Consider the following 72,089-nt stretch of genomic DNA (forward strand, 5'->3'; position numbering starts at 1 on the left):
TATGCATAAAAGGCCCTTGATAAAATTCAACATCCCTTCATGCTAAAAACTCTCAATAAACTAGGTATTGATGAAACATGTCTCAAAATAATAAGAGCTATCTATGACAAATCCATTGCCAATGGTGTACCAAATGGGCAAAAGCTGGAAGCATTCCCTCTGAAAACTGGCACAAGGCAAGGATGCCCTCTCTCACCACTCCTATTCAACATAGTATTGGAAGTTCTGGCCAGGGCGATCAGGCAAGAGAAAGAAATAAAGGATATTTAAAAAGGAAGAGAGGAAGTCAATTGTCTCTGTTTGCAGATGGCATAATTATCTATTTAGAAAACCCCATCATCTCAGCCCCAGAACTCCTTAAGCTGGTAAGCAACTTCAGCATAATCTCATGATACAAAATCAATGTGCAAAAATCACAAGCATTTCTATATGCCAATACACAATACACAAACAGAGAGCCAAATCGTGAGCGAACTTCCATTCATAATTGCTGCAAAGACAATTAAATACCTAGGAATACAACTTACAAGGGACGTGAAGGACCTCTTCAAGGAAAACTACAAACGACCATTCAAAAAAATAGGAGAGGATGCAAACAAATGGAAAAACATTTCATGCTCATATCGATTATTCATAGGAAGAATTGATTCTTCAGAAATATGGAGACATAGATGACTGGGTTTCTTCATAGGAAGAATCAATATCATGAAAATGGCCATACTGTCCAATGTAATTTATAGATTTAATGCTATCCCCATCAAACTACTATTGACTTTCTTAGCAGAATTAGAAAAAAAAAAACACTTTAAATTTCATACAGAGCTAAAAAAGAGCCTGTATAGGCAAGACAATCCTAAGCAAAAACAACAAAGCTGGAGGCATCGTGCTATCTGACTTCAAACTATGCTACAAGGCTACAGTAACCAAAACAGCATGGTACTGGTACCAAAACAGACATATAGACAAATGGAACAGAACAGAGGCCTCAGAAATAACACCACACATCTACAACCATCTGATCTTTGAAAAACTTGACAGAAACAAACAATGGGGAAAGGATTCCCTATTTAATAAATAGTGCTGGGAAAACTGGTGAGTCATATGCAGAAAACTGAAACTGGACTCCTTCCCTACACCTTATACTAATATCAACTCAAGATGGATTGACGACTTACATGTAAAACCTAAAACCATAAAAATCCTAAAAGAAAACCTAGGTAATACCATTCAGGACATAGGCATGGGCAAAGACTTCACGACTAAGACACCAAAAGCAATGACAACGAAAGCTAAAATTGACAAATGGGATCTAATTAAACTAAAGAGTTTCTACACAGCAAAAGAAACTATCATCAGAGTGAACAGGCAACCTACAGAATGGGAGAAACTTTTTGCAATCTATCCATCTGACAAAGGTCTGTGTAGGTCCATTATCCACAAGGAACTTCAACAAATTTACAAGAAAGAAAAAACAACCCCATCAAAAAGTGAGTGAAGGATATGAAGAGACACTTCTCAAAAGAACACATTTATGTGGCCAAGAAACATGAAAAAAAGCTCATTACCACTGGGTATTAGAGAAACGCAAATGAAAATGACAATGAGGTACCATCTCACTCCAGTTAGAATGGCGATCATTAAAAAGTCAGGAAACAACACATGCTGGAGAGGATGTGGAGAGATAGGAAGGCTTTTTCACTGTTGGTGGAAGTGCAAATTAGTTCAATTATTGTGGAAGACAGTATGGAGATTCCTCAAGGATCTAGGACCAGAAATAACATTTGACCCAGCAATCCCATTACTGGGTATGTGTGCAAAGGATTACAAATCATTCTACTTTAAAGACACATGTACATGTATGTTTATTGCAGCACTATTTACAATAGAAAAGACTTGGAACCAACCCAAATGCCCATCAATGATAGACTGAATAAAGAAAATGTGGCACATATACACAATGGAATACTATGCAGTCATAAAAAAGAGTGAGTTCATGCCCTTTGCAGGGACGTGGATGAAGCTGGAAACCACCATTCTTGGCAAACTAACACAGGAACAGAAAACTAAACACCACGTGTTCTCACTCGTAAGTGGGAGTTAAACAATGAGAATACATGGACACAGGAAGGGGAACATCACACAGTGGGGTCTGTGGGGGATTGGGGGGCAAGGAGAGGGAGAGCGTTAGGACAAATACCTAATCCATGTGGGGCTTAAAACCTAGATGACAGGTTTATAAGTGCAGCAAACTACCACGGCGCATATATACCTATGTAACAAACCTGCACATTCTGCACATGTATCCTGAAATTTAAAGGAAAAAAAAAGATGTTATTTATTTGAATACATTGGATACATTCTTTCCCCTATTTAGAGGTGTGGACATATAATGCTGAAATCTCCATCAAAAGAAGGAGAATGAGTTTTACACAATAAATTCAGAGAGACCATACTAATTAGGTTTTGGTAGAAAAAGCTGGATCAGAATATGGCATCATGGATGACTGGGTTTCTGTCACGAAACTGGCTGCACACCTGGGGTATCGTGGGTTTATCGAAGCGGTTTGAGATCCAGGTTTATGCCTTTGCTGATATATTTAGGTTTAAATGTTACTTCAGGTGCTACATTTGTATATATATATTTGCATAGCACTTCTCAATTTTAGAGGTAATTTTCCATATCTGTTTTCTCTGCTTGGAACTCTCTTCCTTTAGCTACTCACCTGTAGATATTAACCTCTTCACCTCCTTCGAGGCTGTGTTAATGTCACCTTAGTGACTCCTCTTTTGGACCTTCTTTGAAAATTGCAACTCCACCTTTTTAATCACTTATCACTTCTTTTCCCCTTCTTCATTTCTCTATAACACTTATTACCTTATAATGTACTTTGTATTTTACTTGTTTGTTATGTTCATCATCTGTCTCCTCAGTTTGGAGTGTTAGCTTCAAGTTGGCAGACATTTTTGCGCTTTGATTTAGATCTATGATAAAACAAGATAAATAGCATGGATTTAATATTTGTCAAGTGAGTGAATGAATGTATTCTCTCCTCAGGTTCTCAGACAATTTTGTGTTGTAGTTTGAATACTTATTCATAGTTTAGAAATGAGATATAGTAGGAAAATCAAAAGATAACTTATGTTCTATGGCTGATTCAGCTCTCAATGCCAAGCACTTGCTCAACTTTCTAAGCATAAGAAAGCCCCAAAAGATTTCACTGAAAACCTCTTATCTAGAGCTGAAAGCTCAAACTGCAAATTCTCCACTCTCTATGACCTTCTAAGGAAATTTATGACATGTTTGTCCTTGTGCTTTTTGATTTGCTAATTTCCCTGAGTTTCAACTGAAAATATTCTAACTTGCTAATTAAGTACTATTTTAAATTTCTTTTAAAGATAATTGAAAATATTGTTTAATTCATTTAAAGATCATATATATGTGTATGTATTTGTATATATGTGCATACACAATCAATTTGGAAAATGTAGATGAGAACAATACAAGTAAATTATGACAAAATTGCACTGCCAAGTGGTAATCAAAGTGAACATTTTGATCATTCTCTCTTGTTCTCCATTTATATATGCACCCATCAGCCATTTATTCAACAACAAGTGATCTTTATGTGCCAGATTTTGTTCTAGCTAACACAGTGATTTATAATATAGGAATATATTATCTGTATTATTTTTAAACTGCTTTTAAAAAATATAGCGAACACCTCATGTCATTAACTGAAAATTTTTAATTTCAATTTAAATAATGCATCATTTAACTTACAGTGTGATAATCCACTTTAGAGATTTACCAGAAATTAGTCAGTTCCTTCTTTTTAGGGAATTTGAGTCATTTCCAAATATTTAAGATTCCTTAATCCTTAAAGGTGTGTTTTGACTCTGTGACATCCTCAAGGGCAATGGTCTTGTCCTGTTATTCATTTTATTCAGTGTAGTAGCTATTATATCTTTATTTGGCAGATAAGAAAACTGAGGCTTGGAGAGGTTAAGTAATTTACCAATAGCCATACAGTCAGGAAATGGCTAAAATGACCACTAAAGCCAAATATGACTGCAAATTTCATGTTACTTCAGCTACACCTTCATCACATGGGTGAACAGAAAATGACTTTCTCTCTCATTCCCTCTAATAATTGTCAGTATTATTCCAATACCAAGGCTACCTGGCCTGGACCCAGCTTTGTTGCCTGTAACAATTTTTCTGAAATCCCAATGTCTGTACTTTTCATGACACCTGAACTTCTATAGTCTAGTATATTCTATTTCTCAGGAAAAATATTCAGACTCATTCATGATATGGTATATAAAACCAGTAAAAATGGAAAGATTGCTGCTCCTAGAACGATTTACATTTTTAGAATGGCCAGGAAGTCTTAAGCCACAAATAGAGGACTCTAATGATGAAATTTTGGATATTGCTAGTATACAAGATGGATCTTTAGCTAAGTAGAGGTTTTCATGCAGAGAAGTTGGCTAGTGGGAGGGAAGTATGTTTTAGGTACATAAAGTGCTCTCAGCAAAATCAGGAGTGTAAAGGAGTGTGCTGGATTCAGGGGACAGTGAGATTCACATTGCGTGTGGTGTACAGCTGAGAGCAGAGAAATCAACCAGTAGCCATTGCTTGGGATGTAAAGTCTCTGGAAGATTATGCTTACATGTGTGTAAGCTGACCTCTTAGGTGAGGGGCAGGTGCGGTCCATTAACTTACGTGTGGAATTCTAATTGGAAGCCCAATTAGACAGGGTGCCTAATTGCTGTGCTTTGAGATACTCAAACCATCAGAGTATTGAACATGTTATTTCACTTTCACAATCATGTACATAAACTCTGAGGCCTTGAACATAAATGCCTTTGTTATATACTGATTAAATAAATAGCCTTTCTTACATTTCAAGGCCGCCATTTGTGTATGCTGCATTTGATTGTCTTTTAATTAACTTTTGCTTTACTGACCATAAATTAGAAAGATCAATTTGATTATTCTTACAAGTAGTGTCTTAATGGAAGGCTCTCAGCATTTTAGACAAGTAGACCTAGTCAAGTTGCTTTGTGCAACCTGAGTGCAACTTTGAGTTCCAGACTGCTTCTGTGGAAAGTGGAGATAATATACTTAACACCTGTTGTGATGTGCAAGTGAAGAAATGAGTGTACATAAATGCCTAAGAAAAGGCATCATTGTTGGTATTATTTCAGTAGTAATGTGTCGTATGCCACGATATCAGAACTGGAAGGAGATGACTTACTGGTTTATCAGTGTCTTCATTCATTCATCAATTTAACATATATTTATTGAATATTATCTATTTATCAAGGACTGTGATAAATTTTACTGGTAAAGCCTATAATATAACACTAATATGAGCTCATTCCTTGTGAAGGCATGTACATTAGTTTTTGTGGCTGCTGGAACAAATGACTACAATCTTAGTGGCTTAAAATAATGCAAGTTTATTATCTTAACAGTTCTATAAGTTAAAAGTCCAACATGGATCTCACTGGGCTAAAATCAGCAGAGCTGCCTTTTGTTCTAGAAGCTCTAGGGGAGAGTCTGTTTCCTTGCCTTTCCCACTTTTTAGAGGCTGCTCCTATTCCTTGGCTCATGGTCCTGTCTTCTATTGTCAAAGCCAGTAACTTGGCATCTCTCTGACCATTCTTCTGTTGCCACATGTCTTTCTGACTCTGATCTCAGTCAGAAAAGATTCTTTGAAGGACATATATTAAGTTGGACCCACCGTAACATTACAGGATAATTTCCCCATCTCAATGTCCTTAAGCATAATCACAAATGCCAAGTCTCTTTTTTCATGTGAGGTTACATATTGCCATGTTGCAGAGGTTAGGATGTGGATCTCTTTGGGGAAACAGTATTCTGCCTACCACAGGAAATATACTATGAACAACAAAATACGGGCAAATAAATGTGAATAAGTAGTGTGACTTATTGATAAGAGTTAGGGACTAAGCAAAGCAAATTAAAAGGAATAGGGAGTTCCAGGGAGGACAAGGGATTGTGATTTGTCTGGGCAGTTCAGAAAGTCCTCACTGATAAGGTGACATTTGAGTGAACACTTGAATTGGGTTTAAGCAGCAATTATTTAACAAACCTACATTGCTAAGACTAAATGCTTTTGTCACCTCCACAAATTCATCCTAACCCCAAGTTAACGACATTAGGAGGTGAAGCCTTTGTTAAGTGATTAGGCCATGAGGGCAGATTCCTCGTGAATGGGTTTAGTGCTCTTACAAAAGCGAACCCAGAGAGATCCCTTGCCAGGTGAGGACACAATGAGAAGATAGCCATCTATGAACAAGAGTTCTTATCAGATACCGAATCTGATGGCTCCTTGATCTTGGACTGTGAGAAATAATTTGTGTTTTTTATAAACTACCCTACCTATGGTATTCTGTTATAGCAGTTCGAGCCGGCTGAGACATATTTTCTTGAACATAAAACGCACAAAGTATAGTTATTCACTAAACATTGATAAAAGGCCAAGCCATTTCTTAACACATGTGCCTTGAGGTAGGATACAAATCATGCATTGAGATTTTTTTTCTTTTCTTTTCTTTAACGTGGACCAAGAAACTAAAGATATTGATGAAAGCAATTTGAATTCTTAATCTTCTGGATTTTGACAATTTTCTCCCAATTTTTTATAGTTGTTTCTATAGCAGATTTTTTGTTAACTTTCTTCTTTTCATACTCATTTCGTTGGTTTATAGAAAATCAGTTTGACTAAATTAAGTAATTTGCAATAACAATTACAACTATAAGGGGAACAAGTTGAATAGACCTCTGATAACCATGCCATTCAAATAATGGGAGAAGTATACGGGTATTTTAGACAGTAGACTATTGGCTCTGGGTAAGGGTGCCACAGGAAATAGCTCTGTAGTTAATGGAGAAAATGAGAGGTATCATTGCCTTATCTGATGTGTTAATTAAATGATGGTCTCTTATGAAAGCTCTTACAGCATCACTAACCTGAATTCAATCAGCCTTCATATCTATATTTTCATTATTTTAAAAATTTGATGAAAGGTTTAATGGGTATGAGATAGAAATATGAGTTGTTGTAGTGTAAAGATAGTTGAAGTTACAGAATTAAGTGTATACAATATTTATTCCAAGAGGCTTTCTATTTAAATGGTTCAGATGATGCCCTTAGACAACTTAATAAAAGAAAGAATTTTCAGCTTTTATTTTAGATATAGGGGTACCTGTGTAGGTTTGTTACATGGTTATATTGTACTCAGGAGTTAGTTTTTCAACCCATGCTCTTCTGCCTCTCTTGCCCCTCTAGTAGTGCACAGTGTCTATTATTTCCATGTTTATGTCCATGTGTGTTCAATGGTTAGTTCCCACTTGTGAAAGAGAACATGAAATATTTGGTTTTCTGCTCCTACATTATTTCATTAAGGGTTACAGCCTCCAGCTCCATTCATGTTGCTGCAAAGGACATGAATTCATTCTTTTTTATGGCTAAGTAGTATTCCATGATGTATATTTACTATATTTTTTTATTCGGTCCACCACTGATAGGCAACTAGGTTGATTCCATGTCTTTGCCATTGTGAGTAGCATGACAGTGAACATACAAGTACATGTGTCTTTTTGGTATAATTATCTATTTTCTTTTAGGCATATGCCCAGTAATGAGATTGCTAGGTTGAATGCTAGCTCTGTTTCAAGTTCTTTGAGAAATCTCCAAACTGCTTTACACAGTGTTTGAACTAATTTACATTTCCATCAACAGTGTATAAGCATTCCTTTTTCTATGCAGACTTGCTAGCATCTGTTATTTTTTTGACTTTTTGATAATAGCCATTCTGACTGGTGTGAGATGGTATTTCATTGTGGTTTTGATTTGTATTTCTCTAACGATTAGTGACATCGAGCATTTTCTTCACATTTTTTTTTGGCTGGTTACATCGTATTTCTTCTCTCCCACTGAATCACTCAGCCTTGTGCAAGTTACTCTCTCTGTTCCCTAGTTTTTTAAATCTGGAAATTGGGAATGATAATAGAACCCTCATAGGGTTGTTATGAATCTCAAGTAAGTTAAATCTAGTAAACGGCTTAGAAGAGTGCATGGTATGTGGTGATCCAGCAGGAAGTGTGAGCTACACGTGTCTGGAGTTGTGGAAAATATTGTGTATATAGAGACCAAAAAAGGTCATCTTCTTAGTTTACTTATAATCCAGTGGTGTGCTGGTAATACAGATCTCATGGATATCGTAAGCATAAGAATTATTTCAGAAGTTCATGAAAAATATGTATGTTATCCTTTTGAAAACACTTGCTCAATAAGATGGGAAGGGGCCATAGGAAACACTATTATTAATAAGCACTTCAGGTGGTCAGAGGGCCACTGTAGAGAAGCAGTGATCTAGTCGTCCTTAGATTAAAGTTCAGTTCTTTAACATTGGGTGCTCACTTTTTGTGTGTGTATATTTCCGTTTCTGTGTACCACGTGGTTAGTAGTGGCAGCTTAAGGCCCCAATATATCAACTGGGAAAAGTCCAAAATAATTTTAATTAAAAAAAAAACTTTAAAAATATCAAAGAACAGAGAAAGAATCAAGAAATAAATGAGCCACAAGTCCAGAGAGAGATAATTATTTCAATGTGAGATGACACGTGTTTCCCTTGGAGACTTTTCCAATTCTGGATGTGTGAGGAGGGCCAGGCTTGGCCAGAGAGGCTTTGTTAGGGACAAGAGAAGCTAGTTGAGCTTTAGTGTCAGGCAAGGACCTGGGACATCTACCGAATTATAGGGCTGTGCGGACAGCTAGGGAAATGGAGGATGAAGGCAAGGCCAAAAACATGTAAAGGCAGGATAAATTTTTCCACAATATTGCAGTACTTAGGAGGAATCCCACTCCAATTACAAATTATATAATTGGTCTCCTTAGGAAGTTTGGTGAGAGAGGTTAAAGTCTCTAAAGGGCAGAATTGTTTCTTCCACACAGATTTTTAGGGCTAGGAAGAAAGGTGGAACTAGAGTGAGAAAGAGAAAATTATCAGAAATATTAAAAATATTTAGACACAGAAATATTGAAAGTAAAATGATTTTTTAAAAAATGGAGCATGCAAACACTAACTGAAGAAGTATAGCTATAAAAATTTTAAAATAAACTATAGGCAAGAATCACTATTAGAGAAAAAAATATTTCAAACTGAAAGAGAAGTCAATCCCATGGTATACTGGCATCAAAAATCTGTGTTCACCAATAATATAGCTTTAAAATATCTTAAGCAAAAATTAATAGAACTAAAAGAAAAACTAGAGGAGTACATAGTCATATCTGAGATTTTAACACATTTTTCTCAACAGTTGATTTTTTTTAAATAATAAAAAATCCACATCCTACTTTGCATTCAATTTTTTAGCATAGAATTATGTGTTACAAAGTCATTCGGCTCCTTGTTAAATACCTCACTACTTTTTTGAGGTAACCAAATGCTCTCAAATCTAACTAGTGACTTAGATTTTATTAGGTAGTGGTTCCTGGAAACGAAAGTACAACAATAATACACGTCCTGTCTAAGAACATTCAGCAAGTTAGTGTTTGATCTGGGTCATGAGTTCTGGTCTCAAGACTCATCATTCAATTAAATATTCTCTGAATGAATTATAAATCTTATCTGACTAGATTAAATACTCCCTGAGGGTAGGAACTTTCTTTTGCCCTTTTTGCAATATATACCTTTAGAAACCTCATATATTACTGAATACTTCAGTGGGAATGGAGAGTGGTTCTGGTGGGGAAAGATTAAACAGATAAGAAAAAGCACTACCTTTTTATCCAATTGGGTTTCAAAGTACTCTGGCTGCGTACCCCCAGGAAACTCACTCAAACTCTCAGAGCCTCACTTTTCTCAATTTTAGTGTAAGTTGAAAAGCTGCGCTATTTGAAGAGCCCATATGGTAAAGGGGCATAACATGTATTAAATACATAGTTCCTGATCAATATTTACTGTTTAATTGAAAGACATAAGAAGAGTTAACAATAATTATGAAATAAAAGACTTTAAAATCATTTACTGAGGAAGATTGTACAAACACGTATCAGTCAAAAGTAGACAAATGGTAAATTCAACATGTTATTTGTTAGAAAACAGCACCCAGTTTTATGCAGCAGTCCATTATAAAAAACGACACACTTTTTATGTAAATGGGTTTTAGGCAGACTTACATTTTTTAATACCGTAAAATTGTTCTCTTATTCAAAGTTTAAAATGGCTCCTTATGAGACCATTAATAAATATTTCTCTCTTGTTAAGAGTGATATTTTTAAGCTCTTCTTGTCCAGAAAGCAGAGACCAACATGATAATAAGTGAGAGCACAAGCATATTTTCTCTTTAAGATATCTCTGGTCATAGGACAGGCTCATTAATGTTGTCATAGCAACCATTCCCTCACAGGTTACATGCTTGTGAGCTTTTACTAAGATGCAAATTCTCGATTAGACAAAGCAAGCTTACTCTGAAATGGCATGTCAACTTCCAAGGGGGAGTAGGGTGCTCTGACGATTTTATTTTTTCCATATGCAATGTACTATTTAAAGAGCTTACTTCTTTGTTTTCCCTTATATGTTAACTCCTTTTGTCCAAAAGGCATTTTGTCCAAAAAGAGAAAGAAGACAGATTAAAATGGGATCTCAATAGAAGCTCTCCTTTCACATTTATTTGCCTCCTGATATCACCTGTCATATCATCCCTTGATAAGCCAGTGCAGATAAAAATGTTCATAAGTCAGTCTAAAACATATTTAACATAAATTTACTCTTGAAGTTTTCTTTTCATCTTCGAGCTACCCTCCTTTGATTGTTCAACTTGTGTCTACACCCTTTTCTATGCCATTATGAGAATTATAGTCCAGAAATCAAGGAAGTTGGAGTGAGAAAGCCAGGCTTGACTCAGTACCTTGGAGTTGGATGTGGAGGTTGATCCTCTCCCCTCCAATCTACAAGCCTTGACTTTGGCCCATAGAGGATGTTGTTTCCTCTCCCCATAGAGCTAATGAGGACAAAAAATGGAAACTAGGGCATTTGATGAATAATTCATGTGATTGTTGAAGTTTCCAAAGATGCAGATGGAAGTGGGGACAGGCATTAGGATGGTAAAGCAGATGCTAAAGTAAACAATAAATTAAGGAGAGTGGTTGGGGTATCAAAAGAACACAAAGAGGAGGTAATAGGTGTAAAAATGAGAATAAATGCTTCAAAGGAACTAGGCTTTTGGAGAAGGAAGGTAGGAGAGAAAGTTATAATGGGGCAATGAGAAGCAAGGCAAATATTTTCCCCATCCATAGCCCACCTTTAAAGTGGCTGCTAACAGAGCATTATGATGGTAAATGATGATGGATAATCAAGGGTGCTTTGTCCTCTGACGGATAGTGAGGTGACAGGTATGTATGATGGGTTGCTTGGAGATCTCAAGTGAAACTTACGTGAGGCTAAATGTGTTTCAGTAGCCAGGAACATGGAGTCGTTGAACTTCTGAGAGTGCATGTTCCTGCCTGATGGTGGGGTACACATGCCATTATGAGAAACCCTATATTGTGGAGGTTTATAAAGTTTTTTCTCCTTGTATGTAATTATTTATTACCAGAATCCTGAAGGGAATGAGTGGAAAATGGTAAGACTTGGCATCCTGTATTCAAATTATTCTTAGTAATATGACCTTAGGTCATTTAATTGTTAGGATCTTCAGAAAATGTACTATTATAATCTAGAGAGAGATAAAACTACAGTTGACTGCCATGCACTTATTTGCATTCACCAAATATTGTCTCATTTGATGAAAAACTAAAGCTCAGAGAATTAAAAGCTCCAGGACTCTCACTCCTGTATGAGTATCCTTCCTCTTTTAATAGAGTTTCAGCTAACAAAGGACTAGACTGGAAATTGGGAGATCTAGACTTTAGACTTACGGGAACTCCTAACTAACTAAATGAGTGACCTTTGGGGGAAAAAACCTCTCTGTGTCTTAGTTTCTCCATGTTTCTCCATCTATACTGTAGAGATAATGGAATCAATATCATGAAATTGGCCATATTGCCCAAAGTAATTTACAGATTCAACACTATCCCCATCAAGCTACCTATGAACTTCTTCACAGAACTGGAAAAAACCATCTTAAATTTCATATGGAACCAAAAGAGAGCCTGCATAGCCAAGTCAATTCTAAGCAAAAAGAACAAAGCGGGAGGCATCACGCTACCAGACATCAAACTATACTACACGGCTACAGTAATCAAAACAGCATGGTACTGGTACCAAAACAGAGATATAGACCAATGGAACAGAACAGAGGACTCAGAGGCAGCACAACATATCTACAACCATCTGATCTTTGACAAACCTGACAAAAACAAGCAATGGGGAAAGGATTCCCTGTTCAATAAATGGTATTGGGAAAACTAGTTAGCCATATGCAGAAAGCAGAAACTGGACCCCTTCCTCACACCTTACACTAAAATTAACTCCAGATGGATTAAAGACTTAAATATAAGACCTAACACCATAAAAACCCTAGAAGAAAATCTATCTAGGCAAAACCATTCTGGACATAGGCATAGGCAAGGACCTCATGACCAAAACACCAAAAGCATTGACAACAAAAGCCAAAATAGACAAATGGGACCTAATCAAACTCCACAGCTTCTGCACAGCAAAAGAAACAGTCATTAGAGTGAATCGGCAACCAACAGAATGGGAAAAAATTTTTGCAGCTTACCCATCTGACAAAGGGCTGATATCCAGAATTTACAAAGAACTAAAACAGATTTACAAGAAAAAACATAAACAAACCCATTCAAAAGTGGGCGAAGGATATGAACAGATACTTTACAAAAGAAGACATACATGAGGCCAACAAACATATGAAAAAATGCTCGTCATCACTGGTCATTAGCGAAATGCAAATCAAAACTACATTGAGATACCATCTCGCGCCAGTTAGAATGGCGATCATTAAAAAAATCTGGAGACAACAGATGCTGGAGAGGATGTAGAGAAATAGGAACACTTTTACACTGTTGGTGGGAGTGTAAATTAGTTCAACCATTGTGGAAGACAGTGTGGCGATTCCTCAAGGACCTAGAAATAGAAATTCCATTTGACCCAGCAATTCCCATTACTGGATATATATCCAAAGGATTATAAATCGTTCTACTATAAGGACACATGCACACGAATGTTCACTGCAGCACAGTTTACAATAGCAAAGACCTGGAACCAACCCAAATGCCCATCGATGATAGACTGGACAGGGAAAATGTGGCACATATACACCATGGAATATTATGCAGCCATCAAAAACGATGAGCTCGCATCCTTTGTAGGGACATGGATGAACCTGGAAACCATCATTCTCAGCAAACTGACACAAGAACACAAAATCAAACACCGCATGTTCTCACTCATAGGCGGGTGTTGAACAATGAGAACACATGGACACAGGGAGGGGAGCACTACACACTGGGGTCTGTTGGGGGGAAATAGGTGATGGACAGTGGGGGTGGGGAGTTGGGGAGAGATAGCATGGGGAGAAATGCCAGATATAGGTGAAGGGGAGGAAGGCAGCAAATCACACTGCCACGTATGCACCTATGCAACAATCTTGCATGTTCTTCACATGTACCCCAAAACGTAAAATGCAATTAAAAAAAAGTGGGGAAAAAAATATATGTATATGCTGATCCTTCTTCCTATAAATGTGCAGAGTCAGGTGCTGATGCATATGAGAATGCTTTGGAAATTAATTACTTCTTATAAATGTTCTATCCATTTTCTCTCTTGGAGGTAGGATGAGCACTGAAAGTAAGAATAACTTTGATCTACATGCTTTGTAAACTTTGGTTTACATAACTTTGGTCTATACATCAGCATCACATTTAGAATAGTGTACTGACATAATGATGGGTTGCAAGCTACTGTTTTGGAGGCATTTGTCTGGTGGCTAACACTTCTAAGAGATGGCTACATTTTAAGTCACAAGATGAGCCTGTAGAACAACTCTGCCATTTCCAAGTTTGGATTAATTATTTAATTCCTCTGAACCTCTAGACTGTTACCTGTATGTAAAGTAGAAATTTTGATGTATACTCTCCCTCTTTTGTAGGAATATTGTGAAAATCAAATATAATGTATATTAAAGTCTCTTGTTAACCATGGAAAGAAACCATTTCTAGTGGATTTGATGAGGTCTATAGGTGGAATGCATGATTTATTGTTTTTATAACCTTAGTGACTAGTAGGCAGTATGTTCCACAGCAAGAATTCAAGAAAAGCTTGTAGAAATAAATTGTGACTCTGATTTTGTGATGTGACCATAGGTCATTTAATTGTTAGGATCTTCAGGGAACATACTATTATAATCTAGAGGGAGAGATAAAACTACAATTGACTTCTGTGCACATATTTGCAATCACCAAATATTGTCTCATTTGATGAAAAAACTAAACTTAGAGAATTAAATGCTCCAGGAATCTCACTCCTGTATGAGTATCCTTCCTCTTTTTAATAGAGTTTCAGGTTTTCTTTCTCTGTTTCCATATGAGCTTAGCTCCAAGACCAGTCATGAAATGTACAGTGTGAGTTCCATTCTGTTCCTGGGCCCTCTGATCCCCAGAGCTATGCTTCACTTCTCTTTTCTCTCCTTCCTCACCCCACCCTGCTACCCACCTAATTCAGAATGAAGTCTGAAGTCTTTATCCCAGTGTTATTTTTTAAATACCCCAGATGATTACTGCATCACTGAAAAGATCTGCTGGGACCCATGTATCTATCACATTACAAATATGTATATACTGAAAAGGCTGACAAGAGATGGGACTAATGTACAGACTTAGATTCCATTCCTTTAAATCAGTTTTAAAATATACTTTTTGTTAATTTTATTCCAAAAGTGGTTTGCTTTAGATCAAATTCTTACATGGAGATATTAAGACTTTGTGAAGTTTTAATATCTTTAATATTTATATGTTTCTGATCAACAGACTTTTTTTCTTACAAAAATAAATAAAAAATACAACAGCAACAAGCAGATTTTGTCTACAAGTGGTTGAAGGACAGTGCTATTTTGAGCTCACTTGGAGAAAGAAGAGGCAGAGAGGCAAACACCAGCAAGTAAACAATGGGCATAAAATGGATTTTTTTCAAATGACAGTACTTAAGTCTTTACATGAGCAAATGTCAGTTACCTGGAGAATGGAGGCCATAGTTACAGATTGGAACATGGGAAAAGCAACATCTGTGAGGCAGGGCAGAGATGAGAGAGGCAGCCAAGGACCTGGAAATAAGGTTTGGTCACAGTTCAGTCAACCATGGGTTTGAATAATGTTCTTAGGCATCTGTGCTTGTCTACAAAGGAACCTCTTAGAAGGTCTTGCTTTTGCTTCATTATGTGTGCCTTGCATAGCTGACTTAGGGACAATGCTCTGCATTTGACTCTTACCCAACATAAGGCCATAGTTCGTTTTGGAGTGGAATCCTCCTCTTTCCTTTGATAAGTGATTGAAATAAGACAGTCATGGGAGTTTACGCTGATGTCATAATGGCACATTATGTTAGCATTCTTCTTCCATGTCTCTTTTCATCCCTTCTTTTTAGCTTCCACTAATTCTTCCTCCTCTACCTTCTCTTCCTTTTCCTTCTTTTTTTCCTCCTTCTCTTGCCTCTTCTCCTCTTCTTCTTCCTCCTCCTTTCCCTGTTTCTCATCCTCCTCTTCCTCTTTTGAGAGTAAAGAGGGAACAGGCAAGTTCAAATGAGTGAGAGGCATAGAAAAACCTCTTATCTTAATTTTCCAAGTAAACATATGACATATGACTCTGATCTGGAAAAACAGTGGCAAATGAACAAAGTAATGTAACAGGCCATGAGAGGAAGTTGCTGAAGCCCTAGGCATGAAAATGAAAGTAGAATTAGGCACCAAAATTTAATGAAAGATTATGTAGAAGGTTAGAGCTCCAATTAAAAACGGATAAGATTTTGTAAAGAAAAAAGTAAAAACAATCTCTATTCCAGTTAAGATATTTTTAGCTTAAAAAGATATTACTCAATTTATTTAAATAAAGGAATGCATTACTTTACACAAAAGGAAGTCCAAAAATAAAATAGTGCCAAATAAAAATTGCACTAACCAGAGTTTGAGGCAAGGAAGATTTTTTTCAAGACTATGGCAACAGGAAAGAGAGAAAAGACTCAACTCCACTGAAACAAAGAGCTGGAAGGCTTTTAAACTCTGGGTTGAACTCATGGAAAAGTACTGAAAGACATTGGAGGGGAAATTGACCAACATGATTAGACTCTCTGAGTTTGGTAATTGTCCCTTATTGTAGTTAGGCTCCTACTCTCCCACAGAAACTGGGAGATAGGGTATTACCTTTTTGATGATTATATTTCAAAGGCATGGTACCTAGGTCCTTGAAAAAAAAATTCCTATATTATAAAACGGTCATGAGGCTGGGAGAAAATTGACATCACAAAGGACAGAAATAATTTCCAATTGCAAGTTTTCTAAAGTAAATCTAAGAAAAGATCTCAGGGACCTATAGTCAAGAAGAAATACGCCTGAAGTTTAGTAAAACTCAGGGGACTTCTCAGGCTGTCTTGGTCAATAGTTTTGGGACTGATTTAATTCAGAGTGGTAACCTTAAAGAAGCTGAGTGGTTTTATCTTTGCTCAAATTCACTTTAGAATATAAAGTGAGGAGTTGTTTAATGCTCATATAATGGAAAGACAACGGTAACTGGCATCAGGCATTGTTGGACATAGATATTTGAGTTTCATCAGAAATCTTTTTCTTTATCTTTTGTTTATCTTTTTATTCCATTTTTTAGGTTTATTCTCAGACAGGCTTTTCTCTCCTTATGGCAAGATTCTCATTATTAATTCTAGAATTACATCCTTTCCATCTGCCATAACTTCAGAAAGAGTATCTCATTCTCGATAATTTTACCAAAAAATCTCATATGATTTACACTTTTCAGCTTGGACTATGTGTCTGGCTCTCCATCTCTTAGGCCAGGGGAATAGAAAATATTCATTTTCTCAGGCTAGGCATTATATGTCCCTTAAATGAGAAGATGAGTTCTTTCCCAACCAGATTGGGTGGTTTTCAAAGGGAAAATCATCATGCTTTACTAGAAAAGGGCAAAATACATGCCAGGTAGGCTAAAACAAGATTATTGAGTCAGGATTTCTTTCATTCCTCTTCCCACTTCTCTTCAGGGAATAAGCAGAATGGAGCTATGCTGAAGGTAGGAACTGAAACTGTAGAACCGAGGACCAAATAACCAGGATCGTTCCATCATTATTGACAGATAATGTTCCTGAAAGATAAATTACTGGGATTGCATAATCAGATGTATATTGCAGTTCTTTCTATACTAGAATGGCATCATCAAACTAACTTGATGACTCTAGCATAATTAGTGTCCTTCCCTTACCGCTGTTAAGATTTCATACTCCTCAAATATTTCTGTGCCGATATACTTGGTTCCATGTTGACTTTTCTGGAAGAGAGAGATTGTGACCTATCTTTTGCTGTCACGTCTCAGAGATTCCTACCTGGTTCTTGCCCACCAGTTTAGCTGTCTGCATTTAATATTGAGAATAACTCTAGTTAGGGCTCTCTACCTTGATTTGAAAATTCTCTCTTCATGAACATTTGACTTTCCATTTTTGGCTTTTTACCTGTACTCCTTCTTTTTTCTTTACCCTGGATTGACAACTTTCTATTGAATGGGCTGACTACTCAGTTCTAATCTTGTATAGTCCAAGCCCAAAACACTGCTTCTCAACTCTTACCTTGGTTCTTGGTACTGCAATTTACAGGCAAATCTACAGTACACTGTAATCAGCCCATTAGACATTACTTCTCAACTGGGTCTCAGTGGCCCTAGATTTTTATTTTCTGGCAATTAAGATAAGACAGAATGCAACAGGGAGATTAAATTAGTTTCCTAATTGTATGATAATATATTTCTAATTTTTAAACTGTAAGTTGGATTTCTATTCATATATCACTTTCTGTTGAGTTTGGTTCATTGACAGAGAGAAGTGTCTTTACAAAGGAAATATAGCTTTTGAGCTGAACAATGCAGTCTCCCCAAACTGCCTGGCCATGGGAAAATTACTCAACATCTCTGAGTTTTGGTTTTGTCATCTAACAGCAAATGATAAAGGCTACTTCTCAATGTTGTGGGAATTACGGAGGCAATTCAATGCATAGCATATTCAATAAATGCTCTTCATATGGTTGTATGCTGTATTTTAAAAATATCCTAAGAAAGGTTTAGGTACAGATTCTGAAGTATGATGACAGCACCAAGATAATTCTATTGTGTAAGACTCTGAGTAGGCTTATTCTCTTTCAAAATTTCCCAGGCATATTGGTATGCCACAAATGGATAACAGATGTCCTTTCAATTCTCGTTTGCCTCCAGGCAGTTGAACAGAATCTTGGGGTCATTGAAGTTCCCTGGGTGGTTTGGCATCATTCAAAAACAGATTCACCCATTTACTCTACTGTACCATACAGATATTTTTATGTATTATATGTGTCATGATGTGAAATAGTTTGGAAAGCAATGCTGTACATTATTTCTCTTCAGATGCAACAATCCTATATATGAAATGTATGACACATAAATATGAGAAAATGAATGCTAAAGTCCAGAAGGCTTAGTAAATTGCTGAAAATTGATCTAATTCCTGAAGAACAAGCAATATTCAACATACCATGAGAAAAGAGCAGAAGCAGAAAATTTTAAAGCCGAGGAACAGGTAAGTTTATTGGCTGTGCTTGTTGCAGTACTTAACACTAGCTGACACAGTGGCTTGTGCTTTTTGTCGTTGTTGATTCCATTCATACTGTGTATAATGTAAGGTAGAGGCCAGGCACAGTGGCTCACACTTGTAATCCCAGCACTTTGGGAGGCCGAGGCAGGTAGATCACTTGAGGTCAGGAGTTCAAGACCAGTCTAGCTAATATGGTGAAAACTTGTCTCTACTAAAAATACAAAAATTAGCCTAGTGTAGTGGCTTATGCCTGTAATTCCAGCTAATATGAGGCTGAGGTGGGAGAATCCCTTGCCCTGAGGAGGTAGAGGTTGCAATGAGCTGAGATGGTGCCACTGCACTCTAGCCTGGGCCACAAAGCAAGACTGTCTCAAAAAAAAAAAAGGAAGGGAGATAACTACCCTCCGTCTTGTAGCTTTGCCATTTGGAAACACATGGCTTCCAAGTTTGCATATGTAGTGCAGAGGTGGTGGGAGGATTTAAGAGAAATTGTAAGGAGTCAGGCCTGACTTATGCCATAGCTCCCATATACCATTGGCCAGAACTCAGTCCTATCACTTCAGTCTAACTGCAGAGGAGATTTGGGAAACGTAGACTTCCTATGTGACTAGGAATAGAAAATGTTGTGTTAAACACATAATATTGTCTATGCCATAATAATTTTCAGAATCATCTATATGGAAATCCTAATTATCAGCAAAAGTTGATTAGGAGCAAGGTGTCATGAGACAGAGAATGATCTGGGAGTCCCAAGGCCAGAGCCATAAATCAATACAGGCTAACATGTCCTTCATCACTAAAGAGTATAAAAGATGAGAATCCACATGTCCGCTTGTCAAGGTGAAGACTGAGTCTCTATTGGTTCCCACGACCTGTTCTGACTCTGTTGGTCAGCTAATACCTTTATTTAGCCACATCATATGTATGCACTTAGTAAAAGTGGTAGGGGGTGGTTTCATAGAAATATTAGATGCTTCCTTGGGAGAGTATCAGGGGTTCTTGGTCAAACTTTATGGACAGTTCTTTTAACAGTCAAAGGAGAAAAGGCTGCAAGTGTTGCTGCTATCTTGATTGTGAAAGGACGAACTATGTGTTAGGCAAAAGAGGACCATCTGCATTCTTAGATTGTGAGGATTCACCAAAAAAAAAAAAAATTGAGCAGTGTTGTCATCTTGTTTGTCAAACTATGCCTTTGGTAGATGAATCTGGCTTTTCCTGACGCCACTGCAAACTGTGCTTGTTGTAGCCCTAGGTTGCCCCTGCAAACTAGGTTAAGATGTCTCTCTTCTGTGTCTGCATTGTACTGAAAACTTTTTGGTGCTAATATCTGTTTTGTGTTTCCCTCATCCACTCTAATGAGCTTATCCTGGACTCAGACTAGTCTGATTTGTTTTTCTATCACCAGTGTTTTACATATTGCCTCATAGCAGCATATTTAGGGAGCACAAGTTCTTAAAACTATTTATTTATAAAGCCACCTCTACCATTCTCCTCATCAAACCAATCTGGTTGTCAGTTCAACTGTTTTGTGAAATGGGTATTCCTGAACCTGAGCCCTAAAAGAAGCTAAGTAACCTCTGAATCATCAAAGAGATTCAATTATACTCAATCTATATTTTAATGGCTTATATGTTGATTATATACGATTATTTAAAAATTGTTCCTCTGTATGAGGATATTCTAAGTAAGACATCCTGTTCTTAAACTATCATTATCTCTTCATGTTGATTTAAGAAATCTGTTTGAATAGGTGAGAAGGCCACAGGGAAACCAAATAATTCTCAACAGTTTCATGCATATTTATAAACAAAAATTAAGTATGGAGACTGACCATACAGTCTTTTTTCTAAGAGTAACCTAAGTCTTAGAAGATTTCAGTGAGATATGGAAAGGAAGTAAAATGTTTTGAGTGCCTGCAATACTCTGGGAATATGCTAGGCAGTTTACATCTATTTTTGTTTTCAAATCTTCTAACAACCTGCAGAGTTGACATCAATATTCCCATTTTACAGATGAAGAAATTAAAGCTCAGAGGAATGAGGTCTATTGTCCAAGGCAAACATCCAGGAAATGATCTGTAGGACTCTGAAGTTTGTAAATCAACATTTCATGTGACAAAAGCATATTTGAGTCTTGAGTATGGTTAAGACAACACCTTTTGTAAATATCTGAAACTAACTTATCCATAATTCAGTAGCCAATTTTCTACCCTCCCTTCTTCCTTTCCTTCTGATCCTTCTGTGCCATTCTAATTAATTGGCATTGCTGGAGTCTGCCCCTTGGGGATTTGCCTCACCTTGAATGGCCTGTATGCAAAGCACCTCTCAGCACGAAAAGATCAACTTATAAATGTTTCTATGGCAACCATTGACTCCCAAAGATGGCTTAGTTCCTCCTTTGACCATACAGTTGCAAACCTGAAAAACAGATTACTTTTTAAAGTTCCATTTTACAGCAAAGTCTACCTACCAATGATGAGCAGCTAATATTTAAAAAAATAATAGTCAGTTATGCAACCTCTGCTGATTGTTGCCAATGGAAATCAAGGAGCTTAGAGCTATACTCTTCCTCAACCCTTAGCTCCTCTGCCAATAGATTTTTTTTCAGACTATTTTCACCTGGAGGGGCCTTAATGGCACAATTTTTGTATGCAACTGAGAAAAACAAAATATAATAGTGTATTTCAAATAAAATCATATTCTCACTATGACTTGCCATATCTTTGCCTGAACAACCAGAATGTTTCTATAGTATCAGTGCTGTATTACACAACTGAGTATATTTTTTCTTTCAAAAAAAATTTTAAGTGGTATTTTTTTTAAAAGAAAGCTGCCTTTTCTCTCTTTTTACTTGACAAATAATTTAATCTATATCTAGTGTGAAAATTCAAGGAGTAGTTGCTTTTAAAGTTGCAATTAAAAAAATCCAAACACTTGAAAATGTGTTCCCTTAATGATTTAAAACACTATAGGGTCATTTTTTTTCTGAACAAAATATTGGAAAAAATTGTCACATAATGTGGTAGTGAGAGAAAATATTTGTGCTGAGGATTATCTAGGAAAATATCGGGAAAAATGTTCTCCTTTTATCAGAAAAGTAAGAAGACATGTTGTAAGCACTGAAACAACTTTTTTACAGAAGAATTATAATGAGACTTAGGCAGGTGATTTGCAGGTAAGTCCCCACATACCCATGAAACTTCTCCTTCATTGGTCATAGCCCTGCCTACAGGCTACAGGGCATTAAAAACAGGACTATAGGAGGAAACACAAAAGGTCTTTGAGAAATTTACAGTTCATTTAAGGCCACAAGGTGAGCATATCTAAAGCATTCAGAGAACAGGGTCTACCAGAGGAAAGAAGGTAATTATGAGTGATGTTATGATGGCCTCATGAAGCTCCTGTGGGAATAGGGATAATTTTCCTTTTCTATTACTGAACTGAATTTCTTTTATTTAATGGCAGCAATCTTGATTTTTCTATCTAGCCTACATTTTCTCAGTCACTTTGGGGACTTCTTGTCAGTTACGTATTTCCCTCCTTCCCCTTCTCCCTTTCTCCCTAGTTGATGTAAGTAATGGGGGCTTTTTGCGAGATCATGGCACTGAAAGAGTATAGAGACAGGAGACGGATCGACAATGCTTCAGTCCACAGCTGGCATCTGCTAGCATGCATTAGCTTGTTTGTCCTTGGCTGTCATGTCCCTTTCATAGTTGCAGTTTTTGGAAGGTCCACAGTTTGTTTGGTTTCTGATAACATGATTCGTGCTGCTGGCATACTTATCTCCATTGCCAAACCATTTCCAGAGTGAATTCTTCTCTCTCTCTCTCTTTCTCTCTCTGCCTCTATCCCTCTGTCTTGTCCGTCTAGTTGTAAGAGAGTAGCAAGTTTTACACTTGTACTAGAAAAATTGGATGAAATATAAAACAGCTGTTTTTGATATTGGACAATGAGCAGCATGGGACCAGAATCCCCCAGAGGGAAGAAAAACATACAAGATGATCTCTTTCATGTTCCAACTTTCTGCCTACAGGCTATTATTAGTTTGTGGTGAGGTAGGGGGAACCCAAGCAGAGTACAGTGCTATTGTTGAATTGAAAAGGCAGATGACTGGAGTTTGAGGAGGCTTAGGTGAATCGAATTTGCAGGACAGAATCCAGGAGAAAAGTGAGCTTAGTGAGGAGAATTCAAAAAATCTACACAGAGGTCTTCTTTAGTTTTTGATTAAACGCCAGTCTGTGCGTGTGTTAGATACAGTTTCACAAATATGCATATAAAACAACTTCTGGGGAAAGAAAAATTACCTAAGAACTGTAAGTTCAGTAATTCCCAGGTTTACACAGGAATAGGATCATTTGACTTTTTACATCCAGAAGGGAGAGAACTTGTAAAATATAAAGGACGATTATTAGGAATCCTGGAAGAGTAAGGTCTTAGTATTGGTACTGAATTCCATCTACGGGTAAATCTGCCATCGACTAGACCTAAAATAACTTGAAAACAATGCTTAACAGGAAAAAACTGTTAAGCAAATAAATTAATTGCTTGCTATAACAAAGTCTAAAAGTCTCTCAAAGACTACATCAAAATAGAACACTCCACTATGTAAAAATCACAATATCTGGCATCCAGTCAAAAAATGCTCAACATAGTGAAGGAGCAAGAAATTGTGACCAATAATCAGGAAGGAGAAGACTGTAAAGAAAGTTTCATAAATAACAGAGATGAAACTATTAAGAACAAACAGCTTAAAAGAATGTTTACAGGGATTTTAAAGGAACATGAACCTAAAGGGGAAAGACACGGAAGAAGAAAGAATTTCAAAACAAATGGAGCTTTAAAAGATGAAAAATAACCTCTGAAGTAATAAAATTTTCACCGATTGTGTTAAAATAGATTGGACATTTCAGAAGAAAAGATCAGTGGACTTGAAAGAAAGCAACAAACACTATCCAAAATGAAGAACATAGAGAAAAAAACAAAAACAAAAATAAAGCATATGATCTGCAAACAAAATTAGTTCTCTAACACGCATCCTCTATAACTAGAGCCCCAGAGTGTAAATTTTTCTGTGACTCTAAAACTGTCCCGAAAAATAAAAAGTCTACTAAAAAATAATAAAATGATGGAATAAAATATTTTGTGATAACACTTATCAGAAAGTTGGAATGGCAACATTAATAGCAGACACAGTAGATTTCTGAATATTGACTATTGCCAGAGATAAATAATGACATTTTATAACAATAAAAAGATGAATTCATTATTATGACATAACCTAAATTTGCATGAAATTTATAACAGATATTCAAAATACAATGAAGCAAATATTTGACATAACTGAAAAGAGAAATAGAAAAATTGGGAAATAGAGTTAAAAATTTTAACTGTCCTTTTTCACTAACTGATACAACAATAGTCAGAAAATCAATAGAAATATAAAAGAAATTGTGAACAAACTTGATCTAACTGATATTTACAGATGTCTCCACCCATCAACTGAAGAATACAAATTATTTTATTTACCAAGATAGACCATATTTTGTGCCATAAAACAAGTCTCATTACATTTGAAAGGATTGAAATTATACCGACTAGGTACTCTGACACACTGGGAATTGACTTAGAAATCAGTAATAGAAAAATATCTGGAAACCACACCCCCAACATATCTGGAAATTTAAACAATACATATTTCTAAATAATATATCTGCCAAAGAAGAAATCACATTTTAATGGAAATAAAATAAAGACACTAAATTGTGGGATGCAATATCTTAGTGAGCTTGGGCTGCCATAACAAAATACCATGGACTGGGTGTCTTAAAGAACAGAGGTTAATTTCCTACAGCTCTAGAGGCTGGGAAGCCCCAGATTAAGATCAAAGTTCTGGCTGGTGTGGATGCAATTGAAGTCTTTCTTCCTGGTTTGTGGAGGCAAGTAATGGAGCAAGAGAGAAGCAGCGATCTCTCTTCCTCTTCTTATAAGGCCACTAATTCCATCATAAGAACTGCACCTTCATGACCTAATCTAACTCTAATATTTCTCAAAACACCATCTCCAAAGGCCATCATGTTGTGAACTGAGAATTCAACATATAAATTTTAGGTGTACACAAACATTTATTTCTTAACATGCAGCTAAAACATTGCTTAGTTCTCCTCTCTCAAAAAAAGTTATTGAGAAATTTTTCATCATCCGATAATAAAACTCTGTTCCCACTAAATAAAAATTCACCATTTCCTTTCTCCTTAGACCCTGGTAACTGCTGCTCTGCTTTCTGTCTCTAAGAATTTGAATATTCTAGGTACCTCATAAAGGTGGAATCATACAATATTTGTCCTGTTGCATCTGGCTTATTTTACTCAGCATAATGTCTTCAAAGTTCATCTATATTGTAGCCAAATTTCATTCCTTTTTAAGGCTGAATAATATCCCATTTGGTATTGACATGCCAAATTTTGTTTGTCCACTTATTCATTGGTGGAAATTTAGGTTGTGTCCATTTTTTGGCTATTGCAAATAATCTTGCTATGAACATTAATGTGTAAATGTCTGAGACACTGATTTCAATTTTTTGGGTATGTACTCAGAAATAAAATTTCTGGATCATAGGGTAATTCTATACTTAATATTTTTAGGAACCACCATACTTTTTTACACAGCAGCTGCACCATTTTACCTTCCCACCAGCAATGCACAAGGATTCTGATTTCTCTATGTCTTGTCAATATGTATTGTTGTCTGTTCTTTTGATAATAGCCATTCTAATAGGTATAAAGGGATATCTCATTGTGGTTGATTTGAATTTTTCTAATGGTTATTGATGTTGAGTGTCTTTTTATGTGCTTCTTGGCCATTTGCATATCTTCTTTGGAGAAGTATATATTCAAGCATTTTGTCCATTTAAAAATGTTAAAATGCTTAGATTAGATACAAAGGAAGGTTTATAATTAGTACTCTTAGGTGACATTAAAAAGCTAGGAAAAAGCAAAGTATACTCAAAATAAGTATAGAGAGATAAATAATCAAAACAAAGGTAAATATAAATGAATTAAAAAAACAGAAAAATAGAGAAAATTAATTAAACCTCCAATCAATTAACGAGTTGTATTGATCCCTATCTCCCAAATAAATACATCTTCAGCCTATCAGCCTTCCAAGTTTGTTCATCTTGGTAATGCCAGTGTCTGAAATAGTACCTTGTTAATAATGTGCGTTCAGTAATTACTTGTCCAATTAATTCACATATTTTTCTTCACAAATTAAAGATGGTAAGATAGGTCAAGACAAAGATATAGAAACAACACAGAAAAATGGAAGGAAGTACAGTGGAAAAGAAACAACATTTAGAATCAGAAAACTCACTGTGTAATTAGGTTGCTCTACACAAGTCCATGTGGCTTTCTGATCCTCATCTGTAAAATGGATATGATTCAAATGACAAATATTAATAAGAAGTTTGGGATCTCCATTCAACAAAAATGAAAAATGGTTTCATTAATCCAGATTTTGGGGTTAAATTTGGTTCAGCTCAGACCAATCCTGCTCTATTCTCTCTCAGAATTGTGCAATGTCTGCATGGGTACCTCTTCATGTGCTGTCTAAAAATTCACCTCCTCTTGTGTTATCTTCTTTGAACTGTTATTCCAGCCTAAGTCACAAGACACAAGATCCTTGAGGTCAAGTACAATAACTTTTTATCTCTGTCTTCCTTGAACCTGGAAAGTTCCTGGCACAATAAATCATTGTTGAATTAGCAGGATTAGAAGAGTATGAAAGCTATCAGAGCCTAGAGAAAATTAAAATTGCTAATACTTTATTTCTTAAAAAAATATATAGAATTAACTGCTCAATAGCTCCATTTCTTCATGTAACACTTGCTACTTAAAATACCAAGGATGAAGTTAAATACTTGCTTCTATGCACCCTTTTCCCAGGATCTCCTTAATACCAGACTCCAAATTGTTTTCAATCTATCTGCCAGATCTCCACTCTTTCTTATAAGCATTAAAGAGGTTTTTCTCTCTGGCACATACTTACCATGTAGTGCTTTCTTCACCAAGCAAGACTTGTGGAATTTGTCCATACTTTCAAAGCAAATTAAAACAGTGAGCAGAAAAAGGAAAACTAGACTTGACTGAATACTAGCACGAGTTACAAAACTATAAACCTGGGTTTCTGAAAGTTGTTTTCCAGTCAAGTCACAAGACTTCGTCTGTTACAATAGATTTCTCCCTCCTCTTTGCTGTTCAAATCACATCCATCCTCTTAGGTCCCACTCTAATCGTACTTTCCTGTGTGATCAGACAATTACCTGCTTGCCCTCTGCTTTGTCTGAATTTCTGCAGCACGTATAAATGATATCAGAAATCTAGTACCTATTTAAAATCTGTTCTGCAACAATAATTATGTCTGAACAGCATTATACTTTTGAAATGCTTTTACTTTTAATTCCTTTGGTTTTTGCAATTATTTGGAGAGTTAGGTATTGGTGTTTATGCAAACATTTTAAAGACCAGAGGCAGAGAGAGACTTGGGGACTTCCATGAGGTTATGCATCATGATGTTAGATTTTGAACATATCCAGTGACCTTATTCAATGGTCCTGCATTGTTTCTGTGTGCTTGCCTTGGCTTCCCCATCACCAGTCTCAGCACCTCATGTCTTTCTAGCAAAGTCTAGTATAGTACTAGACACAAAGCCTCATGCTTAATGATTCTTTGTCCACCATAGGGTGCATGCTTGTCGTAAAACATCATATTTTTGCTCTTTTGTTATGTTAAATGTTCATTGCTTCAGATTTTAACTAGCTTTTCAGATACTTACTTGTAATGGGATCTAGAATAATAGAATATAGAAAAATAAGCTATGAAGAAACTTGAGATCATATAAGCTACCACCTTCTTTTCCAGTCCAACATCGATTCCTCTTGGTGATAACAGGCCTACCAACCTAGCTGGGGAATGAATGCCACATGGTTCTGATAGTCGTAGGCTCTTCTTCATTCCTTTTTACCACACACAGAGCTGGAGACATGACTCAGGACTGGAACAATACCCAAAGCTTCAGTCAAAACTATTGGTCTAGCAGTGAGCACATGATCAAAGAAAAGGCAGAATTCTCTCTGGGATGTACATATATGTAATAGTATTTTGCCAAACCTTTGAAAGAGGATATGTTTCCTTTGGCAGAATATCAGTTCTGTTTACATATTTCTGTCACATTTATTACATGGAGAGAATGTACTTGAGAGAAATGGAACCCCCAACTGCATCATTTGAGTATTTTATCCTAGCCATACCTAACCTTAGCACTAAATTTGATCTTTTCTGTTGAGTAATAGTTCTTTAATGTTGAAACTTGTTCAAGTCATATTTTTGTTACTTGACAATTGGGAGTAGAGACTAATACACTTGTCACTACAGAACAGAAAACTCACATCTGGAAATGACTTATTGAATGTCATAAATCTAGTTAGTGACAGGATCTGAAAAGAAATAACTCAGATCACTTTAATTTTAGCACAATATTTTTTCTAGCTTACCAACTTTCAGTACTTGAAGCTTTCATTTTCTTGGTCTTTAATCTACAACATCATTGCCTTTATATTACAAGAATGCACAAATATACTTACTGTAACATTTTTGAATTTCAATAAATTTTACCACCTAGGATGAAGTCCGTTCTTTTTCAAAGGTTTGTGATTGATGTATGCCCTTCATGAGTTATGACATGGTATATATTTGGTGTATGTGTGTCATATATGTAGAATAAATTTTAGAGCTGTACTAATGATGATGGCAATTCTTATGTGCCAGCTACTCTATTTTGCACTTTTTATGTTTCTAAATCTACTCAATGATGCTGTAAGGTATAAATTTTCAGAGTAGAAAGTTGGGGGTCAGTTAAGTTATACGAATTGTTCAGTGTCATTCATAGTTAGATTCAAACTCGGTTGTATTTGACCCCAACCTGTGCTCTTTTCTGTGTACCAGATGCTTTCAAGTTTCTCTGCTTTTATCTGAGTTTTCATTTTACTGATGAAAAATCTAAATCACAGAAAATTTTGCACTTGTTCAAGGTCATTCAGTCAGTTAGTGGCAGAGCTGAAATCTGTTCACCCAAGACCAAAAACCTAGACAACACTATGAACGTAAACACTCAAAGTACTACATGGCCTTGGAATAGCTCGTCATGGAATTATTCACTTCTCATTATACTTATGTTGGTATTGCTAACCATCCAAATTCCCTGGCTTCTGGACTCTAGAGCTTTGAAAGCAGTGCTCTTTAAGTACGTAAGTGTCTCATCCTCTGATAAGGGAGATAGGGCCTGCAAAGTGAGCATGTTTTCCACAAGGATCTATGTCAGGCAAATGGCGTCAGCTCAGGTGGCCACCAAGGAAACACAGAGGAGAGGCTTCAGAAGGCAAGCACGAAACTGTGCCAAGAGAGTTCTGGTGATCACAAATGAAGAAGCCACATCCGTTGTCATGTCCCTAAAACAAATATGGAACTAAGAACAAAAAACAAAACAAAACAAAACAAAAAAACCAAGGGATGAAGTCTAAGTAGCACAGGAATAGTGGATGCTAAAGAACAAAAGTGAGAATGAAGTGAGATGGTTTAGGACTTTCATGTTACGTGGTGCTGGGATGTTGATGTTATTGGTCTATGTCACATGATGCTTTGGTAGCCACAGCATGAATTATAGGAAAATGTTGGTATGGGAAAATATTAGGAGTATGTAGGAATTATACTTCAAAACATATATGGTGCAGAAGCTGTATAGCTGTGGAAGAAGAGCAGTAGATGTTTTGCTGGTTGGATTCATTGCAAAACTGCTCTTTTCTCCAATTTACATAAACTCCACATTGAAGTACTTACAGATTAAAAGCATTTCCTGAAAGCTCTTGGAACACTTCACAGTTTTCATTCTTTAATTCTTATATATAGGTGCTCTTAAAAATATTATGAAAAACTATTCCACCACACAAAACTGAAGAGAGCCTGAGAATGGCAGATAAATTTTCTGTGTTGATTTTAAGACCATTTGTCTACAATTACTTGGAGCATCAGACTTGAAGCTTTCTCAGTTGAGATAAGGCAAATGGCCATTCAATATTCTGTTCTATAAAACAAAAAGTGCATCTGACTAGAAACCTGGTTGCATTTGGAAGAGACACTGGCTTCCCTTCTGAGAGCTAAGGTTGCACTTCTCACTCTTGGGCTGACGTAATGAAGTTGGCAACTCCTCAAGAGAGTGAACTCCTTGTCATTTTACGAATTTTCTTTTTCTTCTTTTCAACCTCAGACAATTCAGGCTTGTGTTTTAAGATTTTCTTTTATTTTCTTTATTCAAATGAAGTGCAACTACTTTTGAACCTGATAGACATTTACACTTAACTCCAAAATTATATAATGTTTATTTTTATTTTGTTTAAATAGTATGAGTTTATTTTAGAAAATTTGAAATATATAGTAAAGCACACCAAAATTGCCAGCTATAATTTCGCTACCTGGAGGGAACTGTTTCTATTTTAGTGTCTGGGTTTTCTTGTCAGTTTCTTTTGATGCTTAATGATATTTTATGAGAAATATTCATGAGAATATAGTTTCAATGGTAATCTATATTCATAACCTACTAAATGATAATCTATATTTATCATTTTATACCAGAAAATGCACTCTCCTAAAAGAATATATTAATAACATCATTGATTTAACAAATCCTATTAAACGTTTAGATTATTGCTACTTCTCTCTTACTCTCTTACCACACACAATGCTGGAATAAACATCTCTCTAGATATCCATGTGCACATCCATGATGCTTGCCTTACAATCAATACAATTCTAGAAGTGAAATGTATGCCTGAGTTCTAGAGTAACACCTTGGCATTTTACCTCTTTATTATCAGGTTGTAATATAAATATTGGCCCAATTCAAGCTAGTATTTAAGTGGTAAGGGGTAAACCTGGAAGGTTGATAGACAAGTCAATGTTGGTCAGTGTTGAGGCTGGATTTTGAAATCTGTAGCTTGATTAGATGAAAATAGTAATTTGAGAAAACTGAGACAAAGGGAACCTAAAGGCCCAATTGGTTAAGTGGAGATAAAATTATAGTTTAGGAGTGCCCATGTAACTGAACATTTTGCTTTGTGCTAGACATACAATGCCTCTAATCTTCAAAGATATCTAAGGTAGGTATTACCGCTGTTGTTTTAGAAATACAGCAACTGAGGCTCAGAAGGTTTAGCTAAGAATCTTTTTAAAGGGCATCCTTCCAAGTCAGGGTTTCTCAATCCAGGCACTATTAACATTTTGGGCTAGATAATTGTTGTGAGGACTGTCCTGTGCATCGTAGCATGCTTAGTAGCATCCCTGGCTGGATACCACCAGGCACCAGTAGCACTCCAATCCCAGCTCTGACAACCAAACCAAGCGTGTGTCCACATTGCCGCATCTCTTGGGGGTGCGGTGTGAGAAGTGGGTAAAATAGTCCCTGGTTGACAACCACCACTGTTGTAGGAAGAGATAAAGACAAAATTCAAATTCTCAGCTGTGTGATTTCACAGCATGTGTTCTTTTCTCTGTAGTTTATTACCTCTCTCCAGAATAGGAATTCAGATGAACTCTGGAGTCCTGGCTGGTATCCGATCTGATTTCTCATAGAAGCTACTGTTGGCGTTTTCATTCTCTAGAAGTTTTACCATCCATTTGTTAGCAGACAATTTCACCTTATTTCACTGAAAACAGGAAACTCATTTATTATTTCCTCATCTTGCCTTTTTGTTCCCCACTCTTCTCATCCCCTCCAGAGTAAGCTTGGTGTCTTCACTCAATTACTTCTCTCTCCAACTGTCTGAAGGAACAGAATAATTTTCTGGACAGATGTGGTGGATCAAGCTAGGCTTTGACATACAAGATCTCTGGGTTTGAATCTAAACTTTTATACCTACTGGCTCTGTGACCTTCAAAGAATTATCTAACTATTCTAAGTCTACTGTTCTTTAGATGTAAAATGAGGATGAAAAATAACACCTTATTCATTTGCTAGGGTTGCTGTAACAAATACCACAGACTGGATGGCTTAAACAACAGAAATTAATTATCCGACACCACTAGAAGTTCAAAGTAAGGTGTTGGGAGGTGTGGCTCTCCACGGTTTGCAAAGGGCCACCTTCTTGTTGCATCCTCACATGGTCATTTCTCTGTGCATGAGCATCCCTGGTGTCTCTCTGTATGTCTGAATTTCCTCTTATTGTAAGGACATCAGTAGGAATGAATTAGGATCCACCTTAAGGTGGACCTTAAGGGCCTCATTTTAACTTAATTACCTTTTGAAAGGCCCTGTCTTCACATATAGTCATGTTCTGAAGTACTGGAGGTTAGAGCTTCAACGTATACATTTTGGAGGGGACATGATTCAGTTCATACCATGTATTTCCTGTATTATTTTTAGGAATAAATTTATTAGTTAATTTATTTTTAACTTTTAAGTTTAGGGTACATGTGCAGGATGTGCAGGTTCATAACATAGGTAAATGTGTGCCATGGGGGTGTGTTGTACAGATTATTTCATCACCCAGGTGTTAAGCCTAGTATCCATTAGTTATTTTTCCTGATACTCCCTCTCCTCCCATCCTCTAGCCTCCAATAGGCCCCGGTGTGTGCTGTTCCTTTCTATGTGTCCATGTGTTCTCATCATTTAGCTCCCATTTACAAGTGAGAACATGTGAATCAAAACCAAAATGAGATACCATCTCACACTGGTCAGAATGGCTATTATTAAAAAGTCAAAAAATAACAGATGCTGGTGAAGTTGTGGAGGAAAAGGAACGCTTTTATGTTGTTGGTGGGAGTGTAAATTAGCTCAACCATTGTGGAAGGCAGTGTGGCAATTCTTAATTAATTTATTTGAAAGCACATCACAGAATGATGGCATGAAGGAGACCATCTGAGTTAGAACATCTAAACCTCGTTAAAAAAATAATTTCGAATTTTATTTTAGTTTCAGGGACACATGCAGTTTTGTTACGTGGGTATTTTGTGTGATGCTGAGGTTCATGGTACAATTGTTCCCATGACCCAAGTAGTGAGCATAGTATTCAATAACTTAGTTTTTCAACCTTTGCCCCCTCCCTCCATTCCTCTGCAAGTAGTCCCCAGTGTTCATTGTCTCCATCTTCATGTTCGTGAGTATCCAATGTTTAGCTTCCACTTATAAGTGAAAACATACAGTATTTGCTGAACCTTACTTCTTCCCTCAGGGAAAACCTTGACCAATCCTGACCTTGACCAAAATCCTTGACCTTTCCTTCTTTTCCAGAAGCCTTCTTCACTGACATAATTTCTCTTTTAGTGTCTCTTTCAAAACAGTGTAAATCACAGCAGAATTGCGTATAGCATAAAAGGAGAACAAATCAATTAGAATTGTACATCTTTTGAAAGCTGTACGTACTTTATGATATACTAAAATCTTTTAGTTTTCACCATTTTACCATATATATAGGTATGCTAAAAATATTTTTACCATATATATATGTATTTTACCTATATATTTTACCATATATATAGGTATTTTACAATTTTTTAAATTTTTTTTAAAAAATTTTTACTGTATACATAGGTATGTTAAAAAATACCTATGTATATGGTAAAAATTTATATTATACCATATATATATAAATACCTATGTATGGTAAAATTTTTGAATACCTATATATATTCAAATATATGGATTTTAACATACTTATGTAATATATGGTCAAAACTGGAAGACTTCAATTTTGACCATATATATGGGTATTTTTAAACATACCTATATATGTGATCAAATATATAAATACCTACATATACTGTCAAATATAGGTATATACTTTTAGATAATTTATAAACGTACTTTATAATACACTAAAATCTTTTAGTTTCACTATCTACATAGGTATTTTTGCTCTGCTCCAACCATGTGTTACATAATTTTGTATCCTGGCCTCTTCACTTAATATTACACCTATACAACATAGACACAATATTATGCAGCACAGCATTCTTTTTTTGTCAAAAATAACTAAATTAACAGTCTCACTTATTTAACTATTCACATACTTTCCAGTATTTGGATTGCTTTGATGATCTGGGGCTGTTATCATCAATACTGTAATGTACACTTTCAGCATATAAATTTTATTTCTTTTGGCTTGTTTCTCAGAGTAAATTTCCATGCTAAATCAAAGGGAATGCACATTCTTATGGCTCTTTTGGATTAGAAAACTGTTCTTCAAAAAAGTAGCACTAGTTTGTACCAACACGAGCAGTGAACTTGTGCAAATTTTTGACCATGAGATTATTGAGGATTTAATTTCCCTTTGCTCTACTGTGCACAGTCATCAATTTTCCAGGTGTTGTTATTAATTGGTGAAGTGACATTATTTATTTAGGGGCCTATTTTCCAGTTGATGAAGTCATACTACTTTTGCATATGTTCATTGATTACATATTTATACTGTTCTTTATTTTCTGATCTCTAACCTTTTTGTTATATTATCCTACAGATGGATACCAAGTCTTAACTTTCCTCATATAAAACTTCCCTTGATTTTTCTTTTTAAATGCTAATATGATTTCTTTCCTTGTAATATGTCTTAAATTTTAAGAACATTTTTTGGTTCTTTGTCTAAGAACAAAACAATACTATTTTGAAAGTAATAACAGTCAAAAGTTTAGAAAACATAAGAACACTGGAAAGTTGAAAATTTTTAGGCTGGGCATGGTGGTTCATGCCTGTTATCCTAGCACTTTGGAAGGCCGATAGGGAAGGACTGCTTGTGCCCAAGTGCTGGAGACCAGCCTGGTCAACATAGGAAGACCACAGCTCTAAAAATAATTTTTTAAAAAATTAGTCAGGTGTGCTGGCATGCACCTATGGTCCTAGCTACTTGAGAGATTAAGGTCAGAGGATTTCCTGAGCCTGAAAGTTTGAGGCTGCAGTGAACCATGATCAGGCCACTGTACTCCAGCCTGGGCGACAGAACAAGACACTGTCTAAACAACAACAAAAATTGTAGTTTAACCACCTTAAGATAACTCACTTAAAAATACATTATCATTAAGTTTTATTGCATAAATATATTTAAAATTAGGATGATATTGATAATGATTTAGTATTAGTATCCTAAAAATTAGTATCCTAATTTTTAAAAATTAGTATCCTAATTTTTTTACTCAACATTATATCATTAGTATTTTTTGATAACCGTTGACTTTAAAAAGATTCATTTAAATGGTCAAGCTATATACCATAAAAGAGCTATAATGTTTTGTATTTAACTGTTGCTCTACTAAACACTTAGGTTAGAATCATTTTCTTCCTGCCATTATAATTAATTACATTGAGCATCCTTGCACACAAATCTATCTTCTCATGTATTCAGGATATATTTGTAGAAGCTACTGATTCCACAGATATAAGCTTTCTAAAGACTCAATTCACATTGCCAAATTGCATTTCAGTCAGGTTGTGCCAATTTTCCCTTCCTTATCATAATGGGTGAGTGCCTGCCTAATGCATCCTTGCCAACACTAGGATAATCTTTGAAAAAATCTTTGCTACTTTAATACTTGAAAAATATTAACTCATTACATTTGCATTTGTTTAGGGAGTTTGATCATTTTTGCGTATGTCCATATTTGTCGTTTTACTTATGTAAATTATTTAGTAATGTCCCTTCCCTATTTTTAAGATTGAGTGATTTTTAATTAATTTGCAAACATACTTCATGATTAAAGATACCATTCTGTCATCAGCATATTACTTATAAATACTGCCAGCAGCACTATCAGTTGCTTTAAAGTGATTATTGTAGCTACTTTGTGGAAAAGAGGTTATAGGGTAATGAACAAGATGGGGCAGATCAATAAGAGGCTATAGCTGTCACATCTATGAGATACAATACTCTCAATTTTTGAAAACTTATTTATATTCAACTACTTTATTTAAATTATCTTTATTATAATTATAGAAGTCTTTATGTTGGTTTATTAGGATTTATAGAAGATATGTAATCATTTTTAATTAATAATATTTTTCATCATATACAACATTCACACCTATTATAACAGGTATTTCATTTCCTTAATTTTATGATAATGTCATGGTTGAGCCATGATTAAATATGATAATGCATTTTTGTGCAAAGTTTATCATCCTGTGCTTTCAGCACGTTTTTATCAGAAGTTTATGTTCAATTGCATCTATGCCATACTGGCATCTATATGATAATTACATAGTGCTTCTCTTTTGATTATTATGTAGTCTTATTTCTTCTTATGATTACAACTCTCAGTCCTGTGACATTAACCCCATCTTAGAAATCTAGCTGAAGAGAATCTGTGACAGGCAACACTATTATCTAAAATAAGTAGCTCCAGAGGTGGGAAATTAAATGATTTGTCATAGTCACACAGGATTATCCGATTTTGAGACTTTAGAGTCTTTGGAAGTAGAGGTTTATATATAACACCTCCTTGGGCTCATTTGCTGGTTTTTACCTGGTGTAAAACCTCAGGTCTGCATGCAGAAAGGGCCAGAAAGAATAGAGCGGAAAGAAGGACCAGGGAGGCAATATGATTGCCATCACAGGTGCAAAGATTTGGGGAGCCCTTAATGCATGATTCGAACACCACCTTGGCTATTACTAGCTGTGTAGCTCTGGGCAGGATACCAGACTCTCTGGGATAAGAATATCAGTTTTGAAGGAGGACTGTGAGGATTGGACGATAAAATTTAAGTAAAAGATTTAACACAGTGGTTGGCAAAGAGTAATTCCTCCAGAGATTTCCTAGTGAGCCTAGCATTGCACTAAGAACTGTTTTGTGCTAAAATGTTAACTCAGTCAATTCTCCCAACAACTATATGAGATAGGTATTATCATTACCATTTTTGTTTTGCATAGAGGGCAAATGAGACACTGAGAGTGTAAGTAGTTAACCTAAGGTCCCAGTGAAAGTAAGTGGTAGCGCTGGGGTGTGATATTGGGCAGTGTGGCTCCAGAGGGTCTGCTTTTGACCATGGCTGAGACACAGCCTCTTACTGTAGATAGTGTGGGTCTTTCTCTACTCACTACGTCTTCAAGTTCTTAGATATCACAAAGTACAGCTACTCCATTTTACAATTGAGGAAATTGAGGTCCAAAGAGGTAAATGACTCTCCCAAATGACAAAACAAATAAATCCCAGAACTAGGACCAGAATTCTGGTCTCCTCACTCCATTTTCTACTTCTGCAAGTAGAAGGACCTTCTAGTGCCTCTGGTTTGGAACATTCTGGGCCTACCCTCCAGCTCTTAGATAAGCTTCAAGTCTTGGAAAGTGAAAAGAGGCATTTATCTACATTGTATAATTATTTTCAACCAAAACTTTCAAAGTTTTTAAAAGTTCTTCAAGAATGTAAGTTATAAGTCTTTGTGGATCTTCATGATGCTACAAGTGATTATATTTTTAAATTGCAGAAGAAAGTATGAACAAAGGAAAAAACTGAACAAATAAATTTTTTTAAAAAAATCTGCATATATAATAAGTCTTTCAGTTTTACTTAAGACTTAATTTACCTGGCCTAACTTGAATTTCTAGCTCAGTTTCAGTAAGAGGAAACAGTGCCATGCTTTAGGTGCCAAAATGGATTTATTTCTGAATAATGTAGATAGAGCAATGCCTAAAATACAAATCCCAGTTTTCTCCTTACCAATATGATGAAATGAGATCTGTTTCTATGGAGGAAACCTTCCCCAGTGGACTTTGTTAATAATACCTGTTGAGGAATGAGTTGAGGTATTAGGAGCTTAGATTCTAGAGATAAGTGATCTACCAGAAGTTCACTGTTAGAAGTCTTCACCATATTTCCTACCTTTGTTCTGTCTAAGGTTTCAACACTGCATTCAAGGAGCTCCAGCAGTTATTTTCTTGCCATTATTTCAGCTGCTGCTGAACTGAACCTGACCAAATAACATCAATTATCAGGTTAGTGTGGTCGTGCCAGAAGAATTCTTTGCATGGCTCTGGTCACATTTTGGAATGGATCTAAAATCTACAAGTTGAAAAGGAAAACTCAATGTATCACAAGACTTCCATTCATAGCACTTATTTTCTACTTGATTACCTCTATAGACAGGGACCTCATCACATATTTACCATCATTATCATCACTCAATACTGCAATTTAGTGAGAATTTACTGTGGGCTGAATGCTGTCTGTGTCTACTCTTTTTAGTCCCTTCAAAACTTTATAAGATAGGTATTATTTTTCAAATTTTATGGAAGGGAAAATGAAGGATCAAATAAATAAGAAAAGAAAGAATAACTGACCCACAATTTCACAATAGTAGAGATAAAATTGAGCCAAATTCTTTATGGCTTCTGAGATTAACTCCTTCCTGATAACTGAGAAGCCACAATTACAAGGCTGGATCATTTCCACTAAGGGGACAAAAAGGAAGAAGCTTTATTTCTTCCTGCATATCTCAACCCTTTGATTGCTAGTTTAACCCCATTCTTTTTCATACTATGTCGGAAGCATGATTTCTCTGGGTCCTGAAAATTTTACAATTATAATTAGTGAGTCAAATTACGTTGCCAGTTTTCATTCTGTTTGACAGTGGAGTGCGGTGGCTACAAACATAGACTATGATGCCATGCTGCTGGATTCAAAGCTAAGTTCCAGAGATCGTTAATTTTACGTGATAACTTGACTGGGCTAAGGACTGTCCAGATAGCTGAGAAAATATTGTTTCTAAATGTGGCTGTGAGAGTGTTTCTGGAAAAGAACAGCACTTCAGTTGGTAGACTGAGTGAAGACTGCTCTCACCAGTGTGGGTGGGCATCATCCAATTTGTTGAGGACCAGCTTAGAATAGAAAGACCCAAAAAAGGGCAAATTCACTCGGTCTTCTTGGACTGGGATATCCTTCTTCTCTTTCCTTAGAGATTAGTGCTTCTGGTTTTAAGATCTTGGGACATGGATTGAGACTTACATCATTTGTCTTCCTGGTTCTTATGCTTCTGGTGTTGGACTGAAACTACACCATCAGCTTTTCTGGTCTCCAGCTTGCAGACAAGAGATTGTGGGGCTTCTTAGCCTCCATAATGATGTGAGCCAATCTCTCATAATAAACTTATTTATGTTTCTCTCTCTCTCTCTCTCTCTCTATATATATATATACACACACACACACATATATATAAATCTATATAGATATGTATAGATTTAAGATATATCTATATCTATATATTTAGATATATCTACAGATCTATAGTTATATCTAAATATATCTAGATATCTATAGATTTACAGATATATCTGTGTGTGTGTGGAGATATATATATATATATATATATATATATATAGAGAGAGAGAGAGAGAGAGAGAGAGAGAGAGAGAGATCCTATTGGTGCTGTTTCTCTGAACAAACCTGACTAATACAGTTTCCCTAACAAAATTAGCTGTATGACCTTGAACAAATTACTTAACTTCTCTGTTTCTTCATCTATCAAATGTGAATGTTGTAAGGATTTAAAGAGTTAATAGGTGTAGAACACTTAGAGCACTACCTAGCACTTGGTAAATGCCATATGAAAGGATTTTCTATTATTTTCACTACACATCAGCCCAACCTGATTCCCGGCTTCCTAATTACTGCTGCTTGGAGAGCTGGGGCTGACGTGTGAGACAGGGTGCCTGTCCCGCGGTAGAGTGTGTTTCAGGAGCTCTTCTTTCGCATTCAGTCTTCAGACTTCTCCAGATCCTGTCTCTCCTTCCCATCACTCTTTCCATTTTCCATAGTACTCTGGGCCTTTGTTGTGTCACCTGCTTCTGACCCAGGATGGCTCCTCAGAATCGCCATTGTGGGATCCCTGCTTTACTGTGGAGCTCACTCTACTTGCCCGTCCTCTTCATCTGCCACTTTTCCCAGCTGCATCCTATGCTCCCATATCTTGAAATAGTATCCCCTCCCTGAGCACTCCTTCTAGGAGTTTTTATCATTCCATTTCTTCCTCTTTTTCTTATCCTCATGACAAAGACTCAGATATCATCATGCCAGACCCAGTTAAACAAGTTATAGCCTTTGACAAATATCCATAGACCTCTATCAGTTTCCCTTCTCTGGATCACCAAGACTTTATTTAATTTCTTGTAATAGCCTGTGTGATATTAGTGTGCTGCATTTGTTGTTTATGAGTGTCTTCACTGTCATCTTCACTCTGTCAGTCCAGCAAGGGCAGGGGTTAATCCTGGTGCATCTTTTAAGAGGCATGGTGGTATAGTAGATTGGGACATGACTCGGACAGCCACATTTTTTGGATTGAAATTCTCATTTTTCAATTCCCTGTGTAACCAAGAGCAGATCACTGTGTGCATCTCCTTGCCTTGACTTACTCATGGGGAAATTGGAGGTAATAATAGTAATTTCCTCATAAAACTATTGTAAGAATAAAATACATTCATAGATGCTAAGCACATGGAAAAATAACTTGGTATATCAAAAGCATTCAAAAACCATTGATTACTAGTAGTCTATTGCTAACTATTAAGTCCTCATTGCTTCTCACAGTAAATGATATGGGCCATGGATATACTCAATCACTATTTGCTAGTTAGAGGAATTCCCAATTAAAAAAAAATCTTGGCTCTATACAAATATCTATTGTATATCATATCCTTTCTCTGTTTCCCTCCCTCCCTCCCTCTTTCCCTCCCTCCCTCCCTTTCTTCCTTCATTCCTTCCTTCCTTCCTTCTTTGCTTCCTTCCCTGTTTTCAGTGTGCTCAGTATGCCAGGGCCCTCTAAATGTGGAACCTTCTTTCTACCTTGCTTTACACAATCTAGCAACTGGAGTCTGGTCCTCATATCTAGTCTTGGACCTGAGTCTCACTCCGCTGACAGTCCTAGCTCTTTGCTGAGGATCCTGAGCAGTCCCTGCCTGGGTTTGCTGTCTGGCTTTGCCCTCTTCCTTATCTTGGATACCTGTCTTTCATCCCACTGCATATTTATTTTCTGGTTGTGCTCCATTGTTACTCATCTGTTGGGGAACCTGTTATCTCCCTGGACTGATCTGTCTCTTAACACCTGCAGCTGGCGGTACCTCACTAGCTCTTGCCACATCCCTTGTAGCTGAGTTAGCTCCAATTCCCAGCCCCATGTTGTCTTCTCTGTCCTGCAGATTCATTGGACTATACTCAAATATATTGGCAACCAAAATATCAAAGCTGGGGAAGGGTGAATTTGGCTTGTAATTTAGATATCATTGGCTTTTTGCATTATTAAGAGATATAATGCTGAGTGAACCTATTTTCCTTTGAGGATGTCCTTGTGGTGAACTCAGCAATGTATGAAAAGGGTAAAGTAGAGGGTAATACTTAAAATATTTCACAGCATAACATGAGCACCTCCAAATTAGAGTAGCTTCTGGATGTAAGCCATCAGTTTGGTTGTTCCCAGGGGTTCTCACTAGAGAAGAACTCAATCCTAGAAGCTAATATTGCAGTGATCTTTTAAGCCCTTTTTAGGGAGAAAAATATCTTTTTTCAGTCTCCTTTTCTGTATACATGTCCTTGACTGTTAATGTTGCCAGATTATATACTGTACACATTGTAAAATTTGAATGTATTCAAACAATAAATCATCTTTTAGATTAAATATGCCTCAAATATTACATGGAACAGACTTCTAGTAACAGTAATACATAATTTATCTGAAATCTAATGTTAGCGGGGGTTGAAATTCTCTGTATTCCCATTATAGTGAGTGATTGGTCCACAGTAGGTGCTCCAGAAATGTTTGTGGAATTGTTTTTTAATGAAGGAAATTGATAGAAATCTCCAAATTAAAATCAAATACAGTGCAAGGAAGAGAAAAGAAATAATTTCTGAGAACCTCATTTTCTTTAGATGATAATGCTGGCCCTCTGATGGAGCAGATACCTGTGTGCATCTATTGCTCCCCAGAGATGACCCATGCAGCTTTGATTTAGTCTGTATTCTGAAAATCTAGAGAAATGGAAATGCACCATCACACGCAACCTCTCAAAAGGCAAATGGCAGGTTCTCTGCTGCTGTAATTCAAGGAAGCATATTATCTTTTCTGTTTGACGGGACTTATGCCACTCACTAATTAGCATTTTCAGTAGGCACAGTCCAAATTTGCCCCTTCTCACAGTGTTCAAGTCTCTCTAGTGATGGAGAAACTTCTGAACCAGGCTATTGGCACCAACAGGCAGGACACAGTATCACTCAATAAACTGTAATGATCCACTTGGAATGTCCCCACAGTGCGTAAGGGTTAAACTCTCATAGCCTCACCTGGAATGCCATGATATCTTGTTCTCTCATCCTTCCACACCTTTGTTTCTGTCATTGCTTCAGTCTGACATGTTTTTTTTTCTTACTTTGCTTCTAGGTTAAGTTCTAAGTAGCTTCATAAGTTATATTTTTTAAGTTTACAGTGCTCAGAGAGGCCTTAGTTTGTCTCTTATTTATTTGACAAAATTGCATAGATTTATGGTGTACAAATGACGCTTTGAAATATATACATAAATATCATGAGATAACTAAATCAAGATTATCAATATGTTTATTAGCAAACACATTTTTGTCCTGGTAACTCATAAAATCTGCTCTGTTAGCAATTTTCAAGTGATTAATATATCGTTATATTTACTATAGTCACCACATTGTACAAAAGATCTCTTGGACTTATCCTTTCTGTCTAACTGAAATTTTGTTATCCTTTGACCAACATTTCCGTACCCTCCCTCTCTCATCTCTTCCCAAGATTCTACCTTCTGCTTCTGTGAGTTCAATGCTTTTAGATTTCACATATAAGTGAGATCATTTGGTATTTGTACTTCTTTGCTTGGCTTAGTTTACTTAGCATAATGTCCTCCAGGCTCACCTCTGTTGTAGCAAATGACAAGGTTTCCTTTTTTTTTTAAAGGTTAAATAGCACTCCAGTGTATATATGCCACATTTTCTTTATCAGCTCATTCATTGATGGACACTTGGCTTGTTTCAATGTCTTGGCTGTTGTGAATAACACTGCAATAAACATGGGAGTACAGGTGTATTTTTGATGTAATGATTTCATTCATTTCCTTTGGATATATATCTGGTAGTGGAATTTCTGGATTATATTGTAGATCTATTTTGATGGACTTCCATACTGTTTCTCAGTTTCTTATCATGTTTTTGTCCTAGTATCTTTCTTTTGCATTTTCTTCTGCTCAGAAATGGAGGGGAGAAGATACCCTCTTTTGGGGTCTGTACTAATTAGCGATCCATATGTGGTAGAAATTGTATTTCAGCTATGAATAACAAAAACCCACCAAAAATGACTCAAATCAATTAGTAGTTTTATTTTTCTACTATTTTGTTTTCTAGTTTTATTTTTCTATGTGTTGTTTGGAGGTTTATATTCTAGGGCTGGTATGTTGGCTCTGCCACAGGGCAGGGTCTTTCTATTTTTATGGTGAGCTATCCTTAACATTGCATCCTGGTCTAGGGAATGTTTATTTTTAGGAGATCTTAGAGGGCAGAGGCTGTATTATTACTTCATTCAGATTTTTAAAATTGTTTGTATCCCTCAGGGCATATAAAATAATGCTTGAAACATAGTGACTATACAGCAAATGCTCATTGAATGAATAATACATAAACAATGAGATAATTTCTCGCTTGGGGAAAAGGGAAGAATGTGTATTTTATCATTATTAAACACAAACTCAAAGCCATCACCTACAGAACTTAAGAAAAATATTCGGTGCTTCTTTTTATTTGCCTCAGATATCACACTTTGGTTTACCTATTAGTGCCTTGATCTGAAAAGTCAACTTTAAATATAGGAAGACTCCACATTAGAGTGTGACATATTTCTCAAACATGTACTATAAAGTGGAGTGTGCTTCTTATGAAAATAATATTATAATTGACACATATTTTCAACCAAGGATTTGTCAACAAATATATCACAGAAATGATGATTAGTATGTCACAAAACCGAAAGCTACAACAATAATTTAAAAGCATAAAATTATGCTTTATGTCCTAGAAAGTGAACATATACTTACAGTAAATATTTATGAAACAGGGAGTCCAAGTGTACTATAAATTGTATATATTACACATAAAACACAACTCTATTCTGCCGTAAATATGACTTGAAACTAACATGCTAGTGATAATAATTCTTGAAAGCTTTGGACTAGATCCCATTGATCTTGTTCAGGGCTTATTGCAGTCCTTTTCACGTAGAAGATACTCAAGAAATGCTTCTGAAATGATTAAACTGGATCTCTTCAAAGTTCATAAAGCACTTTCATGTCCATCATGTCATTTTGTTCTCTTAATAATCCTGTGTGCTTAGTAGAGACTACCCCAATTTCCAGATAAAATGAGGAACCTAACAACTTTGTCATAGTTTCTAAGGTCAGAAAGTTATTGAGTTGTGATGCTAAACCTCTTACCTACTTTTTTTGATTCTAAGTTTAGAGTGTTTCCATGTTGTCTCACACAAATATTGATGATTCAGATGACCCAGGTCAGCACAAAAAAGTTTGCATAGCCAAGTACTTTTTCTCTTAACAACTTTTTCTGGAGTAGAGACATTAAAAATCATTTGATGTATCTCAGTTCTGCCTCAATATAAAATACTATATGAGTGAGAGTAAATTTCCTATTGATGAGTGATATAGTTTGGATTTGTGTCCCTGCCCAGATCTCATGTGGAATTGTGATCCCCAAAGTTGGAGGAGGGGCCTAGATGAAGATGATTAGATCATGCGGGTGAATCTCCCCCTTGCTGTTCTACTGATAGTGAGTTCTCACTAAAGGTCTTGTTGTTCAAAAGTATGTAGCGCCTTCCCCTTCTCTCTCTTCCTCCTGCTCCAGCCATGTAGGACATGACTGCTTCCTCTTCACCTTCTGCCACAATTGTAAGTTTCCTGAGGCCTCACCAGCCATGCTTCCTACACAGCCTGTGGAACTATGAACCAATTCATTATCTTATTTACAAATTACACTGTGTAAGGATAGCTCTTTATAGGAATTCGAGAACAGACTAATACATTGAGTAAGATAAAAATGGTGTTTTCCTCACCCAATTATATTTTCAACAGGAAAGTCTGGCCTAAAGTTTATCCGTGGTTTTTCTTCTACAGCAATTGTTTTTATAAAGAACTATGGTTTGCTATCAGGACAAAGATAAACCACTTTAATACATTAAGCAATGACTTCATTCCACTTGGTCTTTTGTGTATGAACTCAAGGTACTTACCATTTTATGGAAAACTTGACACAATAATCACCACCCATGTAACCTAAAATTTTATAAGGCACTCCAATGCATCTAACAAATATGGTTAAAACAGGAAGAGATTGACATGACAAGAGAGCATCCTTTGCTCGAAAAGTGAGTGTGCTGCAGTGTTCAAAACCACGGCTTCTGATGTCAGATTCTCTGTGCTCCAGTCTCTTCTCTGCTTCTTACTAGAAGAGTGAGCTTAGCAAGTTACCGAATCCTCTCAGTATCATAGTTTGGTCATCTGAAAAATGGATATAAGAATGATACCAACCTCATATGAATGCTGTGAGGATTAAACACGTTAAAATATGTAAAACTGATAATAATTCTTAATCTAAAGTAAGAATTTAATGAACTGTGGCAAGTACTGTTATTGGTTATGTATTTTTGAGCAACAGTGGGAACTTCTAATTGTCTGCCTAAAATGTGCTAAGGATTAGGAAACAAGACAATTATGTTTAACATAGATTTTAGTAAAATCTGAGCTAATGGTATCTGCATGTAGATTGAATGACTCACATGAGGTAAAACATGCTGGTTTTTCTGTTTACCGGAATTCTGAAATTCACTTTTTGAGTCCCAGCTATGTTTACTACTAGATAGGGAAAGAATTTCTTTGCTTTAATCATTCTTTTTCTCAAACAATTGGCACATTGTTGGTGCTCAGTACATACTTCTGTAATGAATGAATAAATAAATGAATAAATTAATGGCATTTCCAGAAGTCTGTCTTGTGATTAGGTTACCAAATAACTACCAAACCTATTAAGTTGGCCATCTTGATTTTACTACTGAATGGATTAGCTTGACATATGGATACACTCTTGTGAAATACAGCTTTTGAAGTTTAGAAAGATGTAGCTGCACTATAAATTTTTTCAGTGCTAATTGTTAGTTTTCCAATTATGGCAATCCCAGTATTTCCACATTATCTATGCCGTTTTACTTACATGAAATGTAATAGAAAAAGAGGCTATAATCTAATACATCTAGATTTGCCATGATGGAAAAGGACATACATGACTGGTAAGTAGAAGCTAAATGTTAAAAACTATATTTAAATATGATCTTTGCAGAGTTTAATGACTTTTCTGAATAGAGACTTTGTATTTTACATTTTATATTTTTCTTGAAAATTTTGTTGCAGACCAACTATTAATAATTCACAAGTAGCTTCATGAAAAACAGTATGTGGGGGTCATTTTGTGCTGAGCCCCTTTGTCTGGTTTACTGACTTAAGAAAAGATGAATGACCTGAAACAAGAGTTTATTCCTTTCCTGAGGGCTCAGAAAGACTTGGGAACTACTTTCATAAACTAGAGATTTTGAAACTTCCATTATAATATGGATAAAAAAGAAGTGGACCACAACATTAGTTTTAATCGCATGTTGAAATGTATAATTCTGTTTGTTTTGTCATATTCTGTGAACATAGGATACTTTCTGGCCTTCAAAGTTTATTTGCTTATTGGCTGTTTGGAACTTGACACTTTGCTACATGAACGATGTTAGCAACTGAGATAGAGAAAGATCTACCTACCTCCCCTTCCCTCCCCCACTACATTGCAACCATTGTTTCTATGGAAAATATCCTTCCAAATTCTAGCTTTTATTTCTGCCTAATTCTATGCTTAGTAGAAAGTAGTTGCTCCTTAAGTTTTGCATGACAAAGTGATTTCAAGAATTCTCTGGAGCAGCCCCAGAATTGGGGCTGCCATCTGCATCTGACCCTTTCCTTAGGGCCTCAATGCCCACAGAATGGGAAAGATTTTGTCTTAAGGGTCTGTGGATTGAATGTGGAAATAAAATATTAATATTCCAGATAACAGAAGTTGCTTTTTATGAGATGCTCATTATGTGCTGGATACTGTGCAAAGCACCTTACATGCATTCTTTCATTTAATTCTTAGAGTGCTCACTTTTAAGAGTGAGGAGACTAAGACTGAGAATAAGCAACTTGTCTAAGATCATAGAGCTACAAGTGTCCAAACCAGAATGTCCTGGCTCCCGTTTATATCTCTCTTTCTTCCTGCCCAATCCCCAAAGTTATTTTGCTTTGGTGGCTTCTCTGTTCCTGCAGAAGAGGCCAGACACAGTCCTTGGTTGAGATTTGGTTAATTCGGCTGGGAAAAGAGACAGGAAGCTTATTGTCCATGGATTCAAGTCACAGGAATCTCACCATCTTTCTCGGCAAAAGCAAGTATATTTTTCTCCACCTGAATCCCCTGTTGATTCCTAATTGCTTCTAATTTTTGAGAGGAAAGAATATGATTGAGTACCAACCTTCAGACACCAGGTTGGCGAACTGTCTCTGTGTAGCAGCACTGTGTTGTGATACCGTTTTATGTTTGTTGGTTGGTGCTTCAGGGATCTTCTTTGGGGATTACAAATCCCTTTGCAAATAGCACTATAGGTACAAGATCAATTGAAACAAAAAAACTGAACTAAACAGAACACAAAAACACTATCAGGTGAATGTAAACTCATATCTATATACAAGCCCTCCTTAAACCACCTTTGCTGATGGAAGAAAGTGACATTTACACAGAAGTGCCCTGCAGGAGAAAGAAACAAGAGTTGAAACAGAGCCACAACAAACACTGTGGCTCATAAACCTGAAAACAGGAAGAGTGACCTTTCCAAAGGTTAGAAATGTACTGTTCAGCCTCTAAAAGTCATATCATTTTTGGTGTCAAGATTTCCTCAAGCTCCAAGTTGCTGTTTTCATCAACATGGTTGAGTTGAAAACTGTTAGCGTAAACTTCGGGTCTTCAAGTTAAAAGAGCACAAGGTCTGGGGCAGGGAAATATTCCCCTGAGGGTAACATAGAATAGCCAGTGGACTTCTTTGAAAATCAGCTGCCCCCATCTTTTCTTTCTGTAGTTGACAGACAGAGAATTGCAGAAAGTAACATCCAACCTTTTGCACTTTTGCTTTCTGAAGGTTTCACCTGACTGTCATTCTACCACCAGGTAAACATTCCTAAAGTACCACTTTCTTCAAGAGATGATAAACCAGCAACAGTTGAGTATTACTCAGGTCTCACAGGGTTTGGGTACAAACTTAGTGTGTCAAGAGAACTAGAGAAGTTTGTTGGAAAGAAAATAACCCTTGGAGAAGAAGTGAGGGTTGTCTACCATGGCATAAAGGACTCTTACAAGGAAGAAGGGTGTCTCTGTCCTAGACCCTTGGTCTCCATTCTGATATGCTCAGATCCCCTTTACCACTGCTGTGAAACATTATTATTTACCATTTCCAGGGAATGCAATTCTGTTTATTCTGGAAAACAGATTAGGATGAGTAGATAACAGAGAGAAGCAGATTTTGAATCGGTACAAGAAAAAACTTTTTACAAATTGAATTTCTCAAACATGATTTGTGAGAAACTACCTAGAAATATTTAGATAGAAGCTGGATGAGTAATATCAGTATTGTGCTTGGGTGACGTTCATGCATGAGGTGTGGGATTGCTTTTAGGGTTTTGTACCAATTCCTTACTCTCCGATTGTCATGGTACCTGAATGAGCCTCGAACATTCACAGAGGAGTCGCCAAATTTGAGAAGTATTTGACATGGATTTTTTGTGCTGCCTGTGTGTTTAAGTTGTCACAGAGCTCTCTGTCTATGTCAAGTGTGGAGTGTAGCTGGGTGGGCTGTTCAGTTCAGGAGAAACAACTGCTGCATGTGTGAGGCATAACATCAAATTGGCTTCAAGTTAAAAATTTGTGCAAGAACTTTACCTTACAAGTATATATAAGAGTGATTAAAGCAGAACACGGGCAAAAGGAAAAAAAAAATGGAGAGCTAAATGCTGACTGAGTAAATGATTTGCAATAGGGACTGATATACAATGATTGTTTGGGCACTGCAAAAGTCTGACAGATTGAGACATTGAATGAACTAAATTTTTGCTTATTTGGTTAGTGGTGCTTTGAACTTTTTAATTTCCCTATACGGGTTACTGAATTCTAGTATTTGAAATCCTACATACACAAAAAGGTTAGTAATTGGATTTCAGCACCCTCCTCCTCAACCTTCAATGCCTCCCCTCTGTCTGGAGGATACAACTCCAGTTGTTGTTGAGTATACACAAACTCTCACACAGCCCCAGGAGCAGGTTTTATGGTAGCAGAGTCAGAATGTTCTGGTATTTTCTGAATCTAGAGAAAAAGGAAGAAGAGATGTAGTGTCAGTCATGGTTCAAATTTGACAAAGAAGTATTGCATTGGAAGAGGGCGGAAGACAGGTTAGAGATGGCAACAAAAAAGAGAAAAGCAAAAAAAAAAATAAAATAAAATAAAAATTAAAGGTAAAAAATAAACAAAGCTAAATAACTGAAAATGAATACTAATTTTTTGGTATAAATACTGAATATGATTGCCCTGAGGGGAACTAATAAATGTGGGCATGAAATCCTTCACAAGGCAGAGTTGAGGAAGCTTCTGCAAAATGATATCTTCCCAGAGGTACTGAATGATTGGAACCTTTAACAACTCCTCTTCCTGACCTTAATCCTACTACATAAAATCTAGATTTATTTTGAATCACTTTGCACTTGTCTATCCTGCACTTCTCCATCTGGTTTACTCTAAAAAGTTTGTTCATTGTTTTACTCATATAAATTTCCTCATTTCAGACAAACCAAATCCTACCCATCCCTAATGGCCTAGCTTTGGACTCCTCCACTGTGAAGTATTACACAGTCCTTCCAGCCCACAGAACTTATTTGTATGTTGAAACCAAAGCATATTGCTTGTACCATTTATTTGACCCTTGTCATATAGAATCTTCTGAGATTTTCTATTGCATTTATATATTGAGTGTTTTATATCAGGTATCTGTATATTTGCCTTCTCAGTGATATATTAAATTGCTTGTGCCTTGACTTCCCAAGTAGATCTCTGTCCTGAAAATCATCTACCATAAATACAAATTATATCTATTTGGGTTGCAAGATTGTATGTATCAAAATTTACACTAGGGAACATAACTTCTGAGTTAGGAGAGATTGCTGAAGACCGATATGATGGTTGGAAAGCCATGATGAAGGTGAAGGGAATGAAGGCAGCTGAAGGATGTAACTTTCATCAGTGGTGTGCAGATGCTGTAGAAGAAAAACATGTAGTAACAGAAACAATCAATAGTATTTATTGAGCAATGTGCTCAATAAATATTTTATATTCTCTCATTTAATCTTTCAACAAATTTAATTTCTTCCAGAATGTATAATGACAAATAAAACTTGTATACTTAAGGTATACAATGCAATATTTTGATATGAATATACATTATGAAGTGATTAGCACAATAAGGCTAATTAACACATCTATCACCTCACATATGGTTTTGTGTGTGCATGCGGTAAGAATACTTAAAATCTACTCTTCTAGCAATACTTACTAACTGTAGTAACCCTGTTGTACATTATAAGTGAAAGTTGGTACTCCCTGATGAGCAAAATTTTCCATTTCTACCCACCCATCCCCTGGTAACCACCATTCTATTCTCTGTTTCTCTGAGTTCTACTTTTTTTTGATTCTACATATAAGTGAGATTATGCAGTGTTCGTCTTTTTGTGTCTGCCTAATTCCTGTCAGCATAATGTTCTCCAGGTTCATCCATGTTGTTGCAAATGGCAAGATTTTCTTCTTTATAGAGGCTTAATAGTATTCTGGTGTGTCTGTATGTGTGTGTGTGTGTGTGTGCGCGCGTGTGACATTTTCTTTATTCATCTATGGACCAACGCTTAGCTTGTTTGCATATCTTGGCTACTGTGAATAATGCTTCAATGAACATGGGAGTGCAGATAATCTCTTCAACATACTGATTTCATATTTTTTGGATATATACCTAGTAGTGGGATTGCTGGATTATATGGTAGTCCTATTTTTAATTTTTTGAGGAGACTCCATGCCGTTTTCCATAATGGTTGCCCCAATTTACATTTCCACCAGAGTTGTATAAAAATTCCCTTTTCACCACATCCTTGCCAATGCCGGTTATCTTTTGACTTTTTGATAATAGTTATTCTAACAATTGTGAGGTGGTAGCTCATGTGGTTTTGAATTGCATTTTTGTAATGTTGAACATCTTTACATATACCTGTTAGGCATTTTTGGTGTTCTTTGGAAAAATGTCTTTTAAGATCCTTTCCCCATTTTCAAGTTAGGTTATTTGATTTTTGCTCTTGAGTTATATGAGTTTTTATATATTTTAGATACTAACTTCTCATTGAATATATGGTTTGCAGATAGTTTCTACCATCCCACAGGTTTTCATTTTCTTGATTGGCTCTTTTGCTGTGCAGAAACTTTTTTGTTTTCTTGATTTTTCATGTTCCTGAAATCTTGCATTGTTGTCTTCACATTTTAAGAGGCAGTCATCTCCTTCAGTCATCTTTACTAGATGATTTTAGGAGAGAAACACTTGCACCAAACAGCCAAGCTAGCATTAAAGTGAACTAAATATGACATGAGAAGGACTCTGTGCTACTATATTTGAGACCTTGTGGATGAACTGCAACCTAGCTTAAATAGGTAGACAGGATTGAAGCCTAACTTAGAACTATGTGCTTGTGACAATAGCTGAGTCTTGGCCAATCCCAGTGGCCATACTTCAACCAGTCATACACTGCTGGGTGTTCAAACTGTGTTCAAATAAGGCAAATGCCAACCTGTAACCAATCCAGCCGCTGTGTACCTCATTTCCAATTTCTGTATGTCATTTCCCTTTTTTTGTCTGTAAATCTTCTTCCACCACATGGCTTCACTGGAATCTCTGTGAATCTGCTGTGATTATATGGACTGCTCAATTTGCAAATAACTTATTGCTCAATTAAATTCCTTTAAATTTAATTTGGCTGAAGTTTTTCTTTTATCATTAACAATTCTGAGATTTTTTCAGAACTTTTCTATAAATTTACTTGACCCACATCTCTTCTTGTCTCTTAGGGTGAATTCCTTACATTGTATACTCTCTCAAGATCTTGCTAAACCAGGCTGGTGCTGATAGCCCCCTGTTTTTTCATTTTTATTATTTTTCCTATGATGGTGCCCTGAAATACTCAAGTTTGTCTGCCTCCTGTCAATTCCACAGAGTTAAGCTGGTTGTTTACATGAGACACTGGTACTTTCTGTCTATGGAGATACGCTCAAGAAACCTGCCTGGGAGTTGTGGTGAGGTGTGTAGAATATTAGGATGCCCATCAACAAGTTGGGGGTTCCACAGAAGAGGGGTTCAGTTCTTAGAGTGATTATTAGGGTTCACTGCCTTTCTTCCCTGCTCCAAGCCTCTCTCAACTCTTCAGCCTTGCTGATCTGAATTAGCATTCTTTTGTTTCCACTTAAGGGCTTACATTAACATTACTTATAAGGTGGGTGTAGAGAGCTCCAGTGATCTGCCCACCGTGGCCTCCCAAAGTGCTGAGATTACAGGCATGAGCCACGGCGCAAGCCTGTCATTATTTCTTTAAAGGTTCTTTTCCTTTCTCTCACTCTCCTTCTTCTAGACTCCATAATACAAATTCTCTTGATACTGTCTCATAAATCCTGCAGGCTTTCTCAATTTCTTTTCTTTTTTTTTTCTTCTTTTTTCCCTTCCGACTGGATAGTTTTAAATGGCTTGTCTTTTAGTTCACAGATTTCTTTTTCTGCCTGATCAACCCTGCTATGGATGCTCTGTATTCTGGTTGGAGTGGGTAAGAAGTGGGCTTACTGGGCTGGGATATTTGGAGTCACGCTCATTATACTTTCAATAATCCCTGTGGGAGGAATTTTGGGCCAAGGGGCTCTCTCTTGGCAGTGGGTTGTGCCACTTCTTAACAATACATCTATTCTTGGAATTTTGCTCCAGCAATGTGCTAGAATTTCCCTGATGGACTCCTGGACTACCACAAATGTACTCTCATCTGCGGGTTGCTCTCAAAATTGATGCTTCTGTTGGGGCATATGGTGTAATTGAGGAAATTGGTTTATTTAGCTGTATCTGCCTACGAAGATCTTGAAACTACAAGATCCTGCTGGGACAGAGACAATTTATGATGTAACTGCGCAATTTTATTTTTAATTTTTACATCTTGTTCAGGTACTTTGCATTCCCTCAGAACATCTATCTGTGGGAATTCTTTTGAGCACCACTTACCACTTGTCCCAAGGGCGTCTCTGATTATTAGGGGGTGATCTGGAGTCTGGAAGTTAAAAATCTAGTCCTGGTTCTGCCACCTATAATCATAGGCCACTGATACTGGAGGTCAAAGAAGACTTTGCTTCCTCTGAGGTGTGTAATTATATAAAAATCGTAGAACTATCTACCAAAAGATACATTGTTGATAATTATAACTGGAAAGTTTAAGAAACATAAGTGTTTATTATATTATTTCCCATATATTACTACATTTTATAAGATGATATATGTTTTTAATCATGGATTTGTTATAGAGTTGCTATTTCCTTCTTCTGCCAAGTAAACAAAAATAAAAGGAAACAAAACTATAATGCTGTTTGCCCCTACCATCATAGGATAAAAGAGAATATTTTTACACTAGTAAAGTACTGAGGACATAATTTTAGAATTAAAAGGAATCATTTAGTCTCTGAAAATCTTACTTTACCATCTTTATTTTCTGGAACATTTTCTTGCGGTGATAAGAACTTTGTAATAGTCTATACCCATCCACTCACTGGCATTTGGGACCTATTGAAGTGGATAACACTAAACTCAATTGTGCCCTTCTCTTGTGTCTATGCAACATTTGGGCTTTTTGCATATAGACAAAGCAAAGGGAAGAATTTCAGGAATTGAATGCTTCAAGGAAACTATCAGCTGTACATTTGGTCCAAATTCTGTATTGTGTTCACAAGGAATTATTTGTCTTTTGCCCTATATCAAGATTTTTGCCTCACTTCTCCACATCCTCTAAAGTTTGGTGCTTCAGTCACATATGAAAAAGTCTATAAATATGACCAACACAATGATATCATATAGAAATATGTATTGAATCCATAGACTCCATTTACTAGGAAATTGTTGTAAGAAGAATAATGCCAAGATTAAGTCTGCTGGCATCTCTCACACCATGGAGTGTTTGGCTCATTAACTTTCTGCAAAATTGCATCTCCCCACTATAATCCGATCTTTCTAATTGCAAAAGCAAATCATGTCTGGGACAGCAAGTTTTTGCCCATTGGAGATTCTCTGTTATGAGCTTTTTCTCCCTTGCCTTCCATCACAGCTTGGGTTCATCAAATATTAGGAAGTATGGCATGAAGCAATGATTCCCTGTGGTTCATTAGGAAAGCAGGGCTTCATAATGGGAGAATCAGGCAAGAACTCTGGTGGTGACTCTGAAATCTGTGGAAATTCACTGTTGTGTTAGTGGTGTCAAATTTGGTTCTGCTGCCATGATGTTTGGCCACTTGGATTTGTTTGTTTTAGCTCTTGTTGTTCATGTGCTCATATATGGGATATGTATTTGGTCAATGGAAAGGAGGCTGAAGAAGCAAGGTAAAAGAAGAAATAATTATGCTTTGGCTTGGAAATAAGTCGGACTCCCAAGATATCATTTATTACTTGGGTTCATGTGAATGTGCTCCTCAGCTTCCTTTTTAGAAGTGAATCTTTGCTGTCATTTCATGGTGATCAATATTTGCAGCCCTGCTCCCCACAATCAAACATGGAAACTCAGATTAACATTCAAAACTAACAATATTTACACAGGAAATTTGAACTTGAGCTGTGGATTACAGTCTTTACTGTTCAAACAAGACAAGGTTTACATAATCAGCTTTCGTAATATTTTTTGCCAGTGTCTGACATTTTCCCCTGGTTTTGGCCTTTTCAGATTCAATGTGATGTTCTGGGCAAAAGCTATCACCATGTAAACAACTTTCTTCTCCATTTCTTCATCTAAACCCTGTGCATGATGACTTGCTCCTCAGTTCTCTAAACAGAAACTCAATGACTGTTTCTCATTTCTCTGTTGATAAAATGAAGTAAATGGGGTCTCCCTGGACTTCTGTGAGCCCTGGGTTCCTAATGGCCTAAAATTCCATACTAACTGATGCATCTGTCATGCATTACTGGTGATTACTTTAAGACAGAAAAGAGAAAGAGCAGTTTCAAAAAAGAAGATCCGTTGTTTGGTTTTGAAAAATTGTGACTTCTGTGGCACATTTCTGGAGAGACGTCTAGAAAGCAGTTCAATATGTGCAGGAAGGATTCAGAAGAGCACCTGAAGCATGGTGTTAGGAATCATCAATATTTCATTGATTTGTGAAGCAATGCAAATGTTAAACTTGTAAACAACATGTTATGTTAACGTTAATTTTTGACATGGATCCAAATCCACTGCAAACCCAAATTTGCAGAGTCTATGATTAACTTGTAGAGGAATGAGAATGCTAAGTTCCATAAGAAGTCTACAAGTCATACAACTTATGTTGTACTTTTAGTTACACTGGAAATCCAAGATCTAAAAAGTAGATAAAAGTAAACCATTTGGTTCCACTGTGACTCTGTTTATAATGTATCTAGGCAACCAGTTGATTATTGAAATAATCAGTCTAGCCAGTTACTAGGCTTCATTTAAGTAAAAACTAAAAGGAACATGAGTTATCTTAACTTGTAAAATTATAAACTCATAAATGAATTTTTTATTGTAAAACATAATCTTTGCCCAGTTGTCCCTTTTGACTAAAATTCCCCACCACTCATTCATCTGTTAGACAAAACTGAATCATCTTTAAGTCCAAGCTGAAGGTCCATCCCCTCCATGAAGCCTTTTCCAGCCATCTTCACCAACACTTAAGCTAAAATGAACTACTTTTCTTGCCCAAAGCTGTAAAACCATGTCAAACGTGACACTCTTACCTGTTGGGTTTATGTCATTTCTCCAGTTAAATTGTGTGCTCCTTCAAGGTAGCGATCTTGCCTCATTTATCACTCTACTCTCTCTGCCAGCTCCCTGGTAAAGTGCCATTCAATTGCTGTCAAATGTATAATGAATAACTGGTGAACAAACATATGGATGCATTATAAAATGTATGAAAGCAGGAATAAAAGAAAGTGTTAAGTGTATATGTGAAAGAATAAATCAATGAAGATCTACACTGGATAACCAGGTAACTGAATTTGGTCCATGTGGTTTATTGCAATTCACTCTTTGGGAAAACTGAGAAGTCAGAATCAGACTCATTCCTCTACAAGTTAATAATAGACTGTGCAAGTTTGGGCTTGCAATAGATTTGGATCCATGTCAAAAATTAGCTTTAACATAATATGTTGCTTTACAAGTTTAACATTTGCGTTGCTTCACAAATCAATGAAATATTGATGATTCCTAACACCATGCTTCAGGTGCTCTTCTGAATCCTTCCTGCACACCTTGAACTGCTTTCTAGACATCTCCAGAAATGTGCCACAGAAGCCATAAATTTCCAAAGCTAAATAGTGCATCTTCTTTTTTGAACCCGCTTTTTCTCTTTTCTATCTTAAAGTAACCACCAGTAATACATCACAGATGCATCAGTTAGTATGCTGTTCTTTTCTTTTTACTTTGATCACGTTAATGCTGTAGCTTTTGATTTAGTCTATCTACTTCTAGTCTGAAATTACTTTAATCCACCCTTCATGTATTACTCCGGATGCAAATTTGATGATGTCATTCTCCTCATTAAACACCTGCAATGGATCACAATTGTGAATAGTAGTAGGTGTTAATAGGTATACAGGAAAGATAATTACAGAAAGGAAGGAAGAAAGAAGAAAGGAATGTGTGAGTGTATATAGGAAGAAGGGGCAGGTTTGTTCCACGATAAAATGAATTATAAAATGTTAGGTGGAACCATGTTATATAGACTTCTTTCCTTCAAGACTTGTCTGAGTTTTTAACGTCTAGGGTGATTTTTGGATCTCCAGGGTAGTGGATTTAGCATTCACCATTTCCCAAACTTATTTGACTCTAAAACGTATGTTTCTGAGGCAAGTTGCTTAATATCTTATGGGACACCGGTATTTAAGAAAAGCTGTCACACTATACTGATTTCTTATCAAAGCATTCAAAACTCTTTTCATATTGTTCCAATCTCTGACTCTTTGGATATTGACATTCTGAACTGCCAATTTGTGGTTCCCTAAATAGATTATCCCTTTCTTTCTTGTCTCTCTAATTCTCTATCCTTCTGCCTGGGAAGTAGTCTTCCACTGTGATTCCTGATAATATTTCCTCAAAAATATTTTTCTCAACTACCTGTTTCTGTCACATGTTGTTCACATTACTATGAAAGCCGTAAAATGGCAACTGATATTTTTTCGTGAGTAATTATTGTTCATCTTGTGTCTCCTCAAATGGTTAATATAATACTTGGAATATTTTAGTGTAAATGATTGTAAAATCTATAGTAATTTTTCTCTGGATATAGCATTTTACCTTGAGTGCAAGAAAATGCCACTATATTCCTCAGGTATAGGAAATTTTTATTTGAACAATTCATAAACTAGAGCATCTTCTAAATTAGCTTATCCTGCCTTGTGCATTTGAAGTCAGGGTAGAATTTCTTTTAGGAGAGGAAGAAGAAACTCCCACTAACATTCGCTAAGATCAGCTTCAGAAAAGGTAGATTTCTGTGTGGCTGAAACATTTGTAACTTTTCAGACTTTCATTTTGCATTACCTACTCCAAAAAATCAGAGCTAACCCTATTTTAATGTCTATTGCTGAGATCCTGGAGATAATTGATTTAAACAATTATTTTTTAAATTAAATAACCTCAGAAGCATTAAATATTATTACTTTTGACTTTGAAAGTTACTACATCTGAAATTTTTTATCACAAAGTTAAAAATAGCCAAGTGGCTGGCAAGACGACAGAATAGGAACAGCTCTGGTCTGTAGTTTCCAGTGAGATCAACACAGAAGGCAGGTGATTTCTGCATTTCCAACTGAGGTACTCAGCTCATCTCACTGGGATTGTTAGACAGTGGTTGCAGCCCACAAAGGGTGAGCTGAAGCAGGGTGGGGTGTCGCCTCACCCAGGAAGTGTGAGAGGTTGGAGAAGTCCCTCCTCTAGCCAAGGGAAGCCTTGAGGGACTGTGCCATGAGGAACAGTGCATTCCAGCCCAGATACTACAATTTTACCAAGGTCTTTGCAACTCGCAGACCAGGAGATTCCCTCGGGTGTCTACACCACCAGGGCCCTGGGTTTCAAGCACAAAACTGGGTGGCTGTTTGGGAACATACCGAGCTAGCTGCAGGAGTTCTTTTCATACCCCAGTGGCACTTTTTTTCAGTTCCAGTGGCACTTGGAATGCCATCGAGACAGAACTGTTCACTCCTCTGGAAAGGGGCTGAAGCTGGGGAGCCAAATGGTCTAGCTCAGCAGATTCCACTCCCATGGAGCCTAGCAAGCTAGGATCCACTGGCTTGAAATTCTCCCTGCCAGTACAGCAGTCTGAAGTCAACATGAAATGCTTGAGCTTGGTGGGAGGAGGGGCATCTGCCATTACTGAGGCTTGAGCAGGCAGATTTCCCCTGATAGTTAAACAAAGCAGTCAGGAAGTTTGAACTGGGTGGAGCCCACCACAGCTCTTCAAAGCCACTGTAGCCAGACTGCCTCTCTAGATTCCTCCTCTCCGGGCAGGGCATCTCTGAAAGAAAGGCAGAAGTCACAGTCAGGGGCTTATAGATAAAATTCCCATCTCCCTGGGATAGAGCACTTGGGGAAAGGGGTGGCTGTGAGTGCAGCTTCAGCAGACTGAAATGGTCCTGCCTACTAGCTCTGAAGAGAGCAGCAAGTCTCCCAGCACAGCACTTGAGTGCTGCTAAGGGACAGACTACCTCCTCAAGTGGGACCCTGACCACTGTACCTCCTCACTGGGAGTCACCTCCCAGCAGGGGTCAACAGACACCTCATGTGGAAGAGCTCTGGCTGGCATCTGGCTGATGCCACTCTGGGACAAAGCTTCCAGAGGAAGGAACAGACAGCAATCTTTGCTGTTCTTCAGTCTTGGCTGCTGATACCCAGGCAAACAGGGTCTGGAGTGGACCTCCAGCAAACTCCAGCAGACCTGCAGCAAAGGGGCCTGATTGTCAGAAGAAAAACTAAAAAACAGAAAGGAATAGCATAAATATCAACAAAAAGGGCATCCACATAAAAACCCCATCTGAAGATCACCAACATCAAAGACCAAGGGTAAATAAATCCATGAAGATGAGGAAAAATCAATGCAAAATGGCTGAAAATTCCCAAAATCAGAATGCCTCTTCTCCAAAGTATCTCAACTCCTCACCAAAAAGGGATCAAAACTGCATGGAGAACGAGTTTGATGAATTGACAAAAGTAGGCTTCAGAAGGTGGGCAATAACAAACTCCTCTGAGCTAAAAAAGCATATTCCAAACCAATGCAATGAAACTAAGAACCTTGGGGAAAAAATTACAGGAATTGCTAACTAGAACAACCAGTTTAGAGAAGAACATAAATGACCTGATGGAGCTAAAAAACACAGCATGAGAACTTTGTGAAGCATACACAACTATCAATAGCCAAATTGATAATGCAGAACAAAGGATATCAGAGACTGGAGATCAAATTAATCAAATAAAGTGTGAAGACCAGGTTAGAGAAAAAAGATTGAAAAGGAACAAAGTCTTTAAGAAACATGGAACTATGTGAAAAGACCAAACTTACATTTGATTAGTGTGCCTGAAAGGGACGGGGAGAGTGGAACCAAGTTGGAAAACACTCTTTAAGATATTATCCAGGAGAACTTCTCCAACCTAGCAAGACAGGCCAACATTCAAATTCAGAAAATACAGAGAACACCACAAAGATACTCCTCAAGAAGAGCAACCCTAAGTCACACAATCATCAGATTCAGCAAGGTTGAAATAAGGAAAAAATGTTAAGAGCAGCCAGAGAGAAAGATCAGGTTACCTACAAAGGGAAGCATATCAGACCAAAAAGGGATCTCTCTATAGAAACCCTACAAGCCAGAAAAGAGTGGGGGCCAATACTCAACATTCTTAAAGAAAAGAATTTTCAAACTAGAATTTAATATTCAGCAAAATTAGGCTTCATAAGTGAAGGAGAAATAAAATCCTTTGCAGACAAGCAAATGCTGAGAAATTTCACCAACAGGCCTGCCTTACAAGAGCTCCTGAAGAAAGCACTAAATATGGAAAGGAAAAACCAATACCATCCACTGAAAAAACATACCATATTGTAAAGACCATCGACACTATGAAGAAACTGCATCAACTAACAGGCAAAATAACCAGCTAGCATCATAATGGCAGGATCAAGTTCACACTTAACAGTATTAATCTTAAATGTAAATGAGCAAATGACCCATTTAAAAGACACAGACCAGCAAATTGGATAAAGAGTCAAGACCCATCAGCGTACTGTATTCAGGAGCCCCATCTCACATGCAAAAACAAACACAGGCTGAAAATAAAGGGATAGAGGAATATACACCAAGAAAATAGAAAGCAAAAAAATGGAGGGGCTGTAATCCTAGTCTCAGATAAAAACAAACTTTAAACCAACAAAAATCAAAAAAGGCAAAGAAAGGCATTGCATAACAGTAAAGGGTTAGACACAAGAAGGGCTATCTTAAATATATATGCACCCAATGCAGGAGCACCCAGATTCATAAAGCAAGTTCTTAGAGACCTAGAAAGAGACTTGGACTCACACGAAATAATAGTGAGAGACTTTAACACACCACTGTCAATATTAGACAGATTAATAAGACAGAAAATTAACTTGGATATTCAGGACGTGAACTCTGCTCTGGACCAAGCGGACCTAACAGATGTCTACAGAACGCTCCACCCCAAATTAACAGAATATGCATTCTTCTCAGCATCACATCACACTTATTCTAAAGTTGACCACATAATTGGAAGTAAAATACTCCTCAGCAAATGCAAAGAACAGAAACCGTAACAGTCTCTCAGAACACAGTGCAATCAAATTAGACTGAGGATTAAGAAACTCACTCAAAACCACACAAATACATGGAAACTGAACAACCTGCTCCTGAATGACTATTGGGTAAATAATGAAATTAAGGCAGAAATAAAAATGTTCTTTAAAACTAGTGAGAACAAAGAGACAATGTAGCAGAATCTCTGGGACACAGCTAAAGCAGTGTTTAGAGGGAAATGTATAGACTAAATCTCTACTGGAAAAAGTGGGAAAGATCTAAAACTGACACCCTAACATCACAATTAAAAGAACTAGAGAAGCAACAGCAAACAAATTCAAAAGCTAGCAGAAGACAAGAAATAACTAAAATTAGAGCAGAACTGAAGGAGATAGAGACACAAAAAAACTTTTCAAAAAAATCAGTGAATTCAGGAGCTAGTTTTTTGAAAAGATTAACAAAATAGATAGACCACTGGCCAGACTAATAAAGAAGAAAAGAGAGAAGAATCAAATAGACACGATAAAAAATGATAGACCAAATAAAAAATGTATTTCTCTGGGATCAGTGGATATCAGTGGATATCACCACTGATCCCAGAGAAATATAAACTACCATCAGTGAATACTATAAACACCTCTATGCAAATGAACTAGAAAACCTAGAAGAAATGGATAAATTCTTAGACACATATACCCTCCCAAGACTAAGCCAGGAAGAAGTCAAATCCCTGAATAGGCCAATAACAAGTTCTGAAATTGAAGCAGTGATTAATAGCCTACCTACCAGAAAAAGCCCAGGACCAGACAGACTCACAGCTGAAATCTACCAGAGGTACAAAAAAGAGCTAGGACCATTCCTTCTGAAACTATTCCACACAATAGAAAAAGAGGGACTTCTCCATAACTCATTTTATGAGGCCAGCATCATCCTGATACCACAACCTGGCAGAGACACAACTAAAAAAGAAAATTTCAGGTCAATATCCCTGATGAATATTGAAGTGAAAATCCTGAATAAAATACTGCAAAATGAATCCAGTAGCATATCAAACAGCTTATCCACTAAGAAAAAATTGGCTTCATCCCTGAGATGCAAGGCTGGTTCAACATACGCAAATCTATAAGTGTAAACCATCACATCTCAACAGGTGCAGAAAAGAACTACAATAAAATTCAAGATCCCTTCGTGCTAAAAACTCCCAATAAACCAGGTATTGATGGTACATATCTCAAAATAATAAGAGCCATTTATGACAAACCCACAGCCAATATCATACTGAATGGGCAAAAGCTGGAAACATTCCCTTTGAAAACTAGCACAAGGCAAGGATGCTTTCTCTCACCACTCCTATTCAACCGAGTATTGGAAGTTCTGGCCAGGGTGATCAGGCAAGAGGAAAAAATGAAGCATATTAAGATTTGAAGAGAGGAATTCCAGTTGTCTCTGTTTGTACATGACATGATTGCACATTTAGAAAACCCCATCATCTCAGTCCGAAATCTCCTTAAGCTGATAAGCAACTTCAGCAAATTCTCAGGATATAAAATCAATGTGTAAAAGTGACAAGCATTCCTATACATCAGTAATATAAAAACAGCCAAATTATGAGTGAACTCTCATTCACAATTGCAAAAAGAGTATAACATACATAGGAATACAACTTACAAGGGATTTGAAGGACTTCTTCAAGGAGAACTACAAACCACTGCTCAAGGAAGTAACAGAGGACACAAATGGAAAAACATTCCATGCTTGTGGATAGGAAGAATCAATATTGTGAAAATGGCCATACTGCCCAAAATAATTTACAGATTCAATGCTATCCCAATCAAGCTATCATTGATTTTCTTCACAGAATTAGAAAAAACTACTTTAAATTTCATATGGAACCAAAAAAGAGCCCATATAGCCAAGACTACCCTAAGCAAAAACAACAAACCTGGAGGCATCATGCTACCTGACTTCAAACTATATTACAAGACTACAGTAATCAAAACAGCATGGTACTGGTACCAAAACAAATATATCAGTGAATGGAACAAAATGGAGGCCTCAAAATAATGCCACACATCTACAGCCATCTGATCTTTTACAAACCTGACAAAAACAAGCAATGGGGAAAGGATTCCCTATTTAATAAATGGTGTTTGGAAAACTGACTAGCCATATGCAGAAAACTGAACCTGGACCTTTTCCTCACACCCTATACAGAAATTAACTCGAGATGGATTAAAGACTTAAATTTAAGACTTAAAACTATGAAAACTCTAGAAGAAAACCTAGGCAATACCATTCAGGATATAGGCATAGGCAAAGGCTTCATGACTATAGCATCAAAGCAATGGCAACAAAAGCCAAAATTGACAAATGGGATCTAATTAAACTAAAGAGCTTCTGCACAGCAAAAGAAACAATCATCAGAGTGAATAGGCAACCTACAGAATGGGAGAAAATTTTTGCAATCTATCCATCTGACAAAGGGCCAATATCCAGAATCTACAAGGAACTTAAACAAATTTACAAGAAAAAAACAAAGAACCCCATCAAAAGGTGGACAAAAGAAATGAACAGATACCTCTCAAAACATTTATGTGCTAGCAAACATATGACACAAAGCTCATCATTACTTGTTAGTGGAGAAATGCAAATCAAAACCACAATGGGATACTATCTCACACCAGTTAGAATGATGATCATTAAAAAGTCAAGAAACAACAGATGCTGGAGAGGATGTGGAGAAATAGGAACACTTTTACACTGCTGCTGGGAGTATAAATTAGTTCAGCTGCTGTAGAAGACATTGTTGCAATTCCTCAAGGATCTAGAACCAGAAATACCATTTGACCCAGGAATCCCATTACTGGGTATGTCTGCAAAGGATTATAAATCATTCTACTATAAAGACACATGTACATATATGTTTATTGTGGCCTGTTTACAATAACAAAGACTTGGAACCAACCCAAATGCCCATCAGTGACAGACTGGATAAAGCAAGTGTAGTACGTATATACCATGGACTACTATGCAGCCATAAAAAAGGATGAGTTCATGTCATTTGCAGGGATAAGGATGAAGCTGGAAATCATCATTCTCAGCAAACTAACACAAGAACAGAAAACCAAACACCACATGTTCTCACTCTTAAGTGGGAGTTGAACAATGAGAACACATGGACACAAGGAGGGTTACATCACACACCAGGGTCTGTCAGGGGATGGGGGCCTGGGGGTGGGATAGCATTATGAGAAATACTTAATGTATATGACAGGTTGATGGGTGCAGCAATCCACCATAGCATGTGTATATCTATGTTACAAACCTGTATGTTCTGCACATGTATCCTAGAACTTAAAGTATTATAGTAATAATAATAAAAGGACAAAATGACAAGTTACAGGTTTACAAGAATATTTTTAAACCACATACATATTCTGCAAAGGACTCATATCTAGAATAAAGTACTTTTAAAAAAATAGTTAAAAATAATTCTTAGCCTTAAGTCATTAAAAATATTAAACCACAATCTTCTAAGTCAACCTGTGCTTCTTAATTACTTCTGACTTTTTGAGAGCCTTATGACTGACCCTATACCTTTCTGACTTTATTGAAGTCACATCTTAAATCTCATCTCAAGCAGAATCAAAGAAAATTTCTCCTCTAGTCTGATTTGGCAAAGTTTTTCTAAATGCATTTTCTCTTTTGTCAAAGGACCATTATCAATAAGCTATAAAGAAGTTCCTAGAAGAAAATTTGTTAATAATTTAATGTACTTTTAGTCACTTAGATGATGGGAAAGTTTAGATGCAGATTCAATTGTTAGGTCTCTCATATTTTCAACAGTATCTGAATCAAGAAGAATGGCCCATTAATTACCTGCATTGTCAGGGGAGTCACTTGGGAGACTTTGGAACAAAAGGAGTATTCATTAGCGGAAGAGAAAATGGATGAAGCTTGAGTACATCAGTTCCCTGTTTCATGCCAACTGTGAAAATGGCCTAGCTGCAACTCATATCCATGCATTCCTGTAATTGCAGAGGATTCAATAATGTGTTTAGAACACCAGGATGTGGCTTGCATTATTATGCACAAATGCAGTGTCTGTCTGCTTCAGGGCAACTGTTCTTGTGCTAGGAAAGATTGTACAGCCTGAAGTTACTTTCTGACCCAATTTCTTTATAATTGGTCCCAAACCCAAGGTCAATAGGGAGACAGAAAAAGTTGCCTCTTTTTGGCCTGCACTACAGAGCTGTCACCCTTGGGAATACAGAGCCTTCAATATAGCCACGGGTGCTTACCTTGGCTTATGATGTTTCCCATACACTAAGGATAAACCTTCCAATGTGTGTTTGTCTCTGGAATGGTTTCTGGAATACTGTGAAGCTCCTGAATTCACAGAGCTCATACCCTGAGCTTTGATTCTTGAAAATTATATAAGGAGATTAAGATTTCTTATTCAACCAATCCTTCACTCATTTATGAAATTTTTATTGAGCAGTTCCAGTGAGTCAAGCACTGGGACACAACAAGTGCTCAGATATGCCACTAACTTCAGAACACTTAAAATATAGGAGGCAGACACATGTCAATATACTAGTGCAAAAACCTGTTTTCTTTGATATTGGTTAGTTGTGTAACTTAGTTTCATATGAGACAATTGAGCAACAGGCAACACAGCCAAGTACCAGGAAGTATTAAGATTTAAAATATGGTGATCTGATTTAAGAATGAAGGATCCTGCCATGTCACAAACCTATTCTAGTTATTATATTCACAGGGCTATATATAAGTAAGCATCCATGTAAAGTCACATAACACTTTATTTGTTATGACATTATTGTTATTTTCATTATTATCATCCTATGGCTTCTCTACTCTCATACTTTGGTGAGCAGGAGGGAGTGTTACATCTCCTTTACTCCTGCCACCCACGGCTCAGCAAGCAGGAGTGTTAGACAGCTCTTTCACTCCAGCAGTTTGGTGAGTTCCAGGTTCTTGTCCTGTGACCACGAGGAGTAAACTATCTGGACACCAGAGAGAGGGTAAGACAGAGTAGAATTTATTGAGCCAAAGAAAAGCCCTTGACAGTGAGAGGGGACCCGAATGTGGGACTCGAATGTGGGACCCAAATGAGGCTGAGTCTGGGGTTTTATGGGCTTAGAATGGAGAAATCATGCCGATTTATGGGTAAGCTTGGTAAAGGCACCCTTTGATTGGTTAAAAGGCATCATTCAGAAAGAACCAATCAAGTGAAAGCAGGCAAAACACGTATGAAAGTTCTAACTCTGTTTTGTGAATTCTATCTGGAACTGGGAGCTCGGTTTTAAAGCTTTAGAATATCTTTGGCCTGAAGGTCAAGTTTCAGTGGGGACCCATCCATATCTGCCTAGGAATCTGTCTACTGTCACTATCACTATTACCTCATGTTGGAAAAATGTAGTAAACATGCTCTGTGCCTTACTGGCCGTAATCAAATCTTGGCTTGGACACTGAAAATGTGTGTGACCTTTAGTAGTATCCTTAACTCCTTCATACCTCAGTTTTGTGTAAAATAAAAATTATAGTGATAGCTCCCAGTAGACAGTGGCAAGGGAGTAATGATATTTTCTATCTTGCTCTTTGCTATAACCTCAGCTCATAGGCTGCCTGCACAGAGCAGGGACTCAGTAAATATGTATTGAATGAGTAAATAAATATCTCCTAGAATTATCCTAATGACTAAATGAGTCAACAAATATATAAATGAGTTATGAATATATAAAGTGTTTGGGAAAATTCCTGGTATGATTAGATCTATCATTTTAACTTGGCTTTATTTCTACTTTACCATTACGGTTTTTATTATTATCAAATGTCAATTCCCCCACGAAGCCTTCACTGATTACCTTAGCAGGACATGGTCTCTTTTTACTCTGGACATGCAAATGTATTTGTCAGCTTCTGTACTGAGCTATACTTTTTAAACATTGTTTATCTTCTAAAAATTTTTTGAGAACGGGCATTGCCATTCATCTTTTGGCAATGATGACAAGTTAGCAGGCTGCTACTCGGACAATTCAGCTTTCAGATCTTCCATAATTGTGTTCCTATTCTTTCGTAGTAGGATTTTTGTTGTAATCATTGTTTATTTTTTTAAGTCAGGAATACAAAATCAGTAGAAAGAAAAACATCAAGTCATAGGGTTTTCAGAGAAGACATTAAACACTAGCCCCAAACATTCTCCCTTCTTCTCAGACAGTGCTTTCCTCCTTCAGGTAACCACTTAGTGGTGTCTGATGGAGGAATAGCAGATGGATGGAAAATAGAATATATTGACTTTTCTTGACTATAATGACACAGCATGGATGTTGAAGTCTTTCCTGAAAGCAGAGACTGAATAAAGGGAAGATAAAAAAAAGTGGCCTCTTAAATAACAGCTAACTGTGAATAAAGTTTTAGAGCCACACACAGAATTTTCAGGTGGTCTGTCAATTGGTAGGGGATGCAAAAAGACTCAAGACAGGTAAAGTCTCTGTGAGAGTTGTTAATATATGGGAGAGAGCTCATGGCCTTAGGATCAGATTGGGGTAAGGCATTCAGAATGTACTTTTTAATGCATGCCACTTGAAAATGAGTATCTTAGTAAGCAATTCCTAAATGAATGGTTCCACCAAGTGGTAAGTCGTTGTGGTGGAAAATGAAACAAAGCCTGTGTTTTGAACCAGACAGACTGAGTTCTAACCCACACTCTGCTGAATCACCTTGGAAAGGTTACCTGTACTTTCTAAGACTCTGCAACATCTTTTGTAGAAAGAAAATAGTGGATGTGGTAGTGGATGTTATTAGTTTGCCATGTTCTTTTGGGCTCAGAAGACCAGACTTCTCAGCCCCTTTAGAGTTTGTCCAGGCTGTGTTAATAATTTTGGACAATGGGCTATGAGCAAAAGTGACACAGATCGTTTCCAGCCTAAGGCAGTAAAAAGCCATTGCCAAATTCTTCAATCTCTCTTCCCTCTGAGCAGCCTGAAGAGGAGCTTGTTTGGAGATGGTAAAGTCACAAGATGAAAATCTCCTGAGCACTAAATACTGCATGGAGAATAGTTGCCTCAGAAAGTTACTTGATCATAACAAATTTAGATAAATCACATGGTCTAGTGTGTGGTATATTGTAGGCACTAAGAGTTAGCTCTCCTCCTTTGGGAGTTTCAGGCACAGAGAGTAATGATAGCGAGATGGTTTGGAGTAAGGGAAATGTAACATTTGAGTCCCTTAGAGCCCATGTAGGTGTCTAATTATGTCATCTGTTTGGAAAGCCACCCATATCTGGCACTGTTGATTTTATTCGGCATCATGACTCCTACCTGTCTGAAAGTATGAGATAAAAAATGATACTCAATAAAGCTTTGCTAAATAAAAGTAGAATGAGAGTCTCAAGTTAATTACAAGTTACTCAAAATAAAATGCTGGTATTAGGTGGGATTAGTTAGTTGCATTCACCAGACTAGCTAAGGGTAATAATTCCTTATATTTCCATAGTGCTTTAAAGCTAGTGGGCTCAATTTCAGAGATGTCATTTGCATTCTCTTATTTAATGAGCGATATTATTTTAATTGTGTTCCATATCAAAGCCTTTACTCTTCTGAAACAGGAAAGATTGGACTTCACTTTCAAAGTATCATTATTTAACGCAGAATTGTTCTTTGGCAGCAAATGAGGCAGTAGTGCACACAGAGCTTCTCTTCTCAGTTTTATAGTGTGTGCACTGTAAAGATGGTTGTCTCTGTGAGTCAACCCATGTGCTCAGACTTGGGGACGCATTCTCCGAGGACACATGCTTTTTATCTTGGCATAGGCACAACTGGGCTACATCTGGTTTTTGAGAGGAGAATACCTTTTCTAGTTTGTTTGTCCCAAATAAGTTAGTGTCAGCTTTGGGTTCACATATATAGAAGCATTGTTGGGGTAGTCAGACTTCTAACATGGCTCTAGATGATACTCACTTCCTGGTCAACATGCTTTCATATGATTTTCTCCCCTTGAGCATGGACTGGAGCTAGAAATGTAAAGAATGTATTTCTTTAAATGTATAGAATATGCCAAAAGTGATGGGCTATTACTTCTGTGATTTATTGTGAAAGACTGTGGCTTCCATCTTGCTGTCACGCTCCCTTTTACTGCAACTACCTCTCTTGAGCCCTTGCTTGCTCACTCTGGGGAAGCCAGCTTCCCTATGGACAGTCGAAAGTGACAAGGAACTGGAGATTGCCTTTGGCCAACAGCCAGTGGGAAATGGAATCCCTTAGTTCAATAGCTCCTGAGAACAAAATTCTAACAGTAACTGAGGGACCTTGGAAGCATATATTCCTTCAGTTGAACTTTGAGTTGACTGAGTCATTTACTGACACTCACTATATTGCAGCCCTTTGAAAGACTCTAAGCCAGATGACCCTGCTAAGCCATTCTTGGAGTCTCTGACATATAGGAACTATGAAATGTGTGTTTTAGGCTGTGAATGTTTTGTGAGTAATGTGTTTTGCAGCAAAGGACTACTAATTCACATTGTAAAATGCCTTTGACTCCTCGTCTATCCTTTCTTCTTCAAATTTTGCTTAGGTTTCATGCTCACCCCTATTTTTCAGCTGTATGTCCAGGTTTTAGGGTACCCTGACCAGCAGTGGGTGTTACATACACCCCTTTGTCAATAACAGGGTGGGGCAACGTGACTTAGAGAGCTAAGACAATCACATAGAATTGGAGAAAGTTATTTCCCAAAGCATCAAGCAGGCAGACAGACAGTTAACAGATGATCAGCACAAAAGGTGAGGTGGGCAAGTGGTACACTCCTGGAGCTTCATACAAAGATTGTCATGCTTGAGTGGCCTACTGCCCACAGAATCCCCAAGCAACTATTTAGCATACAGGAGCTCCTCTTAGGGCTAAGAGAATTTAGATGCCTCTCTGTTCAAAGCAAGCAAATGATTATACAACATCCTTTATTAATCCAAGGGTAAATCTAGACTCTGGGTCCAACTGAGAATCTGCAGGAAACATACATGGATATTATATGTTTTGATGACTAAATACCTTAAACTGCAGCTTAGAGATTGAGATACTAATCAGAGCCTCCCTTTGAAAACTAGCGTGGAGAAGCACAGTCGGTTCTTCCATGCCTCCTGACAAGTCCTTTAGTGCCACTATTGGCAGACAGACCTTGGCCTCCATACCATGACTCATTGCAACAATCTCTGTATCAAAGTCAGCATTCCCACACTATCAGATGCCAAATGACTTTACTGTAAGGACCACCCACATAGAAACTAGACTGATTAAAATCTGGACTGCAATCATTATAGACCTGGTCAGATGGCATTCCTTGGTGGTATTTATGTGAGCTCAGCTAGGAAATGGTTCAAGTCAGTAAAAACATTGAATTAAACTGAATTGAACACTCAATTGATTAAGAGCTTACCACATGGAGAGAAAAGACCACAGGATTCAGGTCAGCAGTTCTGGCTTTACGAGCACTGTGTACTTAAATGGTTGCGGGTGGGCACTACCGTCTGATGTGGTTGGACATTCACTCAGTAAAATTATATTTGCAGCACTTAAAAAAGTCAGTCCTGAAGGAAAATGTGTGATTTTTTTTTTACAACAATAAAGAGATTTATGATTTCTAGAGGTGATTTTGTGTGATAGCATTCTTAGGAATTAAATATACATAGTAGTTAGAAGCAGAAATCCTAGGAACAAAATACCCCAATCAAATTTGGCCCAATTTCTTATTAATGGTGTGGCATTTGGCAAGTTAATCAAAACAATGTGACTCAGTTTCCTCATTTGTCAAATAAAGATATGTATTAACAACATCTATACTCATGAGTTTGCAGTAACAGTACCAAGGATACGTGATGGAGAAGCCGGTTGTGCACATAGACCCTGGAGCCAGACCACCAGGGTTTGAAGCGCAACTCTACTACTTCCTAGATGTTTGCTAGCAAGTCAACCTTGACACATTGTTAAATCTCTCTGTGCCTCAGTTTCTTACTTGTAAAATGGGGCGATAATAATGGAATAATAACAATAATAAATAAGGTAAGTAGGTTATGAGAATTAACTCATTAAAAAAATACTGATGGAGTGAGTTTCCATTATAATCCAGTCATTACTGTAGGTATTACCAGTAAATCAAAAATTTAAAAGTTGCTGCCTTGGTCCTTATTTTCTGGTAGAGTAAAGCAGAAGTAAACGAAGAGAGAAAACAAAAAGGAAGAACATGCCACTAAGGAGTTTAAACCAGGGAGGAGAATAGGGGTTGGTAATGCCAAAGAAGGGAGAGAGATTGGGAGTTCCAGAAAGAGGGGAAGGCATGTTGCAGCAGCAGTACATAAGGTGTTTAGAGTTGGCCCCATTAACATGGCAATATATGAGCAAAGAGCTGAAAAAAATAAGGGGTCTATTCATGCAGATATCAGGGAGAAGAAGGCTGCCACGCAGAAGGCCCATAGTCTAAAGCCTGAGCTGAAAACATGACTAGAATATCTGAAGAAAAGCAATAATCCAGCGTAGTTGAAGCAGAGTAGAAGCTGGGAAGAGAAGTACAAGGTGGAATAAGAGGGGTAATAAGGGTTTCTGATAACTGCAGAGCTTTGTAAGCAACTGCTAGGAACTTTGGCTTCTAATCTGAGTAAAGTGGGCTGACCTGCAGAATTTTAAGCAGAGGAGTGACATGATCTAACTTACATGTTAAGAAAATAACTTTGGCGACTGTGTTGAGAACAGATGTAGAGTGACAAGCATAGAAGTGTGGAGATCTTTGGCAGACATGCTGTACTATTGTGTTTCTCTGCATTTCTAAGGATCCCTTTCAGCTGACTTGACCACAGGACTGAATTCTGGCGAATGCAATGTGGGCACAAGTGATGATGTCTGTTCCGTGAAAGGGCTGTATATATGCAAAGCAGCACTCAAATGCTGAAGGAGCTGAGAAACCAAAGAACAGGGTGG

Source organism: Aotus nancymaae, unplaced genomic scaffold (assembly GCF_030222135.1).
Source record: "Aotus nancymaae isolate 86718 unplaced genomic scaffold, 86718_ANA_hifiasm-v0.15.2.pri h1tg000006l, whole genome shotgun sequence".
Classification (NCBI taxonomy): domain Eukaryota; kingdom Metazoa; phylum Chordata; class Mammalia; order Primates; family Aotidae; genus Aotus; species Aotus nancymaae.